Source organism: Thalia democratica, chromosome 1 (genome assembly GCF_965202585.1).
Source record: "Thalia democratica chromosome 1, ktThaDemo2.hap1.1, whole genome shotgun sequence".
NCBI classification, from domain to species: Eukaryota; Metazoa; Chordata; class Thaliacea; order Salpida; family Salpidae; genus Thalia; species Thalia democratica.
This window is the reverse complement of record NC_139165.1, coordinates 53,438,680-53,499,627: the sequence shown is the minus strand read 5'-3', so window position 1 is coordinate 53,499,627 and position 60,948 is coordinate 53,438,680. Positions and strand designations below refer to the sequence as shown.

The 60,948-nt window shown below is 25.3% G+C and overlaps 2 protein-coding genes across 2 annotated transcripts; one reads left to right on the top strand and one right to left on the bottom strand.

Moving 5' to 3' along the window:
* Positions 1-3,876: 3,876 nt before the first annotated feature.
* On the top strand, positions 3,877-19,518 carry LOC145843083 (uncharacterized). The gene is made up of 12 exons (XM_082950551.1): positions 3,877-4,027; positions 5,340-5,423; positions 10,014-10,165; positions 10,753-10,921; positions 13,608-13,688; positions 14,027-14,185; positions 14,643-14,714; positions 16,396-16,503; positions 16,817-16,945; positions 17,134-17,244; positions 17,299-17,486; positions 18,646-19,518. The coding sequence occupies exons 1-12, from the start codon at positions 4,022-4,024 to the stop codon at positions 19,127-19,129; spliced, it is 1,743 nt and encodes a 580-aa protein (XP_082806677.1). The 5' UTR covers positions 3,877-4,021; the 3' UTR covers positions 19,130-19,518.
* A 10,670-nt stretch (positions 19,519-30,188) lies between these two features.
* Positions 30,189-45,389, bottom strand: LOC145843986 (uncharacterized). Its single transcript, XM_082951292.1, has 12 exons — positions 45,345-45,389; positions 45,095-45,161; positions 43,551-43,706; positions 40,870-41,052; positions 38,604-38,748; positions 34,144-34,300; positions 33,997-34,060; positions 33,672-33,826; positions 32,640-32,798; positions 30,957-31,002; positions 30,737-30,885; positions 30,189-30,337 (listed from the first exon to the last, which is right to left on the bottom strand). Exons 1-12 carry the CDS (start codon positions 45,345-45,347, stop codon positions 30,245-30,247), a joined length of 1,377 nt encoding a protein of 458 aa, XP_082807418.1. The 5' UTR covers positions 45,348-45,389; the 3' UTR covers positions 30,189-30,244.
* Positions 45,390-60,948: the final 15,559 nt, after the last annotated feature.

Genomic DNA, 60,948 nt, shown 5'->3' with positions numbered 1-60,948 from the left:
AACTAGCTCCATGGTCATCTTTAGAAGTTGACAAACTATGGCTCTATAAATAAATCATAAGATCTATCTAAAAATCTTATAAAAGCAACAAATAATATATGTTCGATTTCAAGTTTTCTTATTAACTTATTTAAAAAGCAGTTAAACCTAGATAACAAATTACTTTGGCTTGAAATTTTAACACTTTTACTTTCAAAATATCAAATAGTTATAACTAACTTAAGAAATTTAACTAAATTCTGTACTTTAAAAATGTTAATCAAACAGTGCACCTAAAATACTTTAATAAGACTACAAACATAAAATAACAAAATATTGAAACAAAAAAGAAAATTAATATATATTTTTAGCATAAAAAATTTTTAGTTCAGTAGACTTTTAGATTAAGATCGATTTCACTAGTGAAAATATTACTAAACAAAAAACTAAAACATAAAACTGTCACATTATACTTTAAATGTTGAGTTAAAAGAATTGAGCAAGAATAATTACACTAAAATGAAATCAATGAGACATTTTTGGATCATAAAAGTTTTTAACAAGTTGTTTGAAATCTGGAAGTTTATTTGAAGTAGATATTCTCAGTAATAACTGCAAATTTGTATCAGTAAGATTTGAACGCAGCTTACTTTTTAATACATACTTTATTTATATACAAGGTTAATAATGTTTGTTTGCAAAAATATGTAGACTCAAACAGAAAAAATAACTTCATTGTAATCTTTTTTAAATTAACAAACTTTTACTTGTTAAGTAAGTCATAAAACCTGTCAATTTTTCAGTTTTAAACTTTTCTTTTTGTGTACTGCCACATTCAGGGTTGCCACTCGGTCAGGAAAAGTCAGGAAATCAGGAAAAGTCAGGAAAAATTTGAAAAAATTACAAAAGTCAGGAAAAGTCAGGAAAAATAAGGGGTTTTGAAAAAAAGTCAGGAAAAGTCAGGAAGTTTGATAAAATTAAAAACAAAAGTCATATTTTGTCAGTTTAAATTTACAAAATTCCTTGTTTTCCAAAGCCTTCAAGTGGTAAAAATTAATTAAAAGTCCTTTAAAGCCAGAAAAAATTACAAAATTTTCCTAGAATTTTACAAAAATATTTAATTTTATTTCCAATGCCTTCAAGCTGGTATAAATTAGTAAAATATCCTTTATTAAACTGCAAAATTTTTTTATTAACATATTGAACAAGTACCCTACTTGAGCAAGCAGATTTTGTAAGCTTTTTTAAGGAAAAATTTGAATAAATTACAAAAGTCAGGAAAAGTCAGGAAAAAATGGGGGGTTTTGAAAAAAAGTCAGGAAAAGTCAGGAAGTTTGATAAAATTAAAAACAAAAGTCATATTTTGTCAGTTTAAATTTACAAAATTCCTTGTTTTCCAAAGCCTTCAAGTGGTAAAAATTAATTAAAAGTCCTTTAAAGTCAGAAAAAATTACAAAATTTTCCTAGAATTTTACAAAAATATTTAATTTTATTTCCAATGCCTTCAAGCTGGTATAAATTAGTAAAATATCCTTTATTAAACTGCAAAAATTTTTTATTAACATATTGAACAAGTACCCTACTTGAACAAGCAGATTTTGTAAGCTTTTTGTTTGATGATCTGTAGCAAGGACACTTCCATAGTGAAACTGTGATAGGTACACAAAAGTTTATCTAGCATAATTTTAGAATCAAAGAGTTTTTTGTTTAAGTAAACAATTGAGTTCTTTACAACTAAGTAGTTAGTTTAGTATTTTATGTAACAAGTTAATGTGTATACTTTACCTCTTTATAATTTTTCCAAATTTGTTTAAATTTATAAAATAAGTTATAAGAGAGGTATATGCAAAGATTAAGTTTACTTATTATTTGTATTTTTTGTAGAGTAACTCAAGTTTTTAAAGTAAATAAGAGTATATCTATTTGTTACAAATTTTATACTAATTTAGTATTAGATGAAGAGGTTGAAGTGCTAATAAAAAAACTAAGAAAATAAATTTTAGTATATACATATAAAAAAAGAATATTTGATTAAGTTCTTTATTGTTTTAATGTTTTAACTGTAAAAGTTCGTTATTGTTTTAAGGTTTGAGTTGTGAAAGTTCCTTATTGATTTAAGGTTTTAATTGTAAAAGTTCCTTATATGTCGTTTCATTTATTTAGATACATTTATACTAGGAACTGGTAAAAAATTGTGTTCTTTATTGTTTTAAGTTTTCAACTGTAAAAATTTGTTATTGTTTTAAGATTTTAATTATGAAAGTTCGTTATTAATTCAAGGTTTTAACTGTATAAGTTCCTTATATGTCGTTTGTTTATCTAGATACATTTATGCTAGGGTTTGCTAAAAAATTGTTTCTTTTTTCAGACAAGCTGTGTTTATAAGGTAATAATACAAGTATTTTGCTGATAGAGCTGTTTATTACAAATATCAATCATACACAGATGGTGTGAGTACTGGAAGTTTGATGATAGAATTCAGCAAAAAACTATTGTTTTTAAGCTGTAATAAAATTAGATTGGAAGCTTTATATAGTTTTAAGTGTTAGATTATGTATTTTAGAATAAGTTTAATTTAAGAGTTTGATTTAGAAAAGTCAGGAAAATTTTGGTAAAAAGTCAGGAAAAGTCAGGAAATTTTTCTCAGCTTGATGAGTGGCAACCATGCACATTGAAGTTCAGCAGTTCTAACAATATTACTATGTACATTTTTGGTGTCAAACGTCAACGGTGATGAAATAATGTCAAATTCTTCACTTAATTGTTAAAAGTCTGCAAAATGACGACCTAACTTATTATCAAGTGAAACTATTGTCATCAATTGGTCATCACTAAACTTAACCATATAGTTAATCAAAAAGTCCTTAATGAAAAAACAATAGCAGAAAAAGTGCAAATGGTAGTCTAAAATTAAAACATTTGACAAAAATTTAAATTTGAGCAGTTTGACTTAAAAAATTTGTCGATGTTTAAAAGGATATTAATTTTTTACTTTTTTAAACATTTAAAAAACAACTCAATACTTATTTGGAAAAGAGAGCAATTTTTGGCACATCTATTTTTTATGAAAACATTATGGTAGGTAAGATCATTAAAGTTAGTTCAGCAAACAATTGCTTTTGGATAATTTGAGAAAGATTACTTCAACTGACTTGAAACAGAACAAGATACTATAACAAAATAGTGTTTTATAACCACAAAATAATAAGCCATTTTAACAAACGTTTTCAGGGTCAAAGTCTTACAGTTTTGTTTAATGAAATAGTTCAAAAAAGGTTTTGTACAAGTTTTGTAATAATTAAATTGGCTGGCCGGAATTTATATCAATTTTGAAAATGCTTAGCGGACCCAATCATCCACTTGCGGGCCGGATCAATGTTGCCTGCGGGCCGGTTCCCATTTAAAATTAAAAAAGGTTTGGGGGCTGGTCATTTTCACTCTGCAGGCCGGAACCGGCCCCCGGGCCGTACGTTGCCCACCCCTATTTTAAACATAGTAAGCTGCATAACTTAAGGATGATTTATAACAGTGTTAGTTTTAAAAGTTAAAAAGTTTAAAGTTTGTGTGTAAGAAAATTGTCATCTTAATTTTATTTAAGACTTTAAGTAACTAAGAATTTATTGAATGAACCTAAGAATGAACTCAATGAATGAATTTAGTGTTTATTCTCTATACAAAAAATATTGTGAAGTTAAAATATGTATGTTTAAACTTCAAGAAAAAAGCTCTTGTTACAACTAAAATAATAAATTTTTTAAATATAATAGATGACAATAATAATGCTATTTATTAATAAGCGGATTGTTTTATTATAAATATAACTATTCACAGTCTTAAAATCTTATAAATAATTGTACTGATTTAACCAATTTATTTACTTTAATGTATAGACTTGAAATAGGTATTAATTAAAGCAACACTAAGTAACTAATATACTTATTAAATACAATTTTTTTTCTTAAAATTTACATAGGTGTTATGATATAACTGTAAAAATTATCTTTAGCTCTTTAATAAAGTTGAAGACACCTACATCTAAACAATGAATGTAAGTTATAGTTTTGTTTACTTTTAAAGTATAAATATGGTTTTTTAATTGACAATTAATTTTTTATTCAAAAAATCATAATTTTGCTTCTTTTTAAGCTGTATATTGTCAATTTTATTTTAGAGTAAATGGATAGAGTCTAAGCAATAAAAAAACTAAAAATATCTTTTAATTTTAAAACTATATGTAAGAATAGAATAACCTTTTTATCTCGAGTATGTAAAAATTTTGAAATATTTTTTTTCAATTAGTTTAATATTTCCAGTAATATATAAAAAGATATTCAATATTCTTAAGCAATTAAATTTTAACAAAACATGTATCTCATCTTAGATTTTAGTTTTAAAGAAAAAGTTTTTAAAGTTTAAGTACTATGCAAAGTAAATCAGTAACAAAATAAATCTTTGTATAATATATAATCACATTTTTTAGTGTACACAATTTTAAAGCTTGTTAGTAAACTACCTTAAAAGAAAATGTGATAGTTTTTACCTTTACTTTTATAATACTCATAATAATTTTTGTGCTCAGTTTGATACTTGATAATTATGTACACTAGTATGCTGTTTGCAACTTTTAGGAAACACTGATCTAAAAGATTTTTTTAATGAAAACGTCTATTTTACCCTTTCACTTACCTTTAACTTTTTACTTACCAACTTTTTTCCCTCATATGTTAAAATAAACTTAAAACTTTATGTAATAAAAATTATCTGATAGCTGAGATATTCTACAACACATAGTATGACTTATATGACCCCCTATGACCTGAAATGTATCTTATAACAACATAATAATTCAAAATAATATCACCATTAAAAATTAAGAGGCTTCATTTTAACATTCAACACTGCTTTTTCTTATATAAAGGAGATAAGCAATAATTTTAACTGACATAATCTACAATTTAAAAAAAATCTTCATTTTACCAAGTTTTTAGGTAAACAAATGTTAAAACTTTTTCAAAAGTTGGTTATATACTGGCACATAATTTGTACTATCTTATCTAGCTAAACATAGACTTTGGATTAAAATAAATTGTGCTTAGTAAAATTAAATGTGCAAAATTTTATAGTTTTATTTACCCAGCAACTTAGACTAAGAAGTAGTAATACTAGGCTAGTTGATTCTTTTAAAGATTGACAGCACTAATATCAAGTTTTAAATTAAAAATATTTTATTTAAAATGATTGCAACTATTAGTATTTTATTTTTATCTTACTGATATATCCTTTTAAGTCTCTAGAAAAAAATACCATGTATTGGGTTCTTAAAAAATATTTTACAATGGCTCAAGCAAAACTTGTTTTAGATAATGTATGTTTTCAAACAAAGATTGATGTTTTTGAATAAATCATGTTCAAGTCAAAAAGATTCAGTTCTTACTGCTAAAGAGGTTTGATTGTTAAGCATTTTATTTAGAAAATATTTCAGTAATTTTAAAATTGTTTACAATTATATCTGATATCAAAAAACTGTAGATATAGCGTAATATTTTATTTTTAATATATATATGGGTAGCTGTCAAATTTGCACAAGCGTACAAAATTGCATCAGTGCACAAAGTTGCACAAATATACTTTTGCACAAAGGGATAAAATTACACAAAAATAAATTGCACAGAAACATTTTAACACGAGTTAAATTTTTTAAATGTAATTTTAAATTTTTATAAATTAGATTTTTTTTTTAATTTGTTTATTTTTTATTTGTACTATCACTGTTACCCCTAACCCTTACCCTTGGTTGGTAAATTGTTTTTCTTTTAAGTTTTTTTTTTAATTTATATTATTTTTTTTTACTATCACTGTTACCCCTAACCCTTACCCTTGGTTGGGAGCTTTTATTATTACTATTATTTATTTTTATTTTTAATTAAAATTTTTATTAGTTATTTTTTTTTACTATCACTGTTACCCCTTACCCTTAGTCAGATTTTTTTTTATAAAATTATCTTTTAGTGTATTTTTCTGTTATTTTTTTTATTTTTTATTTTTTATATTTTTTACTTCCGTGCTAAAATGTAATTTGTGCTAATTTGGCTCTTTGCAATTTTGTTCTTGTGCAATTTTGTCTTTGTGCAATTTAGACCCGTTTATATATATATATATATATATATATAAAATAAGGTTAATGTTTAAACTTAAACACTTTCAACTGAGCCCACTTGAAGGGCTTTTAAATAATTTATTCAAATGGCGATTTTAAAAATTCTGGAACATATTACAATTCTGAATATATTCTGAATATTTGTAATGTACAATATTACGTCATACTGTTTTTTGTTTTTTTGCATAACTTTTGTATCTTTGTTTAGTACAGTGCTTTGTATTTTGAATTTAACTGGCTGATGATCAAAGTTTTATGAAAAATTAAAGCTTTGTGAAACATATGTTCCAGAATTTTTAAAATCGCCATTTGAATAAATTATATATATATATGTATATATAAAATAAGGTTAATGTTTAAACGTAAACACTTTCAACTGAGCCCACTTGAAGGGCTTTTAAATAATTTATTCAAATGGCGATTTTAAAAATTCTGGAACATATGTTTCACAAAGCTTTAATTTTTCATAAAGCTTTGATCATCAGCCAGTTAAATTCAAAATACAAAGCACTGTACTAAACAAAGATACAAAAGTTATGCAAAAAAACAAAAAACAGTATGACGTAATATTGTACATTACAAATATTCAGTACAAAAATCGATCTACCTTCTAACTAATTAAACAACTAGAATTAACGAAAACAACAGTTAATTGACTATAAAATGCTTCAAAATTTGTTGTGTTTTAAAAGAAGCTTTTTTATATGTCTACAAGACGATATAAATTCGCTTCGCTTATTTAAACAACCTTCCTTTTTTAACGCATACATAACGGCTGTTGATTCTTTTAAGCACAGCCTACAAACAGGGTTGTTACCATCTGCTATTGGCTGTGCTCTTTTTATCACCTCCCAAGTTAATTTAAAATCAATGTTTTTGCGCTTAAGGCCGCAAACATACTTCGAAAGCTCAGTTTCATTTTCGTATACACCACCTTTAAAGGATTTTTTATGGTTGGCATACCGAAATCTGAATTGAGTGGAGCATAGGCCGATGTAGAACTTCTTTTCAAGGTCAGAGTTAACTGTTGCCTTGTAAATAATGTTCTCTGACCGGCAATTGCCCCCCTTCAAATTGTATTTACAGCCACCGGCGCAATTACACTGATTTTTGATTGAATTACTTTTGTTTAAAATCCTTTGATTATGTGACTTGATTAATCTCTCCAAATTCGCCATACATGAATAACTGATTCGCATATTATGTTTGTTAAATATCTTTGATAATGGGTTATTTTTGTTGAAATGTTTTTTTACTAGGTTTATAAATTCTCTGCCGATGTTTGTTTTAACTGAAGTACAGAATGGGGGATTATACCAAATTATATTTCGCTTTCTTTTACTTTTATTGGTCGTTTTGTTTTTTTGCTCCGTTGTTTCAAAATTAAGTTTATCATTGTAACCGCATTTTTTCATTATTAGTTCGTAATCTTGTTTTGTCTTTAAAAAGTTTTCTTCGTTGCTTGATCTTTTATTTAAACGTTTATTAATTATTTTTGGTATTTGGTTTATAATATTTTTTGGGTGGCTAGAATATTTATTTATATACATAATTTTTGCGTTTTTCTTTTTATAAGGCATATAGGAGAGATCATGCAAGTTGAGCTTCACATCCAGGTAGTCAGTCGTCAACATTGGTGATTCAATAGTGACTCTTAACCCCATAGACTTGAAGAAGGCGTGCGTTTGTTTTTTTAGCCTTTCAACTATAAAGCCAGAAGAATTGGGCAGTACAGCTAGACCATCGTCCCTGTACAACCCAACTCTTTCTAAACCAAAGATATTCTTCAACCCATCTAACAAAAAAAGACCTACTAATTCACATAACTCTGCACCCATGAACGATCCCTGCGCTACATCAAAAAGAGAGCTGGTGTTATTTGCTCTCTTCTTTTGCCACAGGTTTCCTTGTTCATAAAGTACTGATTTACATGCGTTTTTTATTAGACCTAAATCTTCAGTAGGTACGCTAGTATAAATACCAGCAAATTTTAGTGATTTTGTTACCAATTCTTCGCTGATAGAAGGATAAAAATCGACTACATCAAACTTAAAAAAGCTGTACGTTTGTTTTTCCAAACCAGTGAACCAATTTAAGACTTGGTCTGTATCAGTCCACTGCATAAGTTTAGATTTTAAACGCACAGCCTTATTAATACAGTCAATCTTAACCTTAACTATACGACCTACATCGGACTTAGAAGTATTAATCAATCTACACTTGGGATGTGTCAAAAAGTTATCTTTATGGTCTTTGACCGTTATGTATGCGTTTTTCAAAGGCAATTTTTTAATCCTATCGTGTATTTTTAAGTTTTTAGTTAAATTTTTAGCTTCTACATTAATATCATTTAAAGTTTTATCAGTACATTTTTCGTAATCTTTAGTAATATTGTCTTTTAATAATTTTTTATAGTCATTTACTGAAATTTCGTAAAAATTAGAAGTTTTATCAGAAGGCACAATCAAATTTTTGCACTTACTTATGTCCTGCACAATCTTTGAAAGTTCATTTTGGAAACGGCTTCTACTTGTTCTGAACTCCACGTCTTGCACCATTTTTATTAGGTCTTCTTCAAATGCCTGTAGATGTTGTATTGGCTTAGGTGTGCGTGTTGTTTTGAACCCGTATGTTTCGTGTTCTTCTGCAGCCACTTGATCTTCTTCTTCGAAGAACTTTGCTTTCCACCGCATCCGTCTTACTAAGTGTTGGGTCTTCTGTATTAATGCTTCCTTATACACATCTTGTTTACTACATGGAATATTCTTAATCGAGTGCTTGATATCAAACTTTTTAAAATCTGACATTTTTTATATACGAACGTGTTTTTGTTTACTGTGCTCGACAAAAATTTGGAGAATAAATATAAAATAAGGTTAATGTTTAAACGTAAACACTTTCAACTGAGCCCACTTGAAGGGCTTTTAAATAATTTATTCAAATGGCGATTTTAAAATTTCTGGAACATATGTTTCACAAAGCTTTAATTTTTCATAAAGCCTTGATCATCAGCCAGTTAAATTCAAAATACAAAGCACTGTACTAAACAAAGATACAAAAGTTATGCAAAAAAACAAAAAACAGTATGACGTAATATTGTACATTACAAATATTCAGTACAAAAATCGATCTACCTTCTAACTAATTAAACAACTAAAAAATTGTTGTTGTAATAACTAATTTTAGTTGTTTAATTAGTTAGAAGGTAGATCGATTTTTGTACTGAATATTTGTAATGTACAATATTACGTCATACTGTTTTTTGTTTTTTTGCATAACTTTTGTATCTTTGTTTAGTACAGTGCTTTGTATTTTGAATTTAACTGGCTGATGATCAAGGCTTTATGAAAAATTAAAGCTTTGTGAAACATATATATATAATATATATATTAAAGGTTTTATACAAAGTTCTGATCGATAGTGCTCGACAAATCAAATTGGAGCTTAATATTTATTCATTTAATTATATAAAAACTATAATTCATACAGCTGTTTCACACATTGAAATGTAAAATTTCATGTGTGAAACTGTACCATTACTACGTCATAATTACTATAAAAAATTCTAAAATCGAAATTTCTGTTCACTATTATAATAAACTACAACTCACTGAAGATCACATGAAATTTTACATTTCAATGTGTGAAACAGCTGTATGAATTATAGTTTTTATATAATTAAATGAATAAATAAATATATAATATATATATATATATATATATATATATAACATTAATTCAAAAAATTAGTATTAAGAATTGGCTCAAACAAAGTTACACATAACTGAAAATTAATATTAAAAAAAAAATACTAGTAAACAACATACAACTTAAGAAATTTTATAAGTAATAATTTGTTAACAATTGTAACCAACAGGTTATAAAAGTATTCTATAGTTATCTCAAAAAGAATGGCACCAAATTAAATTATGATAGTGACTCAAAAAAGCTGCTATTCATAATGCTAGATAAAAATGATCCAATTGTTAAGTTTATTAACACTCAAGTTGTAGAAGTGTATAGCAGCAGGTCAGTTAGAGTTTAAGTAAACTCTATGTGTATAAATATATTTATCTAAGTCAGTTGGGAAAAGTACTAGTTTCTGTAAATATAAATTAAAAGTAAAGATTGTATACCAAGATAAGTATTTTACTAAAAACTTTTATAGCTCTAAATTTTATAAGTATTTATGTAAAATTTTTGAGTGCTGAAATATCCAAGTATTGAAAATTTAAAATATAAACTTTAATTATTCCTTATTTTCTCTTTTAAAAGAATTGTTTTTCAAGCTTTTTTGTACTATTGTAATCTTATTAATTACTTACAAGAGTATTTTTTACTTTTGCAAAATTTTAAATACTTTACAAGAAATGGCTACAATAGTTTTTTATAATAGTAGTTTTGAAAATTCAATTTAAAATAAATTACTATAATAGTCTTATTAATTAGATCGACATGAAAGTTTTTACTTTCTCAAATATATAATAATTTTTGAGATATAGTCCCTTACTTTTTTTTAAAGAATTTGAATTGCCATTTAACCAATATTTATATTTATCAACAGTAGAAATCTTATTTTAATGGTACTGAACTTATAGCTAAGTTAATATTTTAAGGGATTTGTGGAAACTGATTCAGCCTTGCTTGGAAACTTTAGTTTTTGAGGATGTTGGCATTTGTCTTTTAAGTCAAGATACACCACATTTGGCATCATCAACATTTTGTCAATATTATCTTCAACCTGGTCATAAGAAAACAGCTAGAAGCTATAAGTCACAGTTTTCGGTTCTTTTTAGATAATTATTTTTTTAAGGGTAACCACAATAAATTTGTTAGACTTTAATGAAAACATAATAATAATAATAAAAAAATAATAAAGTGTTATTATATTTCATAATTTTTTGAAATATGGTTGACACTGTTTTTATAACATTTTACCCTGAAAAAAAAAGTTTATGAACTTAATTCTAACTGAAAATCTTATTGATTAACTTATTATAACATTGTTAAAAGAACATAAATGTTGGTTTATAATTTCTAGACTTATATATATAAATAGGTTTATTTCAAGATGTAAAACTGAAAGGACTTGAGTCAGCTGATAAGTGCATAAGCACGAAACTTGAGTCCTTTAAGTTTTACATCTTGAAATAAACCTTTTTATTAATAAAGCCCTTAAGGTGGGCTCAGTATGAAAGATTTGATTTATCAAGTTAAATAACTTAATTCTATATATATTTTTTGCCTTTCATCGTCAACTCCAGTATATCTGGTGTAAGTTTCAAAATATAGCCTTCTGAAATCACCTTTTTCACAATTTAGTCTTATTTTATGGAGTTTTAACTAAGCTACAACTTGCTTTTCACATATTTTAAAAATTCTAAATAAATTTTAAGATATAGTAGGTCGAAGTCGGAGACTACAATAGGCTCTTTATGGGGGCGCAAACTAAAACGGAAAATAACTAGGTATCACTAAAAATCTATCTATTCCTACGTTTTTCGAGATTACTACCTCAAATTTTCAGGAAATGTTCCTTGCTATATTTAGAAAATTTTGTTGAAAGAAAAAAAAAATACGATAAAAAAAAAATTTTCTTTTGTTTACTTTTTTTATGAAATTTTAATTTTTTGAAATAATATTTTGACAGAAATTTGTAAATATTACAAGGAACATTTCCTGCAAGTTTGAGGTAGTTATCTCAAAAAGCGTAAGAGAAGACAGATTTTTAGTGAAATAGTCTTTTTTTACTGTTTTAGTTTGGGCCTCACATAAGGAACCTGTTGTTGCCTCCGACTTTGACCTGCTATATCTCAAAACTATTTTTTAATTTTAAATTCTGTAAAAAGCATCTTGTAGCTTGGTTAAAACTCTATATACAGGGTTGCCACACACTCAGGGAATCTCAGGGAATTTTCAAACTGTAGAAAATCTCAGGGAATCTCAGGGAAACTCAGGGAATTTTGGCATTTTTCTTTTAACTCAGGGAAACTCAGGGAAGTTTTGATTTTTTCTCTAAATTTCAGGGAAGTTTTTGAAAATCTCAGGGAATTTTTTTTCTAGATCTAGAATGAGGTTTAGTTAATCCAGTTTCAATATTTTGTTCAAAAGTAGTAATTTTTATTATTTAAGTGGTTATTTAGAATTTTTTTAGCCTTGCGGCTAGTTCTTGAATATTCTTAGTATTAACATTGTAATTTTTTTAAGTTTTAAATTTATATTTACTTAAGTAAAATCAAACAGTTTAGAGAAATAAAAGTTGTTGTTAACTATTCATTGAAAAGTTCTAATAAACTTTTTATTTTTAGTTACTTATGTAGTTTAAAAAACACTATGTTGTACTATTAGTTCTTACTTTTTAAATAATAAAGTTATTTGTTATTTGTTTACAACTACTTGTTTTCAGTAAAAAAAATTAAAATGAATACAGATTAGTGTTGTATTACTTTTGTTAAAAAAATAGAGGTTAAATTTTTGTTTATAAATAATAATTTCAAAAGTAGTAGCAGTAATGGTAATTAATTTTTTAGTGTGAATGTTTTAATACACTTTACAACTTTTTTGCAGATTTAATTTAAAAGCTTTTTTAAGTATTATGAGTAAAGTACAGTTTAAAACCTTGTTTAAAAAAAGTTGGCTTAACCATGAATACTTCAAAGATTGGTTACTTGAGGATGTAGACAAAGAGAAGTTTAAATGTAAGTGGTGTGGTGATGATACACCAATGGCCTTATCCAACATGGGTATAAGGGCATTGAAATCGCACAGTATGTCGAAAAAACATCTTAAATTGAAAGCCTCTAAGAATAAAAATAATGCAATTACTTCTTATACAACCTTCCTTTTATTATTAAAGAAGAAAAATGAGAATGAGGTATTAATAATTTGTGTTAGACTTAGAAGAGAAATTTTTTTTTTTAAGATTTGAAAAATACTCAGGGAAACTCAGGGAAATTTAAGGTTACTCAGGGAAATTTTTGGTCACTCAGGGAAGATTTTTTGGCTCAAATAGTGGCAACCCTGTATATAATAAGATCAAATTGTGAAAAAAGTGTTAACCCTCCTATGCCCTTAATAAATTTTTACATGTAAATTAATTGAACTTTGATTAAATACAAAAAATCTATGGTATATATTTTTTGTATCATTTAGAATTTTACTTGTTATAAAACTTTTTTAAGCAGTATTACAGTATCTTTTCAATATTTTTATACATTTAAAGACAGTTTTTTACCTAAAGTTTAATTTTGACTAAAAATAGACAAAAAAACTTGTACTTTCTAAAACCTGAAAGAAATTCAGAAAACTTGGAAAAGTTTTCAATAACCTTTAGCAACCCTGTAAATAGTATATTCATACTCTAAATAGTTTGTCTACTAGAATTAATATTTATAAGTATTTTATTTTAAACATTTAGTTTTATGAACAAAATTTATAGTTTTTATTTTATTTTAACCATGATTTTTAACAGAGCAGTGATAGTGGATTTTATGATTTAAATGCTGTTAGTGAGCCACCAATAAAGCTTCCTAGAATCTCTTCACAAGATTTGGTTATTACTTTAGTTATCCTATATTTAGTACTTTTAAAGTGTATGTTTTGTATTTTTATTTTGTTTAAAATTTTAAGACTAACTTAAATGATCATTTTCCAACTAATTTAAAATCATCAAACAAAATACTATTGTTTTGAAAGTTTATGCTTTAATTACAATTTTTTTAACAAAAATTTCTTTGTTTTTAACAGAGGAGTTTTAATAAACCTAAGGATATTAGTTCAATTTACCTGACCAAGTAGTTTTTAAGTAGTTATTTGCTCATTATAATACCGTTGCACTGTTACACTTCTATACAAAACTGTAAAAAACTGAATATTTGTGCTTTTATACAGGGAAGTGTTGACAGTATTGACTCAAGTCAGAAACTATTTTGTTCAAAAAATTCTGCTATTGATAATCCTGAAGTCATTAACTGTGAAATTCCTTCTTTTAAGATGCTTGGAAGATCTTGTAATTTTTTGCAACAAGCTAACAAGACTGATAATACATTGGTTTGCTATTTTATGTTATCTAAAATTAAATTTAATTGATTTAATATGAATTATATTCGAATGTTGTTGATGCTTGAGGACAAAATTAAAAAAAAACATATATTCTTATACACAGTGGGCTGCAAAGGGGGGCAACATTTAGGCTTACTTAAATATTGAAATTCTGAAGCAGAAAAGAAACAAAACAAGTTTTTGAAATAAGAAACCCTGTTCTATTTAACTATGTATAACTCTAAGTTTAATTTTTATATTCACTAAAAAAGTCAATTACCACTTGCTAGCCCACTGTATTATGTAAAAGCGAAAGGTATAGCTTTCAGTTTAAGTCAGTTTAATTTCTTAAAATGTGAAGTTTTTGTTTTTGAGATGTAGTCATTTTTGTAAATGGTTTCTAATACAAATGTATGGACTGCAATTTTTTATTGTCAAAATTTTTTATACCATTATTGTTTAACAGCTCAATGATTGTAGTTTTTATGAATCAAGTGAACCACCAAATAAACTTCCTAGAATGGCGTCACAAGATTTGGTAACTGTTTTATTTTTATTTTAGTCTACAAGCACAATCTATATATATTTACTTTTTTTTATAATGTATAAATATTTATAAAAAACATTACTCTTTTAAGAATTGTAGAGGTATGAAAAAGTTCTGTAATTTGAATAAAAAAGTAAACAGTTTTCAAATATAACATTCTTTTCAATTTTTTTACTAGCTTATTTTTCACTTTCAATGTACTTCTTAGTAGAAAAAAGTTAACTATTTATATAACACCTAGTATAAAAATTAAAAAAATATAAGTATTTAATTTTCATCAAGATATTATATATCAAAGAATTATTATGAATATTTATTTACAAAACTTTCTTTTTTTAATAAACATATTTAAATTGTTTAACAGGTTTGTATGTGTCAGTAAAATCAGGCTAAGAAAACTAGATAAGTAAATTTGGCAATTTGGAATTATTTCAGGATTTGTCAGTTTAAGTATTACTAAACTTCTGAATTTCTAAAAGTTTTGAAGTGTTTAAGTTTTCGAAAAATATTATTTTATACGATTAGACGTAGAAATTTTGATTATTAATGAATAAAAAATTGTATTTGACTTGTAAAATTCTTGATGTATAACTAACTATCAACAAAAACGGGTATGCTAGGTTTATACGTTACATTTGCTCCAGATATTTTTTTAAATATGTTGTTCTTTTTATAAGCACTGGTGAATGAAGATTATAAATGAATTATTTCCTTGTTTGATTGTACTATTATATATTATAAAACGAGTCACAAGATAGTGTTTCGTAGAGGTTCCTCGTCTTCGTTTTGTAAACTAAAGTAGGATTGAGTTTCAGTAATAGTAATAATATTCTTACCAGTAATTTTCCTTGCAATTATACAATTCAGGGGTGATTTACAAAGACTTCTATATGTTTCAGTGAGAGGGGAATATAACAAAGTGAATGTATGGTGTATTAATTTGGCTGTAGTTATGGGCATAGGGAGGTGGATCCAACATTTTTTTTTGAAAAAAAGATAATATTGGCTCTTATTTCAAAGCTTAGAGTATATACTGTAAGATACTTTTTATAGAACAAAAAATAAAAAATAAGCTTTAGAGATATAGCAAGTTAAAAAAAAAAGTCCGATACAAGGCCAATTTTCTAATAATTTTGAAAAAATTATTAAAAGTCTATCTCTTTCTTTATTTTTAAAGAAATTTAATTCAAACTTTCAGGAAGTTTCCTTTTTAATATTACAAACAACTTGTAGGAAGCAGATTTTGTAAAAAAGCCATAAAAAAAATTATGACAAAAAAATTTTTTTTTTGTTTATTTTTTACACAAAAATTATAAAGCTGTTTCCTACAGATTGTTTAAAATGTATCAAAGATTACACAAAGAACAAACTTAATATGACATGATGTTTTAACTGGTAATAAGCTCATCTAGACGCCAACCAACAAGGATTAAGAAAAACGTCACAGGATATAAAAAAAAGAGACCAAAAATCTTAGATTAGAATTAGTTCATGTTTGTTCGAGCATAAAGTTAGTCGGGTACCTAACTATGTTGCCCGAAGTTAAAGGCTACCCAATAAACTTTGCCTTGAAAATATCAGGCTAAAACTGATTTTTTTTGAGTACGAACCCTGTTTTGATAATTTAATTTTATCCATCAAAAAAAGTAGTATACATATTTTATGACAAAAGGACTTTCTACTGAGCCCACCAACGAAATCAGTGTATTTCTATTTGAGACCAAGAAGTGAAATATATTCCAAGGAGTTTTCTGTGAGCAATCAAGATGACAATTATTCAGTATGTTTTAAGATTACTTTCGTAAACTTTGTTTGTTTTTAATTTTACTTTAATTTTTTCTATATTTAATTTAATCACATTTTGATTATAGTAAAATATTTCGTCTAGTAGGCCCTTAATTTTATTTCATCTACTTAAATAAGGTTTTAATTATAACTGAACATCTCGAACAGAGAAAAAAATTGATTTATACTTTATAACATGGTTATTTGAAATAAAATATTTGTATTTACAGTTCTCATTAATTTTTCTTGATGTATGATAAAATTTATAGATGACTTGCTTTTTACTGAATAAATTTTTTTAATCATAGCTGTGCAGTACTGTTGACATTGGAAATGTTAGTTTAGACAATTTTGGTCAAACTTCAATAAGTGTAAACTGTAAAGACGCAAAAATAATCGATGATGAAATTTGTGAAAACTACGGTAGTAAAGACATGGTTTGCAAAGTTTCTTTTGTATTAAATTTTTTTTTTTTATTTATTGAAAAATTCATACAGTTTCTGAGTTTGACCGTGAACGGGTTTTCAAACTCAGTAACTGTATATCGTTAATTGATTTCTTAGTTTAATTTCTTTCAACCACATATTTAAATATGATTTTGCTATATTAAGTTTTTATTTTTCAGAATGAATTCAAAGTCAAATTAAATGAGTTAATAAAAGTTAATTCAAATGAAAACATCACTGACTATTACGATGATTACCCTGAGAAATTAAAGTATGAAAGTCAATATAAGGTGAGTAATAAAAATAATAAACTGTATAAATTATAAAAAGCAACCCAAAAACAGCCTGGCTGGAGATGTGATCAGTGCATACTTGGGTTTGAAAATACTGATTTTGCTGCTTTTTGTTTAAGATGTAACTCAGTACGACCATCTTTATTGCATCCCTATCCTGTTGATAAAAATCAATCATTTAAACTTGATAGACCAGACAGACTTCAAATTTCCAATCCTAAACCTACCACATCTAATAGGTCTGTAATCAATTAAAAAAATAATTCTTAACAAAACTAAAAATAGATAGTTTATATTTAATAAATATTTAAAGTAAAATTTTATATATATATAAGATAAAAATTTTATTAATAAAGCCCTTAAGGTGGGCTCAGTGTGAAAGATTAAATTTATCAATTTATACATATATATATATATATATATATATATAGAAATAACATACACAAAATAAACTTTTGCTTGGTACAGCTGTTTCTGCGTTTAATACGCGTCCTCAGCCAAGTTTTATTCAATGAAAAGCAAACTTGTAAGTACAGCAATAAAATTATACAAAATTAGGTATTACGTAATAATAGATAGTTGATTTTAGACAAAATTATTAACAGAATTTTTAGATAAATTGCTTTCTATAATGTATGCATCCAGTTTGTAATTCGTTTCTTTTGTTTAAAGATTCAGATTTCTTAACTTTTAAAATTTCGATTTTTTCCGCATTGCACAATTTACATCCGTTTTTTAAACTGTATTTATTTTTCGTTCTTGTTAATATTTCCCACTGAATTTTAAAATTAACTTCGTCATTTTTTAGTTTCCAAATGTACTGCGATAAAGTTGTCGTATTTTTATGTTTTTCGTGTTTGAAGCTGTACTTGTGCTTTGTGTAGCGATTCTTGAACGATATATATATATACAAGGTTGCCACTTTACCTGGAATTTGACATTTTAGGCAAAAAACACCTGGAAAAACCTGGAATTTAAGAAATTTTGAAAAAAAAACCTGGAAAAACCTGGAATTTTTAAGAACTTTAACATCTTCAGTAGTAAAGTTTCGGTTTAACTCAAAAAATTTATCATATAGATAAAAAATTTAAGTCATTATCAAATATTTTTTTATTAAAAAACACATTTTAAGTAGCTTTACAGTATCTTTTCAATCTTTTTTTACTATTTAGCACAGTTTTTTACCTTAAATTTAACTTTAAACTAAAAATAGACCCAAAAATGTGTACTTTTAACAACCTGGAAGAAATTTGAAAAACCTGGAAAAAATTTTGAAAAAATGAGTGGCAACCCTGTATATATACATATATATTTACTTGATTATACAATTAAAATACATGTATATATTAAATATAATTACTATATCTAACAACAAATTTATACTCAAACAAATTATAGATTTTTTTGGATATTTTCAAGACCGCTTGGCAATATAAATCTTTGGAACTTATTAAGCAAGAATAAACCTTATTTAAACTTTAACCAATCCGTAAAAAGTGTTGCTGTACCTAACATTAGAAGATTTACTAAATATGCTGATCGAAGCATCAAGTATCCTATGTTTGTTATCCCTGAAGTGAGAAATCAAGAAGACTTTGAAGATGTTGAGTATAACTTACCCCCTGTTTTAGATTATGACGAAATAGAACAAGACGATTGTGTGACTATCGCGTATGGAATTAATCCTTGCATCTGCAAAATTTGTATGGATAGTCCTATAGATACACTTCTCCTGCACAAAAAAGAAAATGTATGTCATGCATGCTGTGAAGGTTGCGCAAACAAAGATTCTATCAAAGAAATATGCCCTTTCTGTAAAGAAGAAGTATTTACGATTATGACTGTTGACTTTTTTTCAACTGCCACAGGAGTTGTTTTATAGCAACTTTAATTTTGATACTAGACATATTTATATATATAAATTCAATTTCTTATAGTTATTTCCCTCAAATATTATAACTTAATATACAGTTTGTTATTGATTTGAAGTATTAGAAATTTTTTAAAGGTTGCCATTCCCTCTGGTAAATTCAGGATAATTTTTTTTTTCTTGGAAAATGTAGTTAATTCAAAGTTAAAGTTTATAAAAAAAACTTCTTTATTAAACATTATGATATTTTGTTTTCAATAATATTTTATGTTTACTAAGTTATTTCAAAAAAATAAATTAGCTGCCAGTTTAACGAACTAAATCAATGAAAACATATTTACGAACAAATTCATGTTGAATTTTCCAGCTTTAGGTAAGGTCAGATTTTTTTTGCATTAAGGATTGGCAACCCTAAATGGTTTTCTTAAACTTGTTCTATAGTTGTAAATATAATAATAGCTTTAATTTAAAGCTTATTGTTTAAACTAATAACTATTTACATTATATACTTTGTTATAAAAGTTAGTTTTTCAATTATCAATTATCTAAAAATAAGGAAATAAATTATTAGTGCTTCATAAAACAGTATTCTTAGCATAAGAATATACCTTGAAAAAATTTTATTTGTGAAGTTTTATAAGATATTAATGCTTTATTATGTACCCTACATAATGGCAACTAATTACATTTAAAAGCTTGAGTTCTACCTCTAAATAATATATTTTTATTTCTATGCAAACACTGTTGCTAATACTAATTTAAGGGTTACCACTCACTCAGACTAGTTTTTTATTATAAGGAATTTTTCTATTAGATAAAAAAAAGTTTTACGTAAAAAAAAAAAAATATTTAAACTTAAAAATAAACCACGATTACCACTACTATAATAAATGTAGTCTAGTTTTAAAAAATAAGTAATTACAAAGTAACTTGTATGACTAACTCAATTAACACAAGGTGGTATAAACATATCAGGTGATCATTATCTCAAGACTTTAATCTTTGTGTTAAAAAGTTCTAACTTTCAAAACATGTGCTAAGATGAACATGCTTACTAGTAGTTATAAGTAAAAATAAGCATATTTTCTCAATTACTCTACAAGTACCGTAATTCAAAACCTTAATTTTTTAAGATTTTATTTTTTTATTTTAAGAAGTTAGATTTCTGTTATTGATTCTAAATGAGTAACATAATATTTCAGTTTAGGTAGGCATAAATATTTAATATTATGTAACATTATAGAGGTCTAAAGTTAAAGTAATTAGTTTAGAACTCCAAATATTTTTTTACTCAGCTATAATTTCAAAAATATGTTTTGGTAACTTTGGTAGCTTGTTTTGTTTCAGAGAGTGGAAACCCTTTAATTGAGTGATATGTAAATACTAAAACAATCGATAAAGTTTATTAGTTAAGATCGTGTTAAAATTATAATATTACTGTTAAATTATTCAATTTATATTTTTTGCGCTAAAATTTCTACTACCTCTTATTAGCTGTATTTTATGATAAATTAAACAATATATAAGAAATAAAAAGTCAAGCTGATTTGCACTTTTTAGTAATAAATAATTAAACAAAGCTCTATTTTTTGTTTTATTTTTTTAATAGTAAATGTTTCATGTGAGTTTTTATAATTGTAAATTTTTTTTTAGTAATGTAAAGAGTCTGATACTGATAAACTTTGATATATTTTAAAAGATTGCTTCTGTTTAAAAATAAAAGTTTAAATTATTTACTTCCATGACTTAAAATGTAATGCTCAGTTATAACTTTAAAAAATCTTACTGTTAGTCATAACCGTTGTATTTAATTAAATGAAACCAACTATTAATATTTCAAAGAATTTTTTTTTTAATTAATATATAAATTTTCTATATAAACACCAGTTTTACAATAAGAATTACCTATCTGTTGTAAATTTTTTTAGATTATATAAACTTTAATTTTACGATGTAAAGTTTTAAGTTATATATTAATCTTAAAAACACTAAAAAATTGTTGAGTTTACATGATGTTTATACATGTATTTTTCCTGTACGTAAATTTTCGAAATGAATAAGTTTCAAGTATATTTTTCCGTCAGAAAGTTTCTAGATTGTGAAATTACAATAGTTTATAACCTTAAATATACGTACATTCAATACCGTTATACTTTCTTAAAACAAGATTTGCTGGCCAACACATCCTTTTGCGGCAAAGCTACCATTTGGCTCCAACTTTGTGGCAGAATAAACTTTAATTAACGCAAAGCTATTATAAATAAAGATTTCGTAAATTTGTCTCCAAAAAAATATTGTAATTTTTTGCATTTAATTTATCAGAACTAGACTCATGACCAGAGTTGGTAAAATGCTAATAGTTACTATGGTAATTCAGCAATGAAGCGTATAAACTTTGGTTTGTTTTAAGTTAGTAATTTCACGCTCGAGTAAACAAAGCAGAGCTTTTTAACATAGTATTTCTAACTTTTTAGTTAAAAAAAAACTAAAACAGTGGTATTTCTGCCTGGTCGTACTTTTATCCAATATCACAAAAAATTAACCTTCTTTTGAATTTCGAAGATTTAAAATCTACTTGAAGACTAATAAAAGGTTACATACTGAACATCAAAATTAATTACGGTTCACAAGGTTACGCATCTGATGTTGTTGAAAAAAACTATCTACGCAGTAGACCTTATCAAAGAAATAAGCTGGAAAAGAATAAATTACTTAATCAATGGTGCATTTTAAGTTAATAATCTGAGAATTTCTTTTGGTCGTAGGATTGTCTCGAATGCTGTTGATGTTGATCTTGCGGTAAAGTTCATTGTTTATTATTGCAGTAAAAATCTTTAAATTGGAGCTACAAACTTTTTTTCGAAAACTCTAGATAAATAAATATTAACAAACTTTGAAATAGCATATTTTATTATTTTCAATTATTTGAATACGTACAAATATTTTTGGAAAACAAGAAGCTAAAAGAAATATTTTAGCATAGTCTTTGTTGTTAATAAATAAATTGGGCAAAAAAGTGTACAACTTTATGTTACTAATAAATACTTAAAATTATTTTCTATTTCAGTTAAGCAAAATCTATTAATACATTTAAGTTCTTGAAATAGCAAAATTAGTTAATTTCAAAGTGTTTCAAGTAACAACTAAAACTAAGATTTCGTTAGTGATCTGCCGGATCCAATAATTAGGATCCAGCCGACTCCGGATCAATTTCCTTTTTTATTTAAGATCCGGCTAGATAAAATATTAGATCAAAAATGTTTAATCATATATCTTAAAAAAGAAAAATAATATTAAACTTATTTTTTTAATTTTAAACAATTTATTTTGAACAAAAATAAAAACCTACGTTGTACAAACAAGACAAAAATTATATCTATACAAACTGCAGTTAAGATATGATTTCAAGCTACTTAAACGACTGAATTTGATTTTTGTACCGTACATCATGTATAATAATAAAAAGCTTATACAACAACGAACTTTAATTATTTCTATTTGTGATAAGCTAAGTTAAATATTTATGTATAACGATTTGAATTAAAAGATGAAAATTAACTTCCTTAGCAACTGTTAAAGTGTTTTAAAGTAATATACTTAGTAAACAACATTTACTGATAACCATGCTATCAAGCTACAAAGAAACCTATTTTAGCATTTTATAGTTGTGATGTAAAAAGAAAAGGTTTTTTCCGGTCTTTGGATCTTTTCTTTTGCTCGTACAAGTTATCAGCTTTAGAGATTAGCTTTTCAGAATATGGAGTCGCCGAAATATACTTCTTTGGAAACATTGACAATATTTTTTTTTGACATCATCAAGATAAGACTTCAGTTTCTTTAATTTGTTAAGCTTAATTTTATTCAGAATGAAAAATCCTTAAATTCTCTTTCAATCTCTTGATCGGCTAAATCTTGTTGCTCGCTTTCGTGGGTATTTGTTTATGTTTCAAACGTGGAGTAAAACGATAAAAAAATAACTGGGAATATCATTTGCAGATAGTTGAGTTTTAGGTTATTACATGTCACTAGAGAAAAGTGACTACTTCGACCAGTCTAATGACAACTTTTCTATTTTATTTATAATTACTAATTTTATTATACAACTCATTTAAACCTCCTTTTTGAGATTATGAGGGAAAAAGTAATATTCTTCTATATTTTCTGACAAAATTGCTAAGGTTCACACTCACTTTTCCCCAGAAAACGTTTATCGTTGCAAGGGGTAGAGTTTGAGACTGATGTTTTTTTACCATAAAAAAAAAAAGGTTGTAGAACCACTTTGATCTGATGGATTGGATATTGAAAACATAATTCAGTACTTCTGCATGCAGAAATAAACTTGACAACAATGCGTTGTTTCTACTTTATGCTGCGTAACGTAAAAAAACTTCAAGCAGTTTAATAATGTGGCTAACAAGTTTGCATTCTTCAGCTATAATAATATAATTTGAATCAAATGTAAAATATTACAGCCACGTAGTACTGAACAGGACTCGTTCTTCAATTTTTTCTTGTCTTTTTAAAGCCAAAAATTTTAGGTAGATTTTTTTCCAAAAGTTTTTAAGTTTTACAGTCCTTTATTTCAAGATTATTTCTAACTCAATACATAAAAAAAGTTTCTTAGTAAAACACACGATATTGTAAATATAAAACTGAAAGAAGCTGATTGCAGAAAGACAAGTCTTTGCAATAAACTGCATACGGATCTTGCCGGATCCGGTTGATCACTACTTTTAATATATATTTAACATTAAAATTTAAAGTAAGCTCTTTGTAATTAGAAACTGAATGTTAAAGTATTCTACTTACAACAAAAGTAAACTACCAATTTTTGATGTCATAATGTAGTTGTTTAAGATTTTTTGTTTTTTAATTGAATAGTGATTTTTAATTGTTTTATTAACAGTGGTCCTAACTCCTTTAAAGATAATAGATATTAATACATTAGTTTTTTAATTAGAATAAATAATTTAAGCACATCCGCTAAAGAGTGGTCTTGAGAACTTTAAAATTTTATAAACCTTATTAGTTAATAATTAGTCCGATAGTTATTAGAAGGAAATCTATGTTCTGTATAAAAATACTCATATTTTCGAAATTAAAAATTAAGTTTTAGAACTTACAAAAGAAATAAATCATTTAAAATTGAAGAGCTTTAGAATCTTATTTTCATTAGAGTGAAAAATTGCAAATTTTTAAAAAGTAAAAATGTGTGTATTTTTGTATTCAATAACTATAAATTTGTTACAGATAGACAATTTATTTTAGTTGACGAATTTTACAAGTATATTCTTTTGAATTTGTATTAAGTGTTCCGAATATTAGTTGCTTATTTGGAGTTGAAAAAAAAACTTACTAATTTAAATATGAACTTTAGAATATGTATATAACAAACAAGTTGTAGTCAAAAGTTTATTTGTGCAATAAAAATAACGGTATCAGAACATTAAAACGAAAAAATACATACACTGCAAATAAAGATTAATTAAACATGGTGTAACTTATAATCGAAAAAACTGGTAACAAACACAAGCTTCAAAATAATCAAACAACAAAATATGTTTACGTTTTAAGAAAACGGATCTAATAACATCGCATTCAACCAAGACCAACAATCAGTTAATCAGCTTCATTAGGTTTCAATTTTTCCAAATATATTTCAGCGTCCTCATCGAAGAATCTAACAGGGTTCACATGCAAAGCATCCACAACATTCCATACTCCATTTGTTCGGTCGTAATCTGGAAATTTACAAGCTTAGTATACTTCATAGATATTAAGTTTCCTTTATTATTAACAGAACGCTTATTCAACTAGAATTCAAATTTTTAATAATTTATCATAATAAATATTACCGTTTCTTCTTTCTGATCCTTATTAGATAAACTTTTCAACTTCGATTCAAAAACTTTTATGTTTTGATAAAAAATTGGAAAAACTTATTGTAATGTCAATTTTCAGTACAGCAGTTGTTTGGCAAATTAAAAAGTTTAAGTATTTATTGCTTTAATACTTACTACCTTTTATTGTGTACTTATTACTTAAAAGATGACAATCAAAATTCTCTACTTTAGTATAAGGATAATGATCAATTATAAATTTCAAATTTTATTTTTGTTTCACTCGCTTGAAACTAGTCAAACGAGATCATCAGTTGAATAAAATCTTATTCAAATAGAATATTTGAACAATATTTTATTTAACTGATGATCTCGTTTGACTAGTTTCAAGCGAGTGAAACATTGTATTGTTAATAAATTTATAATTGACTATCTTTTATAATAGTTACAAAAGTTTTTGAAATTTTAAGTATCTACAACATAAAACTTTACTCACTTTGCTTCGCGGTATCAAGAAATTTGAACTCATTACCAGCAAAATTGGTTTTCCTCAATGCACCAAACATTGCATAGCTTCTAAAGCAGTTCACTGCATCGCCTTTAGTATTGTCGAAGTACACAAAATGGAAATCTGTTGTTTCTGTTTGACCACCGCGGCGATGCGAAGCAACTCGCATAAACTGCCCATGCCACTCCGGCATTGTATAAAATTCAGTATCGGCGCTCTTCTCTGGGTAGGTAAACTGTAATTTCACGTGTGTAGTTTTAAACGATGAAAATAACCAAGGTAAACTAGTAATGTTTAAATGTACATTAAAAACATTTCAAAACTAACTAAAAATATTCGAAATAGCTTACCTTGAACCTGGTAGTCCTCAAATCTACACCTGGATTCTGTTGCATTGTTTCGTCTATAAACAATTTCATTGCCCTCCAAACTTCACTGTATAAACGAAGTCTCTTGCGTGGTACTCGTCCATCGCAATAAAATGGAAAGTTTTCGTTATTACCACTTTCACTCATGATTTACACAACTTTCAATCAAACAAGAAACTGTTGAGTATGTTTAAGAGTTCAAGTATATATAGTTATTAAAATCTGATAACTGGTAGTTATTTTTTAGTTTACTTTTGTATTTAAATAGCTTTTGTAGCACTTATGGTTTCTAAAACTATATATGTAATTAAACATTTTAATGGAACAGTCTTAAAATACAAGAATGGTAATTAAAAGTTCATTAAAGCCATGAGAAAATTTTTATTTAGTTAAGGTTTAGATATACTTTAACATTATACAACAGTTTTTATTGAGTTATATCAGTTTAAATACAATAAAATTATGTAAAGTATTTTGATATAAAAAGTAATATTCTAACTTTTTATATAATACATGTTTTTAATCTTTATAAATGATACTTTTACAGCTTCCCCTTAAAAAAAGTATCAGTAATGCTGTTGCACCTTATTTATATTATGTACAAAATTCTTAATACATTAATTTTTATTGTAATTTTTGTTTTTGAAGCTAATATTTAATATATTGCTTCATGGTGTCATTTATAAATTATTTACTCATTGTGAAACGAACTCATATATGCTTATGATAATATTAAATTTTCTCTCTATTTAAATATGAAATTTTACAGCACTTGAGTAAATTAGTTTTTTCTAATAGATAATCAATCATAAAAGTTATTAATAAAAAAAATCACCTAAAACATATTACTTCTAACTTTGATTATTCAGTATGTCAATAACTTTTCAATATTTGTTTAAAACCTTGCTCCTTAATAGCTAAATGTAACCTAATAAAGCAGCTTTATGCTTGGAAAGATCGATCATTACTTATTATTTATATTTAAGGCCTTGATTATTATTTTTTCTCATAAACAAACTAAAAAATAGGTCAGCAATTTTTTTTATAGCAAAACAGACAATTATGTTATAAAAATCGCGCACTTAAATGAATATTACAAACCTTTTTGCAGTTGTGCTATTAAAATTTTATAAAGTATGCAATAATATATCATTACTATATATTCTATAAAGAATCTTATTGTAGTTTTTACCACTAAAAAATATTTATTGCTCATAGAATTATATTTTTTACTGAAAAGTATATCGCAAGCCACAAGTGTTTGCTTTGCATTTGCCGACTACTAAACTAAATTGTTATATCATATATAAAGGAAAACACCGGCGAAAATCTACAGAGCCTAAGCCTGGACTTTCGTATGCCGTGAGACAAGCTCAAGTTTAACATAAGGTTTGATTATACCAATTCGATCATCAGACCACAAGACTTCGGTAGACTGAGACCGGTTTCGTCCCTATTAGGACTCATCAGTCAGCCACAACCGAAAAGAAAGTTATAATAAATAAAAAATCTTTGTTTCCATGACTTACAATTTTATTTAGCCTTATTTATGTTATTTTCATATATACTTTTTAAAACCTTATAACCTTTTTTTTGTAGATTTATTCATAGATTATGGTGGAACAATCGCTTTTAAATAAAAAATCGCGTATTTTTTCATATATTTTGTATACTTTTCAACTAATAATTGCTTTCAATCTTGAATTATAAGTGCAGAAATTTTTAGTTGTTGAATTAATTGGCGATGAATTCTTATGTTTTTCTATTTTAACTATAAGTTCTATATCTTTCATTAAGTATATCTTTTCAATTGAAAATCATTCGTACTAAAATATTTTAGTAATGTTTATTATTGCTTAAAATATGATTAAACAACTTTAATCTTAAAAAAATTTTGTACCAATAATTTAATTGTTTTTAAATACTTTTACATGGCATGTTTAAAAAAAAATTAACTCAAAATGATTGCATAGTGAAAACCAATGACGTAGCTTGGTAAAAAATTTACAAATCTGCGAAAATAAGCAGCGTACGTATATCTTCCTCATCATTTGTCATAATTTAGGAGAAAAAATCAATCTTAATATCTCATATTCATTATTTCTAAAACATAATACTGCGTTAAGAATCAAATACGCAAAGTTGAGCTGTGTGTTATTACTAAGACTAGGATTGCCGAAAAATAAAGACTTGTTAAATCTGCAACTAATGTTTGGCACCATGCTCAGGGCAATTATGGCAAATACGCGACGAACTTGCCTGAGAAGTATCTAAACTTGTATGTTATTGGAGTGTTCTGACGATGGCTTTATTTTTCTAATATTACTGTTCAGTATCAATCAATGAACGTATTTATAAGAATAGGTCAATTCTTTCCTTAGAATATAAAAATATGCTATTTTTTTACTAACAAGGTGTGCTATTTAAAAAAGTAAAACCTTAACGATTAGTTGTATTCATAGAAAACGATGTTTTTAATTAAACTACCGAGATAATATCTAATTATAATTTGTTACATATTTGATTTGAAGTCACGATACAAATTAGTATTACCTTATAGTCCAGACATATTTTATATATGCTTTGCTCTGCCTCTCTACTTTATTTATACACTCAACGTTTTCTATTTGATAAAAAGTAACACTTGTAGAATTTATAAATTACTGGCTTAACTTTTTTATTATGGTTTCCTCCACAATTAATTAAGTTTTTTTAAAATAAATTCTTGCGCTTTAGTTAAAAAATATAAATTATAAAATATTTTTTATGACAAACTTTTTGAATTGTGCTCTCATTTTGTTTTTCAGTGCACACTGCAAAGTACATTAGTTCTCATTAAATGATAATTTCAATACAATTTTGATATTAAAAACTTTACTATAATTTTCCAAAAATATGCAGCTTGCTAAGATTTATTTTCATAAGTGTCTGCAAGACTTTTATTGTTGATTCTGGTCATCGACTAGAAAAGCTTCCTACTTTTTTATAGTTAATAAACGAACAACATTATATTTCAAGTGTTAATTTAGCACCAAAACTTTGGTAAAATTAAACTTCCTGGATCCAGCAAGATCTCAATTCAAAAAATGTCCTGAAGATCACGGTTTTTATCATGTACTTCACATAAAAATGGTTAATAGTAAAAAGGTGACAAGGAATTAATGAAGAATTATCTAGGCAGTAATCAATTTTCAGGACTCCGACAAAGAAATTAAAAACATATTTATCAATATACAGTAGACTACCGCTTAAGTACGCAAATTGAACCCGACCAAAAAGTGCGTACTTTTTGACGACATAGTATAATATGAAATTTAGTTGTTTGTTTTCTTTCTTACAACAGCCACCAAATAAACAAGTCTTTTTGTTTTAGACAAAACATTTAATACGAATTCTAATCTGCAAATTTTTTAATATATTTTAAAATCGTCTTATTTGCTATAAAAAGTTTCTACATAATTAATACATACATTTAATATAGAAATTCAGTCAATGAATAAACCTAGTTTTGTTTTTATAGCTGAGATTTTTATCAAACATTTAATTTAAAGTGTAATACATTTATCATATTTTTGCATTAGCTAAGAAAAGTTTGATTTTTTTTATTTTGAAAGAAAAACGCTTCAGGATGGTAATTGTAAGAAAGTTTATATCAGTAGAAACATTTATAGTATAAGTGCACAATGATAAGATGCTGATTAATTTTTTTTTAACTTTAGTTTTTTGTTGTTGTTGTTTCGTTTTATATGTTTATTTTGACTTTATAAAATTTGTAAGTAGTTTTATATTATGTCACATTAAAATTAGCCTTTCTTTTGCAGATATTCTGAAAGTTTAAAAAAAAAAAAAGATTTTTTTTGTCTTTCTGGATAAGTGCGTACTTAAGGCGGGGTGCGTACCAAAAAAAGTGCGTACTTAAGCGGTAGTCTACTGTACTTTTGTAAAACCAAAAAAGTGTTTAAAACGTCTAAGAAATAAATTGTATATTTGCAGCATTGCGTGTAGGCACGTTTATTTTTTATCTTTATACAACAACAATCCACATGTATTAACTTCGAGAAAATAACTTCAATATTTTACAAAAGCTATTTTAACTAAATTATTTTTTTTTAGAATAAAATGTAAATATACTATAATAAACTTTTTAGTAAGCATCTTAATATAAATTAAAATGTTTTGTTAAAAAAAGCTAACCGCAAGTCGAAATATTTTATCTAATAAATGAAGTTAACACTATAAAGTGAAAAAATTTCACTGGTAGAACGGAAGTTGACTAAAAATAACAAAATTAGTAAAACTAATCAATTTTAACAACAAAGTAAACATTAAAGAAAACTATAACAAATTATCAGCAGTTCAAAAGAACAAATATATTTATTGACAGCCAACTATAAGTTATTGAAATATTCCTTTAAGCAGCAACAACTTTTTGGGCAGCAACAATTGCATCAAGGTCAAACTGATCTTTTAAACATTTAGTCGCAGCAGCTGCTTTTGCTCCTTTCTGTAAAACAAGAAAAATACATAACAGAACCGGGTTTAATTTCATGAAATCACGTTTTTTTTTAAATAAATTAGTACACATTTATTTTTTTAGTATGTTAAGCTATTAAACTAGATCAGGGGCCGGCAAACATTTTGTAGTCGCGACTAAACTTAGAAAAAAAATTGTACGCTTGAACAGAAGTTATAGTCATAACCTTACCCTTTTATCCGTCATGCATACATGTGATCTTTTTTTTTTTACTTTTTGTTTCAGATCATAAAATGTGTACGTCTAGTCTGAGTTTCAAAAGTTTATATGCTCGCTTGCCGAACTTTTACCCTTAATGGGCCGCAGTTTGCTGATCCCTGAACTAGATAAAACACAGAATAAAACTGCAATGCAAATTATAACAAGTACCTTGCTTTTGCAGGTCCCTTCGTATTTTTTATCATTTACTTCCAAAACAAATGTGTATGAAGGCGGGTTCATCACATACAGCTCAGTTCTTTCAACCCATTTTAAAGTTGTTGTTCTCAAACACTGAACAAGAAACTGAATGGGATTATCTGAAAAAAAATTCAGTGTTTTGAAAATAAAATAACTAATGACATTATAAAATATGAGAACTATAACTCACTTGCGTTGTACAAACGCGGGTCTTTTACTGCAAACACTTTAATGCTCTAAAAAGTTATAATAACAGTTAGGTACGTTAGAGTATCATACAGGTTAATTAAGTCAATATAAATAACCTAAATAAATAATAGCTTAAAGTTTATTACATTTTTAAAAATGCTGTAGTTCGATTTTAGCAAAATAAAAAAAACAATAGTCGACAAAAGATAATGGTAATCATTAGAATTAAAAAAAAAAAGCTCAACTTTATAACAGTTTTTGTCCGTAACTGTTGAATTAATGCAATCACACAAGTTTATTAATAGGCTGAAAACTATAAACTTAACTAATAGAAAACAAAAAACATTAAGCTATAAGTTATTCATAGAAACAGTTACTAATCAGCAACGGAAACAGCCTGAGTCTATAGGTAATGTAAGAAAAACTTCCTTCTTACCTTAAACCTTTTATACAGTAAAAACAATTATAAAAATATCTTTGATAAAGGGGGATTTTTACAAAGTTTTGGTCTACTTTTCTAAGATGCAACACATAAAATAATTTAACACCATTTGAACCTTAATTGTTTCGTTAAGTTTCGAGTCTGTAGAGTTCAAAACAAAAATAACTAAAAATATATCTCCTACTACGTTTGTAAAAAATAAATACCCGAAATTGTCAAAAAAATTTCTTGACAATATTTAGAAAAAGTTGATGTAAAAAATTGATAAATAAAAATTTTATTACTGGAAACAAAAAAAAAACCATCTCAGTTTATAAAAAAATCCTTACGACAAATTTATAATCATTGTAAGGAACATTTCCTGAAAGTTTTTGGCATTTATCTTAAAAAACGTAGGAATAGATAGATTTTTAGTGATTCTTATCTAATCACCATTTAAGTTTTCTCCTACCATAAGAAGCCTATTGTACACTTCAACTTTAAACACTTTAACCGGTTATATCTTATAAGTAGTTTGAATTTTTAAAAGCTGTTAAAGTAGTTAACACTCTACAAAAAAAAATTTCAAAAATGTGATTTACCCGTCTATAGCCCTTACTTTTGTAAGGATGACACCCTATTATGCTCTCAAACAAGCCTAGACAGGTCTACTCATTTAACTATACAGATTTATTATCTTAGATATTTTTTTTTTCGTTCATCTAACAACTAAATAAAAAACAAACATACCTTTTAAACTACTTTTAACAACAATAACAGTATTAATGATAACTGAAAAACATACTGGAAGCACTTAAATAATTTATGCAACATTTATAAAATATTAAGTAACCTAAAAAATAATTTCTAAAATGTAATGTTAGTTTATATGTAGTTGATTAACGGTAGAACTATTTTAAAAACAATTAAAATATAAAATTATTTATGCATTATTTTAAATTTAATGGCTTTTATACACAAACACTGTTTATAACTTTTAATATATTTCTTTAGATATCTAAGCTTGATTATTAATTCACATTTTGTCAAACTAACTTTATAAAAGTTTCACTTAGTGCATAACTAATAATTTTACCATATAGTACTAGTAATGCTACTTATTTTTTTCAGATATTTAAAACATAACTATAATTTAAATCTTAAGTATTCTTCTATAATAAGAAGAAAAAAAAGAAAGTTATAAGTAAACTTTACAGTACAGAAAATTAGTTTTAACACGAAAAACAATTCTAAAAGTCTTACATCATTTGCATTCTTAACTTTTTGCAATGCTTTAGACAGCTTGGTTTGAACTGTGACCTCAAGATCCTCATTTTCGCCTTCTAACTTTTTAGTGCTAAACTCATCAATAAAAAACTTTCTGCGTAAAATTTCAGCTGCAATTACTCTCCGAGCGATTTCCTTAAGTATTTTATTGTATTTGAATTTATATTGGTTACAATTGTACGTTTAAGAACATGTTTTTCAATAAGTTTATCTATAACGGAATTATTACATTACAAGTTTATAAAAAAAAACAATCTGTAATAACAGGCAACAATAACTGCACAAGAACAGTATAAATAGACTATTGTTAAAACTATTTTCAATTGCAAAATAAATAAAAATCACTATTTTTGCTTCAAGCTACTATACTACTTCAAAATAAATAATTTGATTTAAACTAATAATAAGTTATCAATACAATTTAATGGATTAGCTTTTAAGATTTTATACTTTTTCAATTATATAAACAAATAAAAACAAAAAGTTTTCATGTATTTTAATGATCAAATATCAAGTTCAGATCAGTAACTCTTTACGGTCATAATAGATTGATTTTAAAAATGATTTTCTTATCGTTAAAAAATTTCAATCAAAGACTATTTTTTAAATAAAAAAAAACATGAATTAAAAGAAAGGAAGAGTTTAAATTCAAAGTTTAAAAATATTCTATAATAATACTTATCCAAGTCTAAGCTTTGAATTAATTGTTTAAAAAATTAAGAAAAATTGTATTTAATTAAGAAATTATTAATTGTTTACCTTCTTATCAAAACAATATAATTTAGCAAACTAAGTATAAAAAATTGGCCTCTAATATATATATAAAAATATGGTCTGTCTAAGAAAGATTTTGAATAAAACCTGGTTTTCATTTAATGATTAATACTAAATTCAAACATATCTTACAAAACGTTATACTAAATTAAGATGATTCTAAAGTATTTAACTAATAAAAAAAATTAAGTAAGGTTTTAATAAGCATTTTTATTAATTAAAATAAATGCTCACTTTACTTGAAGAAGTAGCAGAGTAAATTTGACCTTCTAAAAAGAAAGACATTAGAAATAGTTTTTTACCATCAGCTGAGTCTACTGGAAATGATTCGAAACATTCCAAAGAGCCTGGTATTAACTCGTTAAGATATCTTTCAGCTTGTTTTTTCTCTAAAATACAGAAGTATTTAAAATAGTATTCATTAAAAACTAATTAATTATTTAATAAACTACAACAAATGTGTTTAATGTATAAATACTTGAGTCATTAATCATAAACTGCTAGGTTCTAGCAAGTAAAGTGTTAAAACATTTAAAAATGATAGTAATTATAAACTCACTGTCAATATTTTTAATCAAAGCTGACACAAGATATGGCTGTTGTTCCTTGTTCAAAATTGGTTTCTAAAAAAATAACTTGCATAAATATCTATCGTCTGAAAAAGGTCAAAAAAAGTAAATTGAAAATAATGCATAGTAAAACGTACAGGACGTTTTCCGTTCAACTCTTCAATCCAGCAATCGTCAGAGGTAAAATCAACTTCTCTCTTGGAAGGAGTTTCTAAATGAAACAAGCGGTTCCAGTAAGTTTCGTTCAGCCACTTGTCAAGAACTCCGCTAACAAACAACATTGGCTCCGATACCCTGATAATAGCGCAAAACTTATATTTAGTTTAAATAAAAAAGAATATACTTTTAAAGCAACTACTTTTCTCTAAGTTTAAATAAAAGTTGCAGTTGTTATAAAGATAAAACTATATCAAAACTAATTTAGATGAAGGAGTATTGTACTGGCTGCTTTACGTGAACACAAGTCTTACATAGTAAACTAATGATTATTAATGTTTAGAAAGAATTAAATAATAATAATAACATTTTGCACAGTACTTTCTTTAAATACCGGAGATATGTTTCTCTGTGTTAAACAATTTACAGAGCTCACGGAGTTCTATAAATAAATAAGTACTGCAAACAAGATTAGAGTATAAGGAAGATGAAAAATATATATGGTATATTTTTTATAAGTTAAAAAAAATTGAAGAAAAATTATATATGTTAATTACTCACATTGAAAAGCATATATTTATTTAAAAATAAACTTATTCTTTATCTATTTTTTTTACAGAACTTCGTGGAACTGTGTTAATTGTTAAAACAAAGAAACATATGCCAGTTAAATACAAGAAATACTTTACAAGTTGTTGTTATTATCGTACATTCCAACGAACCCAATACTTTAAGATCTGTATTAAACAAACTATCAACTAGTAACTTTGGCTATTTGAAAAGTAAATCTTATTTAAGATAATTTTTACTAAACTTTCCAACACATGAAACATTAAGCCTCAAAGTTTTATTGAATTCAAGTCTTTTAATTGAATAGCCAAAACTACAAATGTGTAGGTTGCAAAAAAACTATCAATTTATTTAGTTGAATTTATACAAAAAAAATTATTACCTTTCATTCTTACTTTTTGAAAAAATATATGAATCATTAAAATTAAGTTCATCAGAAAATCATTACGGTTAATATATTCATTATAAAAATTTTGTAAAAATATTATAAAAAATAAATATCACATTATTTAAAACAAAAAAAATCCACTTTAATTAAAATTTTAATATAAATATAAATAATGATCCACAACTGTACCATATTAATAAATTAGTTCTCAAAAACGAAATAGTCTGACCTCAAAGTTGCACGAGAAAAAAAGACCTTAAATATATTTCAAAAAAGTATTTTTTAAATTCTAATTATCTATTTAAACTGATTTTAGAAGTGCTTAAGAATTAGTCAGATATGATTTAGCTATGAATGTTAAACTAAGGGTACAACTTTCTTACAACTTCCACACGTGACCTGATCAACTTTAATTTTAGATTTCTTTATCCATTTCAATGCTTCGCCACTTACTTAGCAAAAATTTAAGACTTTAAAATGTTTCTTGCTTAAAGAATAAAAACTAACAAAAGAACAATTTTACCTACATGTAAGTCTTGATAAATACTTTTAAGTACCAACATCTACATATTACTTCGCTTTTGAGAAAAAATAAGACTATTAAGAATTTTCAATGTGATCACAAAGTCATAGTAAAAAAATATTAAACCTAGTAATTGCTTTAATCAATGTTTAAACAAAACAACAAAACGAGTTTATTTAAGAAGTATTTGTTTAATTTTATTTAAAAGTTAACATTGGCTGTCATATTATATATTTTGATCTTTCAAAAACAACACACAGAGATCTCTACTTATTCTAATTGAATAAGATTTTAAAGTTAGTACTGATGAACTAATAGAGCAAAATTTAGTTTACTGACCAAAATATTTAAAAAATAACTACATTAGATGTTATTAGTAGCTTCAAAGTATATTTTGAAGGCCGTATTTATAGAGCTTTTAAACTTTAATTAATTGAGATATAGTCTCTTTTCTTAAAATTTTCAGATGCAAACCAAAGTTGCCAAAGGTTTTTTGAAATTGTTTAACTGATTTTAAAATTTATTTCAAGTTTTTTAAAGAACAAGTTTTTTGGTCCGTTTCTAGTTTAAAATTCAATTTAAGGTTTAAAACTTTCTTAAATAGCATAACAACATTTAAAACATATTGGAAAGCTACTTTAAATGTGGTTTTTAATAAAATAAAAATGATAATTTTTTTTTCATAATTGGTTTTTGCATGTGATCGAAAATTCATTACTTTACATATAAAATAGTTTGTTACTCCAGCTTTTTTCAGGTGTTTTAGTAATTTTTGTTTGAAATACCAGGTTTTTTTTTCTTCAAAATTTATCAAATTTAATTTTTTTTTCACCAATTGTCAAATTCTAGGTTTCTAGGTTTTTTGACAACCCTGGCAAACGTATAGACCGCAATTAAATCAAATTTAAAATTTTATTAAAAATCTATCTACTTTTGTGATGTTTGAGCTAGAGACCTCAAATTTATATAAAACATTGCTTATATATAATTTAGGAAAATTAAACTTGTTTAATTGGTTTCTTTTTTGACAACAAAAAAATAAAATTTCTGATAAAAAGTTTAAAAATAGTAAGTAGTATTTCTTTTTTTTTATTCTTTCAGGTAAAATGATTAAAATATGAACTAATTATAATAATCTTATGAAGACTGGTTATAAAACTAAGGAGATAATATGTTTTTAGTGAAAAAAGTATTGACCCTATTAGACTTAGCGACCTAGAATCCTTATATCTCATAAGTTACTTTGAAATTTAAAAAATGTTGTAAAATACACAAGTAGTCAAAAGTCTCTGCTAGCTAAGACAATAAACTATAAAACAATACCAACTTGTAAAAAACATTACCTTAATTTGATCAATCAGAAAATATAAAAAATCAGTTAGAAAAAGAGCCCAGAAAATTTCAACATGTATAAAAAAACTAAAAAGACGAACAAGTAAAAATAATTACCCTAATTAAGAAGAAGTAAAAAATAACAACTAGGTCACAATTTTCACTTAATTCTAAAAGTTAATTTATGGTAACACTTAAAAAAAATTAAACACTTTGACGTTTGTAAAAATATAAATGTTTTACAACTTCAAAAAACATTTGTTTATTAAAAGAACTCAAAACAAGCACAAGTAAGTTAACATAGTAAATAACAGTTCAAATTTAGACAATTTTGAAGTTTATACTATTAATAAAAAATATATATATAGTTTTTGTCTTTTTAAGATGATAAATGTATTTTTTATCATAGGATGTATGAGATAATTATAACTATATTAAGTAATTCAACATGTTAAAAGTTTTTAAAACGGTGGTTAAAAAAAACTCAAATTTAGCAAATACTTTAGGACTTCAGTTACATAATAATTAATATATTAATTTTTTATTACATGATTATTTTGACTGAAAAGTTTAACCAGCTTTGATATTTCCAAGCTTAAATATATTTTTAATATCATTATTTTCATAAAAAACTACAAATATTTATTTAAAACTTCAAAAAAATATAAGACATACATTAATTCATAACAATTATGTTGTTTACTAAGATGGTAAATAATAAGAGTGAGTTTCTAAATTTCAAAAAGAACAAACTTTATGTTTTTATTCAACAATTATTGAACAAAGGTTCCAACTATTTGAAGAAAAAAGCCTTCTTGTACTAGCCTGACTGTTAAGTTTAAATCAAGTTAATACAATAATTATTTTAAAAGTGGTAAAACAACAAGGTTGACAATTTAAAAAATGATTAAGCCTAAACACTACAGAATAAACAACACTGAATAAGACTAACTAAAAATATCAAAATTTATATCAGAATGAAAAGACCAGATATGTTAAAATAAATTTTGAAGCTAGCCCTAGTTTTTTTAATTGGCTTCAAAAACTTTTAACTAGTCTGAGTGAATGACAGTCCTAAACGAATATGGAGACTAAAGACTTTTAAAATAATACTAAAGAAATATTTATAAAATCAAAATAACTTTTAATAAAACACTTTAAGATATACTCCAGTTGATCAAAACATTTGTATTAATTTTGGTTAAAGATCTTCTAAAAGGAACAAACAAAGATATCAAATTGTTTTTATTATAACTATACCTGACTCAAAAGCAAATACATATGTTTTCTTCATCTAATATAATGTTTTTTAAATACTAATAATGAGAAAAATAATTTAAATAAGGTGTTTATTCTTTGATTATAAAAGAAATCATTTTCATCAACTTAAACTTCTGAGATAATCATAAGTTTAGTAACATTTATTTTTAGAGAATATTTGGAACACTTTTGTCAATGAAAATCAGCAATATAAATTCATTCTTTTGTAAATTATTATTATCAAGAATTTAAATTTTAAACACGTTAAATAAACTCATATACCTTAAAAACTGTATTTTTTTTTATGTTTTATAAAAAAAAATAATTATTAAAGTTTTTTCTTTCAATACTTATTAAACATAACTTACTGCAATACATGAGCTGCCACATTTTGCATTGCCATCTTCTTATTTGAACCAAAACCAAAAAACTGACTTTTGTCTTTTTTTATTGTGGCTGCAAAAACTTCATTTGGCTTAATTCCAGTAATTCCGAGAATTTCTGGTTTTACATCTAAAAACATTTAAAGTAATTTTAAGTTAAATCATAACAATAAATACTTAAAACCATGTTTTTAAAGTTTAAAGTTAGTTTTACAGTAAAAAAATAAGTGTTAGCTCATTAGAAGTACATAAAATATTCACTTTTCAAACTTATAATTATACAATGTTATCAAAATATTTCCAAAGTATGTATTTAAAAAGTATATCTAGTTTTTTGTAAAACTTTATAAAGTAAATAATAAATTTCCTGACAATATGATTCCAAGTAAAATATTCATCGTAGGCCAGTAGTTTGATAAGTAGTAAACTAGACCGCACTTTAATAAATATGACACCCAACAATAAAACATACATCATTCATTCACTGACTAATCACGTTAAAAAATAAAGCTTCTCAAACTAGTTTTCAAGTTTGCTGAAAATTTCAATTTGGAGATTTATAATGATTAAAGTTTTTGTAATGTGCTTGACGTAGTCAAAATGGAAGCTAAATGCATTTTAAATAGAAAACCTACCATTTGTAGGCAAAAACAATTTCACTATAATGTTCTTTTATTTACTTAATGCTCTATTTAATCAGCTTTAATAATTAGTATTTGATTAGTTTTTTGTAATTAACTTTTTATGTAGTTAATATTTGTTTATAATGGTTACAACTGTTACTTATATAAACTAAATTTATCTCTTATTTATTGCTATTTGCACTGATTAAAATAGCGAAAAATATATCAGGATTTTTGCACTGAGTGTCTTTTGTATATTGTTTAAATTTATTTTTATTATTTATACTAAATATTGTTTATTACTTAAGTTAAATATTTGTTTGCTAAAGTAAGATATGTTTAAGTTATAATACCATTTCATTTATTCAAGTTTCATCTATTCAATTGTCATCATTCTGCTTAGTCTAATGTGAATTTTTTCTCAATATAAATTTACAAAAACTTTTATATTGACTCTACACTAAGGCTTCCCAAACTTGGCCAAGTAGCTCCCTTGGGGGCCATTACAGAAATTTAAGGGGCCATGAGCAGCAAAGGGGCCACAGGGGGCTATGAGGTCATAATTTGAAACTTACACTAGAGTTGATCATGAAGAGCAAAAGAAAAGGTCTTAGGCATTTTGGTCGTAGTTTTGAAACTTTTATCATGGAAAAAAAAAGGAAATCTAAGGGGTCACAAGCTGTAAAAGGGGAAGGCACAAGGCCATAATCTGAAACTTAAATTAGATATTCTGGAGTTGATGATAAAAAAATAAATAAAAAGGTCTTTTAGCAGTTTTTATTGTAGCTTTTTGAGAAACCTTGTTGGAGGTGCCATAGCTTTTTTTAATTTCTTAAACCAAGGCCTTATGAAAAAAGTTTGGGAAATCTTTTATCATCTCTACTTTTATCATCTCCGAAGTATTTAAATTGTGTAACTTTTACTTAAACAATAAACAAAAATATTATTCACTTTAAATATAATTTTTGTTAATCAAAAGGGTATCAATCACATCATTTAAATTAACTAAATGCGTTTTTAATATTAAAGGCTTAGAGTATTTAGTAACAGACGATTAGAACTACATTACTGCTATCAAACAATTTAAATTAATAAAAGAAGAGAAATATAGAAACATATATTGTATTTCTTTAAGCTAAAATTGAAACAGTTCAGAAGATATTTCTTATTTTAAAAATTATAACACTCGTAACAAAATCTAAAACTTTGTCATTCCTAACAACACATATATCACTATTATTTTCAATAACAAATAATGATATAACTAGACTTGTTTATTTATGTGTTTCAATTTTTCTTTTATAAGTCGTTTTTTAAACGATAACTTTTGATTACTCTAAAAGAGTTAAAATCCTTAAATTAAAACAAAAACAATAATTTTGTTAGTAATCAGAAGTAGTCAGCTACATGATTTATAAACTATTTTTTTGAATGTGCAATAAGTTTACAAACTAAAAAGTAATATTAATAATGCTATACTAAATTACATAATGAAAGAAGTATAAAGTTCATTTATTTTTTCTTTTAATAAAACTTCAACTTTGTATTAAACAAAATAACTAAAAGATTATAACTTTATAAGAACTATTACAAAATCAAATTTTAACTTGTACATAATTTTACTTTACCTGGGCAGAAACGACTGAGTAGTTCGAGAGGATTAGCAAATGGAGGCCTAAGTTTCGGCTGTTTGAATTCTGCACCTTTATTCGGAGTGAAGCTTGAAAAATTGTAAGAACGAGATTTCTTAAAAGTATTGAGTCTCATCTTCTTTTTAAGACTCGTTGTGTTATTTGCAACTCCTTCGTTTTCTAAAACAAATGTTTAGTTTTTATTACATTGTTTAGTATCATTGTACTTGGTGCATCAAACAGTTAAACAATAGTTTATTCAACTAGTAAAACACTGAAACATGTAAATTCATTTGTTATTTTAATTTATATAACATTATCTGTACAACATAGAATTAATTAGTTGTAAGTAGATGGATAAAATTTCTTATAAAGAACTAACTAAGTTATTTTGTAAAGCATAAATAACATTATTACTTTACTAGAATGTTTTAAAACTTTGATAAATTTGTAATTTTTATTTAAATACGCATTCATTAATTTGTATCAATTTGTTATCTAATGATGTTTTTATATTTATTAAGGGTATTTTTTATGAGTTCTGATCTCAAGATTAGTTTTTATTTCGCATTAAAAAAAACTAAGTTGTGCTTTTATATTTACTAGTCTAATGTTTTATAATATTATTAAAATTGATTTTTTAATGGCAAGAAATATACCTTTAAGTTAAAAATAAATAAAATGGTAAACATATAATAAACACATTTTCTTACAAAAAATAACTTTGGCTTTTATTTGAAAGCTATAAGTACAAACTACAAGCCAGTTTTTATAGAATTCAAAAATATCAATCAACTTTTAAGATATTTTATTTTTTGTAAAAAGTTTCTGATACAAACATATGAATCACAAATTTTTTGGGGTCAATTTTATCAGAAATTTAAAAAATCCCTAAAAATTTATCTCCACCTTCATTTATCAAGCAATATTCTTCAAATTTTCAGGAAATGTTCCTTGCATTACAAGAAAAAAATGTTACTTATGAATTTTAATATATTAAAAAAATAAAAATCTTATCACTGAAATAAAAAAAACAGTATTTTTTTAAAAGTATTTTTAATTAAATTTTTTTATGTCTAAAGTACCGTTTTTTTTTTATTGTATAAAGATAGACTGTGAAAGTTTGAAGAAGATTGCTTGAAAAATGTAGGAGTAGATAGATTTTAAATAAAATAGTCTTTTTTCGCTGTTTTAGTTTTCCCTCCTCATAAGGAATCTATTATGCGGCTTGACTTTGACCAGTCATATCTCAAAACTAATTTGTATTTTTTGAAACGGTAAAAAGCAACTTGAATCTTAGTAAAAACTACATAAAATAAGATCTACTTGTAAAAAACATGGCTTTCCTCCCCCTATGGCCTTAAGTTTAATATAAAAAGTTGTGCTAAATAGTATGAAAACATTGAAAAGATACTATAAAGCTACTCCTAATGTGTTTTTTAGTTAAGAAATTGTTGATGATGACAAATATTTTAATCTATATGGTAGATTTTTTGTGTCAATCAAAATTTTTCTACTTAACATGTAAAAATTGTTTAAAATTTCAGGTTTTTCCAGTTTTTTTTTTTTGCCTAGATCGCCAAATTCCAGGTTTTTCAAGGTTTTAAGGTAAAGTAGCAATCCTGAACAATTAATTTATAAACTTTTATAAAATGATTTCCAAATTGCTATCAAAAACCTAATGTTAAATTAGATAGTTTTATGACTTCTCCTCTTTTATAAATAAAACAGAAGTAAAATATTAAGGCTATTAGTTTTCTAAATGTCAAAGAATTACCCAAGTTGCTCTTACCCTCTAATATTAATCCACTATATTATTTATGACAACCTAACTATCCAAAAGTAATATTTAGATAAGTTTCTATTTTAATTTATATTTGTGCAACAAAAATTACAAGGCCTATTTAAATATTGTTCTAAACTTTCTTAAGTTATAACAAGCTGAGTTCTTCCAATAGCCATTTTAATAGTTAAGGGCATAGGAGGGTCCAACATTTTTTTTTACTAAAAATAACACTGGATGTTATATGAAAGCTTGAAGTACAAACTACAAGCCAGTTTTTATAGAATCAAAAAATCTTATTTAACTTTTCAGATATTGTAATTTTCATAAAAAATTTCCAATACAAACATATAGACCGCAAATTTTTTTGGAAAATTTAAAAAATCACTAAAAATCTACCTTCTCCTTCATTTTTTAAGCTACAGACCTCAAACTTTCAGGAAATGTTCCTTATATGAATTAAAAGACTTTGAATGTTGGAATTTTTTAAATATTAAAAAAAAAATATATATATATAATAAAAAACAAAAAAAATAAGTAGTTTTTTTTTCAAAATTAAAAAAATTCCTGCATTCAATCTTTTAAAAAATTCAATAATACACTTTCTGTGAAAATCTGTAGAAGATTGCTTAAAAATGAAGGAGGAGATAGATTTTTAGTGAAATGGTCTTTTTTTTGCATTTTTAGTTTGCACTTTCCATTAGGAACCTATTGAGGTCACCGACTTTGATTCCTCATATCTCATAAACTACTTTAAATTTTTTTAAGCTGTTAAAAATGTCTGTTAGCTCAGATAAAATGCCATAAAATAAGATCAACTTGTAAAAATCAAAGAGTCAACCATGTGTGTAGACTTTGTTAAAATAAATTAACATAATAAAATGTATCAACCAACTTCTTTTGTTTCCATTTTTGTTTTTTTCTTCTTCATTCTGATTGTTTTCACTAGCATCTAGTTGAACTGTAGGAGTGTTCTCTTCCTTGTTTACATCCTTAGACTCAGTTTGTGAAACTAAGACATCAGTCTGTGCAACAGGTTCATTTTTCACTTCTGTCAAAATTTGCACAAAATACAGTTAAAACTAGAACTATTAATTAATAACCAATCAATTATTAATAAAATAGAAAAAATAATTACTAGTATAGAATACTATAAAGCTAAAAGGCAGTAAATTAGCAATAAATATCAGTAGAAGTAGAATTTCTTACTTATGGTCTTTAAATTGATTGTAAAATAGAAAATGCTTTCAAAATTCTTATAATATACATATTTTGTATAACATTTACATTGCTTATTATAAATATCATCATACAAAAACTTAAAAATATATAGTAAATTTCCAAGGAGTATTGAAAGATTATGTACAAAAATAAATATAAAGATACAGAAAATTTTAAGGTTATACTTTTTAAAAAAAGAAGCTAGAACTTTTTATTTTTATTTTAACAAATTTATAAAAAAATGTATAAATATTATTTTTCAGGCCTTTTACTATTTAAAAACCCATTAAAATATTTTGTAGTTTGTCCCAAGACTTTTAGGTAAAACATTTTTTAACCTTTTTTTGGTGTAAATTCAGTATAAGGAAAACAAAAGAGGATTAATAGTTTAAACATTACATAGAGGCAAAATGTTTTCAAACCATATCAATTATCATTATATGACCTTTGATATTTATAAAATAACAGGTAGTATGTATATCTATCAAATAATAAACATCTTTAATTATTATACTTAGTGTAGAAAAAATTAAAAAAAACTATGTGTAATGCTACTTATTAACAATAATTAAATTATTACATATTGCACTTGTACACAATTTTTTTTAAATTGTTCAGGTATTAGCTAAGCTACATTACAATACACAAACACCACAAAGTTAATAATAAATTCAAGTATTATAAATATATTACTTTTTCCTAAAAGTTTCTGTAAAAAATTATACTTACTATTCAACTGCATCAGTTTTTTGCTAAAAATCATATTAATCATTGTGAATTAATACCATAAAGAGTGGGTGGTTTCTTTTAAAAATTAAAATTGGCTTTTATTTGAAAGCTTTGAGAGTATATACTATAAGTTATTATTGTAAATATTTTTCATAAAGTATTTTAATAATATTTGAAATGATAAAAGCTTTTCATACTTTAATTAGTAACTAAGGTATTTATTTAACTTAAAAACATACTCTTTTATTTTTTCAGGGTGCTTTGTACTTACACTAATCAAGAAGTAAAAACAAAATTTTAACTTGTGTTTTTATTTTATAAAATAGTTACAAATGAATAATTTTCACAGCAAAATAATCAAAAGTTGGCATGTTTAATTTTCAAAGCATCTTAAATTATTATAAATTCAAGTCTCTATAGCCAAGAAAACAAAAGTTCTATATATTTTTGTTATTACATTATAAGCATAGTCATAACTAAAAGAAACACCTTTTTTGACAGATAGTACATCACTTGGCTCCTTTTTTGGTGTGTTTCTAGTACTTCTTCTTGTAGACTGTTCATGTAATAAAATTAGAAGTGTTGTACAACTCAATTAAATATTTTAATTAAGCATTGTTAAATGTTGCTTTTCAAATTTACTCAAACTAAAGTGTTCAATAACTATATTAAGAAACTTAATTTAAAAGTGTTAATGACATTGTTTTATCGATATTATTTAACTAAAAACTTAACTTACCATATCAAGAAGATTTGCTTTCTAGTTATTAATATATTAAAACCTGAAAAGAAAAGCATTTAGGAAAAACTATTCTTACATCTAAAATTTCAGATGAAACAATTGATACAATTAATTATATTATAATTTTTTGGTAATAAAACTCATACTAGTGTTACAAAACTTATAGAACAATTGAAATCAATGTTTATCTTTAATATTTTTTACTGTTGTATCACACTTTTTGCTTTTATAATGATATGCTCAACTGAAAACAAAAAGTATATCAAAAGTAAACAGTAATTATTTTGAAAAAGTTGGAAAAATTATTTCATTAAAGTAACTGTTGTGAAGGGCATAGGAGTTGGGTTAATTTTTTTTTTTTGAAATTTAGTCTATTTGTTTACACAATTTATTAATCTACCAGTTAATTTTTACTGCTTCATGAATTTTAAGGTAACTTTTGATTAAAAGTATATATTATAATTGAAGACTATATTCTTACGCAAAGTTTAATAGTTTATATCATAGTTTCTAGATTTCAATGAGCAAATTGCCACACAATTACTGTTGCACGACATTTTAAGTAAATAAAAAGATACAGTAATAAATTTTCAATATTATTAAACAAAACAATGTTTCACTCGTTTTAAGACAAGATCTTCAGTTGTTTAAAATCTTATTCAAATAGAAATAGAATCTTATTCAAATAGAAATCTTATTCAATTTGAATAAGATTTTTAACAACTGAAGATCTTGTTTGAAAACAAGTGAAACATTGTTTTGTTTAATAAAATTTAAAATTTATTACTGATCAATCTCCTTTTATTTTATTAAAGTTGAGAACTTTAATTGCCACCTTTAAAGTATAAAGTACGAAATAAAAAGATATATATGTTATGTATTTCTTAAATTAATTGTTTAAAGTTGAAAACTAGCCTGTTATTTATTCAGGATAAATATTTCAACTAGCCTGAGTTTTTTCAAGAATAATTCAAACTAGCCTGGAGTAGTCTGATTGTGTGCCACACTGTTCCCACTTGATTACTATTAAACTATGTTGGTTATGGTTAACTTTAGGTGAGCACCTACATCAAGCTGAAATTATAATACATTTGATATCTTATTTAGTCATAATTTGAGGCTAAAAATTTTCCTTTTCTAAATACACAAATAAAATTAAACTATATATCATAATCTAATAAACCTAAATATTTAATTGTTTTTATTTTACAATATAATGTGATTATATCAATAAAATAATTTATATTGATTATGATGTTGTAAAATAAAATTTAATAAATACTTTAGTTTAAAATATTTTAATTTAGTTCTTTTTATGTTTTTTTATAGCTTGTTTAAAACAAAGTATCATTTTTTTAGCCTAGAATTATGGTTAAATAAGACATCCAATGTATTATGTTTTCAGTTTGATATTGGTGCTCACCTAAAGTTAATCATAACCACTATGTCTAGTCTTAAGTTTATACATGGTTGCCACTGATTAAGCTGAGAAAAATTTCCTGACTTTTTCCTGACTTTTTACCAAAATTTTCCTGACTTTTCTAAATCAAACTCTTAGATTAAACTTATTCTAAAATACATAATCTAACACTTGAAACTATATAAAGCTTTCAATTTAATTTTAATACAGGTTAAAAACAACAGTTTTTTTGCTAAATTCTATCATCAAACTTCCAGTACATCACTTAAACCATCTGTGTATGATTGATGCTTGTAATAAACAGCTCTATCAGCAAATGCTTGTATTATTACCTTATAAACACAGCTTGTCTGAAAAAAGACACAATTTTTTAGCATTTCCTAGCATAAATTTATCTAGATAAACAAATGACATATAAGGAACTTACAATTAAAACCTTGAATTAATAACTAACTTTCACAACTGAAATCTTAAAGCAACAACAAATTTTTACAGTTGAAACCTTAAAACTAAACTATATATCTGTTGTATAAAATATTTCCTCTTATCATTTAGTATAAAATTTGTAACAAATAAATGTACTATTATTTACTTTAAGACTTAAGTTACTCTACAAAAAATACAAATTCTCGTGATATTCGATATTAAAACAATTAGATATTCTATAAAACCTTATACTTTTCTGACAACATTGAAACTTTGTATTTAAGTTCTTAGAGGTATTATTTAAAATGCATATTTTTTAACTTTTGCTATTTGGCCGTTTTTTATCAGCAGTGACATTTTTAATACAGTGATTTTTCATTGTACGTTAAATTGTTTATACACAGCTTCATACATTAAATTTAAAACAAGTCGATACTTATACTTTTCTGACAACATTGAAACTTTGTATTTAAGTTCTTAAAGGTATTATTTAAAATGCATATTTTTTATTTTTTGCTATTTGGCCGTTTTTTATCAGCAGTGACATTTTTAATACAGTGATTTTTCATTGTACGTTAAAATGTTTATACACAGCTTCATACATTAAATTTAAAACAAGTCGATACTTATACTTGTCTGACAACATTGAAACTTTGTATTTAAGTTCTTAAAGGTATTATTTAAAATGCATATTTTTTATTTTTTGCTATTTGGCCGTTTTTTATCAGCAGTGACATTTTTAATACAGTGATTTTTCATTGTACGTTAAAATGTTTATACATAGCTTCATACATTAAAATTTAAAAAAAGTCGATACTTATACTTTTCTGACAACATTGAAACTTTGTATTTAAGTTCTTAAAGGTATTATTTAAAATGCATATTTTTTTATTTTTTGCTATTTGGCCGTTTTTTATCAGCAGTGACATTTTTAATACAGTGATTTTTCATTGTACGTTAAATTGTTTATACACAGCTTCATACATTAAATTTAAAACAAGTCGATACTTATACTTGTCTGACAACATTGAAACTTTGTATTTAAGTTCTTAAAGGTATTATTTAAAATGCATATTTTTTATTTTTTGCTATTTGGCCGTTTTTTATCAGCAGTGACATTTTTAATACAGTGATTTTTCATTGTACGTTAAAATGTTTATACATAGCTTCATACATTAAAATTTAAAAAAAGTCGATACTTATACTTTTCTGACAACATTGAAACTTTGTATTTAAGTTTTTAAAGGTATTATTTAAAATGTATATTTTTTAATTTTTGCTATTTGGCCGTTTTTTATCAGCAGTGACATTTTTAATACAGTGATTTTTCATTGTACGTTAAAATGTTTATACACAGCTTCATACATTAATTAAAACTTAAAAAAAATCGATACTTATACTTTTCTGACAACATTGAAACTTTGTATTTAAGTTCTTAAAGGTATTATTTAAAATGCATATTTTTTTATTTTTTGCTATTTGGCCGTTTTTTATCAGCAGTGACATTTTTAATACAGTGATTTTTCATTGTACGTTAAATTGTTTATACACAGCTTCATACATTAAATTTAAAACAAGTCGATACTTATACTTGTCTGACAACATTGAAACTTTGTATTTAAGTTCTTAAAGGTATTATTTAAAATGCATATTTTTTATTTTTTGCTATTTGGCCGTTTTTTATCAGCAGTGACATTTTTAATACAGTGATTTTTCATTGTACGTTAAAATGTTTATACACAGCTTCATACATTAAATTTAAAACAAGTCGATACTTATACTTTTCTGACAACATTGAAACTTTAAATTTAAGTTCTTAAAGGTATTATTTTACTTTTCCATTTCTTAATTTTTGTTATTTGACTGATATTTATGAGCAGTGATATTTCTAATACAATGCATTTTAACTAAAACTTTCTTCGTTGGATTAAAACTTTTTATTTTAGTATACTAAGTTCGACACGTTTTTAGCTAATTTTTAGCCGTTTAGATGTAATAATTTAATGAAAGTACTTAAATTACATCTACTATAATATTTATTCTTAAGAAAATTAGAAGGCCTAATTAAGCGATTTAGCTTTTTAAAGCAGTTTATGTTGCTTTGCACTGCATACTGCACCCCGTGACTTCACTGATAACATCTATCAAAATTTAGACTAAATATGAGTAAACTAGGTTTAAAAAACATTGTTGTTAAACTTTAACAAAGTGTTTTATTTTACCATACAAAAGATACAAGTATTTTACTATTTTATTGCTAAATTAAAGACAAAAAAGAAAAAAATAATAATGAAATTTGAAAATATTTGGTTAATAAAAATGAATTTTTGTAATTCACGATATGTTCGGCAAAACTAGTGTTTATTTGAAAAATAAAAAGTTTTACCTAATTCAAAAATTTTATCGTTAAACAAACGAAAAGCATATAAAGTAATTAAAATTATGTTTATAGCAACTTTGGTTGTACACATCTTTAAACTAAATAAAAAATCAAACAAAAAAATTAAAGTTGTTCATAAAAACTTTTCATAAAAATTAAAACAATAAATAATGAAAAAATATGATGATTTTTTTTAAACCAAGTTTAAAACTCTTCACAATTTTCTAACAAAACTTTAACTCTAAAAACGTTTTTAAAAACGGCTTTATATTTTTGTTTAATTATTAAATACCCTTTTGTTGTAGTTTTGTTTCAAGTCAATTGGAATATTCCTATGCTAAGTTATCCAAAAACAATTCGTATGCTTAACTAATTTTGATGATCTTGTTTACCAAAATGGTTTTTATAAACAGTATTCGTGTCTTTTCGAGATAAGCAGTGAGTTGCTATTATAAGTGTTAAAATAAGTTAAAAAAAAACAAATTGAAATTAGTTCCAACCTAAAATATTTCAAGTTGATACTACAGTTTGCACTTTGTTTGCTATTGACTATTTTTTAAGGATATGTTTAATAATTATATGGTAAAGTTAATTAATGACCATTCGATAAATGCTTTAAATCAATACTTTATCTCCAAGTATGATTGGTTTAGCAAACTTATTTGAGCATGTTTGTAATTAAATTTAGCTATCCATTAAAATTTTGCAAAATAGTTATATAATTTTAAAAGAAAATACAAGAGATGTTTATGTTTGTAAGCTAACTTTTGTATTTATGTTCGAAACTTAGAAAAGTTGCCTCACACTCAGACTACTGAATAAGTCTTTCTAGTTTAAAAAATTTTAAAAACTGATTCAATTCTGGATATTTTATTATAAATGTCAGGCAAAGTTTCATGGTTTTATTATTGCTTTTTTAATTTAGTTAACATTAAGTGTTTTAACATAATTTAGATATTTTTAGCAGGGTTGCCACAAGGTCAGGAAAAGTCAGGAAATACTAAAAAAGACAAAGTCAGGAAAAATTGGAGTTCTGAAAAAAAGTCAAAGTCAGGAATTTTCAAGGGGATTTGATGAAATTTAAAAAATTGTTTATTTAAAGTCTTCAAATGGTAAAAAAATAATTGAAAATCGTCTAACGTCAAACTAAAATTGCAAAATTACCCAAAAATTTACAAAAAAATTTTCTTTCTGATGCCTTCATCTGCTAAAAATAAGTATAATATCCTTTATAAAATTGCAAAGTGTTTTCTACTGATATATTTAACAAATACCATACTTGAATAATCAGTTTTTGAATTCTTCTTAGTAGTCACTAGGGCACTGCCATAGTGAAATTGTGATATATATACAAATGCTTATATTGCAGAGTTATAGAATCAATATGTTTTTTTATCTTATTTATATTATTAAGCACAAAGTATAGTTTTTTATGTACCAAGTTCATGTGTATACTTAAACTCTTTATAACTTTTTTTTAAATGTTTGAATTTAGTTATAAGAGAGGTTTATGCCATGACTTAGTTTAATTTTTTGTATTTTTTTGTAGAACAACTTAATTTTTTTAAATAAATAGAACAAATTCATTTATTACAAATTCATACTAAATGATAAAAGAAAATATATGATTGAAATCTTTATATAGTTTGAAGTGTTTGATTAAGTATTTTAGAGTAAGTTTAAATTAAGAATATAATTTAAAAAACTCAACATAATTTTAATAACAAGTCAGGGATAGCCAGAATATTTTTCTGAGATTTAATTGGATTTCAAGAAGTTTAAGAAAAAAACCTGAAATTTAAACATGTAAAGTAAAGAAATTTCATTTTGACACAAAAATCTGTCATTCAGTAATATGATTTTTTGTAATATTTTTTTTTATATAAAAAACAATTCTTAAGTAGGTTTACAATATGTTTCAAATGTTTGTGTATTTAATTAGATAGTTTTGCGTTATAGTCTAAGAATAAATCTATTTTAATTGTTACATTTCCTTAATACTAAATATATTTTGAATTAACTAAAACTTTTTATTTTTCCAATAAACACTAGTTTTGCCGAACATATCGTGAATTACAAAAATTCATTTTTATTAACCAAATATTTTCAAATTTCATTATTATTTTTTTCTTTTTTGTCTTTAATTTAGCAATAAAATAGTAAAATACTTGTATCTTTTGTATGGTAAAATAAAACACTTTGTTAAAGTTTAACAACAATGTTTTTTAAACCTAGTTTACTCATATTTAGTCTAAATTTTGATAGATGTTATCAGTGAAGTCACGGGGTGCAGTATGCAGTGCAAAGCAACATAAACTGCTTTAAAAAGCTAAATCGCTTAATTAGGCCTTCTAATTTTCTTAAGAATAAATATTATAGTAGATGTAATTTAAGTAGTTTCATTAAATTTTTACATCTAAATGGCTAAAATTTAGCTAAAAACGTGTCGAACTTAGTATACTAAAATAAAAAGTTTTAATCCAACGAAGAAAGTTTTAGTTAAAATGTATTGTATTAGAAATATCACTGCTCATAAATATCAGTCAAATAACAAAAATTAAGAAATGGAAAAGTAAAATAATACCTTTAAGAACTTAAATACAAAGTTTCAATGTTGTCAGAAAAGTATAAGTATCGACTTTTTTTAAGTTTTAATTAATGAAGCTGTGTATAAACATTTTAACGAACAATGAAAAATCACTGTATTAAAAATGTCACTGCTGATAAAAAACGGCCAAATAGCAAAAATTAAAAAATATGCATTTTAAATAATACCTTTAAGAACTTAAATACAAAGTTTCAATGTTGTCAGAAAAGTATAAGTATCGATTTTTTTTAAGTTTTAATTAATGAAGCTGTGTATAAACATTTTAACGAACAATGAAAAATCACTGTATTAAAAATGTCACTGCTGATAAAAAACGGCCAAATAGTAAAAAATAAAAAAATATGCATTTTAAATAATACCTTTAAGAACTTAAATACAAAGTTTCAATGTTGTCAGAAAAGTATAAGTATCGATTTTTTTTAAGTTTTAATTAATGTATGAAGCTGTGTATAAACATTTTAACGTACAATGAAAAATCACTGTATTAAAAATGTCACTGCTGATAAAAAACGGCCAAATAGCAAAAAATAAAAAATATGCATTTTAAATAACACCTTTAAGAACTTAAATACAAAGTTTCAATGTTGTCAGAAAAGTATAAGTATCGATTTTTTTTAAGTTTTAATGTATGAAGCTGTGTATAAACATTTTAACGTACAATGAAAAATCACTGTATTAAAAATGTCACTGCTGATAAAAAACGGCCAAATAGCAAAAATTAAAAAATATGCATTTTAAATAATACCTCTAAGAACTTAAATACAAAGTTTCAATGTTGTCAGAAAAGTATAAGTATCGACTTGTTTTTTATTTAGAATTGAATGTTTTGTATTAGGTTTTATAGAATATCTAATTGTTTCAATATCGAATATCACGAAAACTTCATGCTAGTGTATATATCACAGTTTCACTATGGAAGTGTCCTTGCTACAGATCATCAATACTAAAAAGCTTACAAAATCTGCTTGTTCAAGTAGGGTACTTGTTCAATATGTTAAAGGAAAACTTTTGCAGTTTTATAAAAGATATTTTATTATTTTATACCAGATGAAGACATTGGAAATAAAATTAAATACTATTGTAAATTTCTAGGAAAATTTTGGAATTTTTTTCTGACTTTAAAGGACTTTTAATTCATTTTTACAATTTGAAGGCTTTGGTTAACAAGGAATTTTGTAAATTTGAACTGACAAAATCTGACTTTTTTTTAAATTTTATCAAATTTCCTGACTTTTGAATTTTTTTTGAATTTTTCCTGATTTCCTGACCGAGTGGCAACCCTGTTTTTATGTTAATTTATTTATTTTGTCTTTAAAAATTATTCATTATTCATCTTTATTTCTGTTGAAATCTGATATAGGTAAGCTTTCTTTGCAAATGTTCAAATTCATACATTGGTAGACTTTAAACAGTTTTTCACAATTTCGCCTAATTAAAAAACATATATTTCACTTTTGTATGGTTTATTCACATTCTTCAAATGCTCTAAGATTTCTTTACAATTTAAGTAGTAAACATTATAAAATTTAAAGTCATATTAAAATATAATTAACCTAGTTAAATTAACTTAAAGAAAGGGATTGATACTCAGTACAGTAGTGTTTTAAGGTGTACGGGCAAGACAAGATTTACCCTCTTCCAAAACTAGATTTCAGTACGTTTTTTAATATGTTGTTCAGCGGTTTCGTTCTTCATGGCTACGGAATTGTTTTTCTATTGAATTTAGAACTTTGCAAGCTCAGAATTTTTTTTCTTTTTTTATGTTTATCAATTAGTCAACAATACCTTTAGAGCTTTCAAAAGTTTAAAATCTGCTATGTATTGGTTTTGTTTTAGTATATTTTTGTTTTGCAAGTTCTTTTTTGATAGAAATTTGTTAATAAACATTGATAATTTTATTGATACATATTTTTTGAGATTTTTTTAGTATATTTAAAATCGCAGATTGATTTCTATTGTTTAATATTTTACAAAATAAAAATCTAAATGTTTTACTTTTATCACTATTTTAATCAGTCAGTTAACAGTTTCTTGAAAAATTAAACAAATTTATTTTCTGAAACTTTCATCAAATTCTGGTATTGTTATTCATGTTCTATAAAACAAACTGTTTTCTTTGTTTGTTTTTTTGTGTTTATGGGAATTTGATTGTTTTAACTACGTGTTTGGTATAAACTTAAGTTTAATTAATTTAAAATCTTTTTTTTGATAGCTTTCGTAATAAATAGTAAATATTGTTGCAGTTTAGTAGTATCATTTGTATTAAAGTGTTGTTTTTGCGTTATATTTTTCTAAATATTTTTTCTACAGCAATTTATATTATTTATGTATCATAATGTTATTGTTATTTAAACTTTTTTTTATATTTACTGAAAAATAATTTGTCACAAACAAGTAGGAAGCTTAAAAAACAACTTGTTTGCATATTTACTGAGCTTACATAACTTATTTAATTGTTATTTTTTATTAAAAAAAATTTATTTTTGTGATTTATTGTTAAATGTCTGGGTAAGGCTGGTTAATCATAGAGGTAAAGAATATAGATACGCGACGAACTTGCCGGATAAGTACCTAAACTTGTATGTTATTGGAATGTTCTGACTTCTGACAATGGCTTTATGTTTTTAATATTGTTTATAAATACTGTTCAATATCCATTAATGAACGTTTCTTATAACAGTAGGTCAATTCTATTGTTACAATTTAATAGTAAGTTATTTTTTACTAGCAAACTATGCTATTAAAAAAAGTTAAAGCTTAAAATTTAGTTGTATTCATAGAAAACGATATTGTTAATTAAACTACAGAGATAATACTTAATTAATATTTTTTACATATTTGATTTGAAGTAACAATACAAAATATTGTTATTTTATAGTCAAGACATATTTTATATATGCTATGCCCTGTCTTTCTATTTTATTTATACACGTAACGTTGTTTTCTTTGATAAAAAGTAATACTTGTAAGTTTGTTATATTTGAAGACTGATTAAAGATGGTCATATTTCTTAAACTAACTCCATTTAAGAGTACATCGAAATACTTCAATTAATATTTCGTTTAATGTTCTAATAAAAACAGAAAATTTATAAATTAGTGGTTTAAATTTTTTATTATGGTTTCCTCCCAAGTTTTTCCGAAATTAGTTCTTGCGCTTCAGTTGAAAAATATAAGTTATAAAACATATTTATGACAAACTTTTTGAATTGTGCTCTCATTTTGTCTTTCAGTGCACACTGCAAAGTACATTAGTTCTCATTAAATAATAATTTCATACAGTTTTGATATTAAAAACTTAACTATAATTTTCCAAAAATATGCAGCTTGCTAAGATTTATTTTCATAAATGTCTGCAAGACTTTTATTGTTGATTCTGGTCATCGACTAGAAAAGCTTCCTAATTTTTTATAGTTAATAAACGAACAACATTATATTTCAAGTGTTTATTTATCACCAAAACTTTATTATTTAATAATAATTTAATAATAATAGTTTAATAAAAATAAAATGAATATCCTGTATCCAGCGGGATCTTAATTCAAAAAATGTCCCGAAGATCACGGTTTTTATCATATCTTCACATAAAAATGGTTAATAGTTAAAAGGTGACAAGGAATTAATGAAGAATTATCTAGGCAGTAATCAATTTTCAGGACTCCGACAAAGAAATTAAAAAAATATTTATCAATATACTTTTGTAAAACCGAAAAAGTATTTAAAACTTCTAAGAAATAAATTGTATATTTGCAGCATTGCGTGTAGGCACGTTTATTTTTTATCTGTATACAACAACAATCCATATGTATTAACTTTGAGAAAATAACTTAAAGTATTTACAAAAGCTATTCTAACTAAATTAATTTTTTTAGAATAAAATGTAAACTTAATTATGGTAAACTTTCTAGTAAGCATCTTAAAATAAATTAAAATGTTGTGTTAAAATAAAGCTAACCGTAAGTCGAAAAATTTTATCTAATAAATGAAGTTAACACTATAAAGTGAAAAAAAGTTCACTGGTAGAACGGAAGCTGACTAAAAATAACAAAATTAGTAAAACTAATCAATTTTAACAACAAAGTAAACATTAAAGAAAACTATAACAAAATATCAGCAGTTCAAAAGAACAAATATATTTATTGACAGCCAACTATAAGAAATTTATTGAAATATTCCTTTAAGCAGCGACAACGTTTTGGGCAGCAACAATTGCATCAAGGTCAAACTGATCTTTTAAACATTTAGTCGCAGCAGCTGCTTTTGCTCCTTTCTGTAAAACCAAAATTGAACGAGGGAACTAAATTGCATGAGCACAAAATTGCACGGAGCCAAATTTGCACGAGTTACATTTTTGCCCGGGAGTAAAAAATTAAAAAAAAAGAGAAAAAAAAAACTAAAGGATAATCTAATAAATAAGAAAAATTACAGACCGAGGGTAAGGGTTAGGGGTAACAGTGATAGTAAAAGTATAAATAACATAACTAATATAAAATTATAACAAAAGTAATTAAACAAAAAAATTTATAAAAAAAAAACTACCGACCGAGGGTAAGGGTTAGGGTAGGGGTGAGCAACGTTTTTCAATCAACGGGCCGGATCCGGAAACATTTAGTCTTTTGCGGGCCGTAGCATTTTGAATTAGTTATTTACCGGATCCAGTGTCCGGATCCAGTCGAATAATTACTTTTTAGATTTGAATCCGACTGCATACTAATTTTAAGTCGAGATCCGGATCCGGTCGGATTCTAATTAAAATATAAGTTTTGGATCCGGCCGGAATCAAGTTATATTGATTTAGTTGATTTACATTTTTTGAATCCTTAAAATTCACAAATTTTTCTCAAGTCTGACAACTTAAGATATATATTGAGACATGTCAGGTGCTAAAACAATGTCTATAACTTTAATTGACATTTAATTAACAAAGATACGTATGTAAAATATCGTGCTTAAAAAAACACTTTGCTTGGGGTAGTTTGACAATACGATATTCCAACTAAGTTAGAACAATTCAAAACATTAGGTCATTTTCTAGCATGTTTTTAAAGTCAAATTCTTATAGTTTTGATATGTAAAAATATGATGCAAAGTTTAATTAAAACTTTGTTATATTGACCCTTAGTCGGCCTGTCATTTGCTTGCGGGCCGATCATTTTCATTTGTGGGCCGGATCCAATTAATGTTTAAAAAACGGTCGGGAGCCGGTCATTTTCACTCTGCGGGCCGGATCCGGCCTGCGGGCCGTACGTTGCCCACCCCTAGGTTAGGAGTAACAGTGAAAGTTAAAAAAAAAAAGATTAATAAAAAAAATAAAATAAAAAACTTAGAAAAAAACAAACCGAGGGTAAGGATTAGGGATAACAGTGATAGTAAAAAAAAATAATAAAATTAATAAAAAAAATATTGAAATTTTTTTTAACTCATGCAAAATGTCCCCATGCAGTTTTACTCGTGCAATTTTATCCCCTCGTGCAAATTTGTCCCCTCGTGCAATTTTGTACGCTTGTGCAAATTTGACAGCGACCCACGAAAAGTATACTGTCAATTCTAAACAATTATACTGTACATGAGATATCATTTAATGATCTGAAGTAATACTAAAGAATACATGGAAATATAAAATATTAATGTTAAACATTTCTTTAAAGTTTGAAGTATTAAACCTTTCGTGAGTTATTTGCACATTTTTGAATGGTTTCTACCCAGTATTAAGAGTTGACAATTTTTAAATATTGTGTATATCAACTAAGGCTAAATGTTTTACTATTCTTATTGTATAATTTTTTTATCAGAAAATAAGTTAATTAAACTATTTAATGAAGACCCATGATGATCTTAAAGGTGTACAAAGCATCTAAACTTAATTTTTTCTTACTATGGCATTCTTTTAGTTGTTGTTCTAAAATAAATTAAAGTTGAAAGTTATATAAAATAGAAACAGCTTTTTTTTTATTTTTATAAAATCATAAAAAAATGACAAAATATTCTTTTTAATTAAAGACGTATGTTTTATTTTATGTAGATTATAAAACTGTTGTGAAAATAAAAACAAATATTTTAAGTTTAAAGCAAAATTGTCAACGGTTTACTATAATTTCTAACTCGCTATCATTTCTAACCAGATCACTTCTAACCCGATCCCTTCTAACTCGATTACTTCTAACCCGATCACTTCTAGCCCGAGCACTTCTAACCCGATCAATTCTAACCCGATCATTTCTAACCAGATCACTTCTAGCCCGATCATTTTTAACCTGATCACTTATAACCCGATCATTTCTAACCCGATCATTTCTAACCCGATCACTTCTAACCCGATCACTTCTAACCCGATCATTTCGAACCCGATCACTTCTAACCCGATCATTTCTAACCCGATAGTAATTGTATAAAAGCTACTTAATTTAAAATTTGTGAATCAGCTTATAAAAAAATGTAATAAGGTCTTCGTGGCAACATATATCTAAGTAAAACACCCTAAAAGTAAGTATAAAATAACTTTAATAGTTTTAGAAAACCCGAAAATTTCCTATACTTTATTTAAGTGCTTTTGTAACACACTTTTCAAGGCTGGAAAATCTCATTTTAAATATGATGGTATTTACTCGAAAGAATATATGCTTATCAAAAGGACAGGTGGAGACAATGTCCTTACAATACATTTATTAAAAACATTTTAAAACCTAATTGTTCATTCAAGCTGAATTATAATATTTTTTTAATTTATATAATTAATTCACTGTTAATAAACTTCAATATTTCTTTATTTTGTGAACTTTATTTTAAACAGGGTTGCCAAACAAACAGACTAGTTTGAAAATTTTAAAAACTCAGACTAGGTTAAAGCTGTTTAAGAATTTTTTATAAAAATCAGGTGGATCTTAAATAAATCTTCAAGTTCTCAGAATAGTTTTTATGACTGTAATGTAGTTTACTAATTGTTTTTTTTGTCTATTTATATATTGTGCGTTTTATAATAGTGATAATTTATTTATGTATTTAAGCTTGATTAACAGAAAGTTTTTAGCTATTTTAACTTTTAATAAGTTTTTGATATAATTCAGCGATATCTGCTTTTTAAGTGAAAACCGTGTAAAAGATTAATTAATTACTAATAAAGTAATTTATTAAAGTATTCGAGTATTAATTATCTTATAAAATTTGATTTAGCTTATCTACAGTATAAATAGGTATTAATTTTATTTAATTAACTAATTACTGAAATTTATAAAAGAGTGCAAAATATTTAAGACGAAAAACTATCCAAAAGTTAACATTTTTTAAAGTTGTATGAAAAGGTGGTTCATAATATAAAAATGTATAAAAGTGACCCATAAATGTTTTTCAAGCTCGGTTCCACAAAGAGTTAGGTTGTAAGTAAACTGATAAAATAATTTATTAAGTTTAACTCATTAAGTTTTTAAGAAAGTACATTTTTTATTAAAACTTGAGTATATAAAACAATATAAATTCGATTTCAACAGAAATTTATATACTAAATAAGCGGTTTACTATCATTTCTAACTCGCTATCATTTCTAACCCGATCATTTCTAACCCGATCACTTATAACCCGATCATTTCTAACCCGATCACTTCTAACCCGATCATTTCTAACCCGATCATTTCTAACCCGATCATTTCTAACCCGATCATTTCTAACCCGATCACTTCTAACCCGAACATTTCTAACCCGATCACTTCTAACCCGATCACTTCTAACTCGATCATTTCTAACCCGATCACTTCTAACCCGATTATTCTAGCTCGATCATTTCTTACCCGATCACTTCTAACCCGATCATTTCTAACCCGATCACTTCTAACACGATCATTTCTAACCCGATCATTTCTAACCCGATCAATTCTAACCCGATCATTTCTAACCCGATCATTTCTAACCCGATCACTTCTAACCCGATTTAACCCTATCAATTCTAACCCGATCATATCTAACCCTATCAATTCTAACCCGATCATTTCTAACTCGATCGTTTCTAACCCGACTATTAGTAATCCGATCTGTATTAATATGTTTATGTATTATTGTATGAAAGTAAAAATTTGTTTCAAAAACAAAATAATCTTAACAAAGCTGTTTTTTTTTTATCGAAATTTAGTTTATTTTGTTTAAAGTAAAACTTAATGTTTAGATAGCTTTAATAAAATTTAATTTTTGATGTTTATTGCTATTGGAAGTTTTTTTTCCTACGCTAGACCCACACATAAAAATCTAAGCCGCTGAAAATAAATAGCACATAACGAAGAGACAAAAACTAATATATTTTAAAATCAAAAACTACAGTTTTATCTAATTTTTATAGATTCACAGCAAAAAAAATTACTTAGTATAAAACTAATTAACTTATTTATGATTCAAAGGAGAAATATTTTAACAAACTTGGTTTTAATTTTATACTAAGCAACTTAAATATCAACTCTTTCAACGATCAGTGAGTTCCAATAAAATAAAACACAGCTGCACAATCTTTCATTTAAGAATTAACTTCCAATTTCTTTTCAACAAACAACCTTCTCTGCAAAATTCAGCAATACATATTTAGACAATTTAGTAATTTTTTTCTATGATTTTAGTTCAGCAATCAGCAAAATAGTCTGAATTACGCACTTCTTCATCAAAATAAGGTTCAGGATTACTTTAATAAAATTCATTTAGAATATACTACAATGTCAGAATTCAAACAAACAACAAAAATTTATGAATAAAACTTCTTCTTGTTTACACATCTACCAGATATACACATCCTA

Excerpts from the sequence above, each read along its gene's own strand:
- LOC145843083 (XM_082950551.1), top strand. Across the intron at positions 13,689-14,026 it reads GAATCTCTTCACAAGATTTG|GGAAGTGTTGACAGTATTGA; the intron begins GTTATTACTTTA and ends GCTTTTATACAG. Across the intron at positions 17,487-18,645 it reads AAACCTACCACATCTAATAG|ATTTTTTTGGATATTTTCAA; the intron begins GTCTGTAATCAA and ends AACAAATTATAG.
- LOC145843986 (XM_082951292.1), bottom strand. Across the intron at positions 38,749-40,869 it reads ACTCAGTCGTTTCTGCCCAG|ATGTAAAACCAGAAATTCTC; the intron begins GTAAAGTAAAAT and ends AAATGTTTTTAG. Across the intron at positions 31,003-32,639 it reads AAGTTAAGAATGCAAATGAT|AGCATTAAAGTGTTTGCAGT; the intron begins GTAAGACTTTTA and ends ATAACTTTTTAG.